The sequence below is a fragment of the Aulonocara stuartgranti genome (assembly GCF_965226115.1).
Source record: "Aulonocara stuartgranti genome assembly, chromosome: 17".
Classification (NCBI taxonomy): domain Eukaryota; kingdom Metazoa; phylum Chordata; class Actinopteri; order Cichliformes; family Cichlidae; genus Aulonocara; species Aulonocara stuartgranti.
The window spans coordinates 33,855,081-33,927,169 of record NC_138953.1 but is presented as its reverse complement, the minus strand read 5'-3'; the positions used below and the strand labels follow the sequence as shown (position 1 = coordinate 33,927,169).

Below are 72,089 nucleotides of genomic sequence, written 5' to 3'. Positions count from 1 at the left end.
CCAGAACCACACACTGTACTATAAATATTCTCCTTATTCAATATCATTATATAGCTTGGCAGTTATATGATAAAGTACCATGTATGTAACAAGCAGTTAGTTTTTTATTGGGATTAAATAAGTAGTCACTAATTTGTTATATATTAAATCCTTAAGTAACAACCCCAACACAGGTTTCTTTGGGAGAGGTGTTGAGCTCATTTATACCTTTATTTCCTTTAAAGAGGACCAGAATTATAAGTTTCCGCTGAATCTGACGTGAAGAAAAGCAGCCTGTTAATATCAGCTGGAGGTTTGGGCAGCAGGTAAACTAGCACTAATGCAAGAATAAACCTTGCATGTTCTCTTTTTGCCTTTTCTCTAAATGATGCAGCTGAAAGAAGTCAGACCTTCTCAGCTGTGTTCAGCCCCAACAATGTATAGCACAATGTTTATTTAAAGGAAATGGCGATTTGTTTCATATCCCGTTATTTTATTCAAGCCATACATCTTCAGCAGCTGATCCACTAGGCATACAGATATTTATCAGAAGGGAATCGCTTTTCTGTTTTAATTTGAAACAGTTTGTTTGCAGGCACAATTCCTAGAGAAAATGGTGTCTGGTGAACAATAACTTGTGCTTAAAAAACAGCTGGATGGAGAAATAAAAGATGCTAATAGACAACAGCTCACATTTGCCGTAAAAAGGAGGAAAATAATCATTATCACAACCCATTAGACAATGAAGTACGCAAATTCATAGGACACTTTCAACTAATGCCACTGCTAATAAGCAGTGGAATAAGTATGACTTGAGCTTCAGTCTATTGGGTACTAACTACAACTATAAATCATATAATGATGGTCTAATGACTGGACCAAACATGCAGTGGGGTTATTTTTTGCAATGCTAATGACAACATTTAAATACAGCCAGGCTGAAAGAAAAATAAAAATAGCAGATGAAGCATCTAGAGTATTTTTTTCTAAAATCATTAGTTAGTCCAGTGCACCTTTACTGATGAGTTGGTGTAAAGTTCTCAAGGTGATGCATTAAAGGAAAAAGAAGACAAATATTAAAATATCAAAAAACAAAAGCCTGTTTCAGCTAAAAGACATAAAATCAGGCATGGTGATAAAATTAGTATCAGTCCTGCAAAGTTTAATGTGTATCAAGTTCAATTGTCAGGAAAGATGAAGAACAGACAGACAGACGGAGGCATTTGTCCAATCTGCACACAGAAAGCAAGGGAAGCTTTTCCAGAAGAACCGTGCAATAGGAAGACATACAATGAATAGAAAGTCTCTTGCCTGAAAGACTGGCAGTTTGAGGCTGGGCAGACAGTTTTTGCTTCATTACCACAGACAATGCAAATGTGGTCAGACCCATCAATCACTGACCACAGATGCAGGGTTTTGGTCTGTATCTGTGAAGACTTTCACAACAGCAGGGTCCTATACCTTGAAAACCTATAAATGGGAATAAACTGTTATTCATGCTATCAGTTACACCCGGTATAGCATATTTATATTTATAAACAGAAACAAAACAAACAACTACGATGACTGTTTACCCATTTTAAACTTTGCTAACAAAAGAAAATATTTCAGAATATACGTGGCATTACTTTTTCTTTGCCTGTCTCTGTCTGTACTGACGTATTAAAATGTTTGTGAAATGACTTCCAGATAGGGATGATCATGTGTATCGCTGGGTTTTTGAGCACTGCTTCGTCATTTTCAGTCAAGGAATAGCTCCAGCAGCACAATTCTCCATCTTAAACTGAAATTCCTCCTTGTTTAGACAATTTTGACACTGTGATAGGGATCAAACACTGGTATGTTTCTAATGAGCAAAATCATGCTCAAGATTTGAGTAAACAATCTGTCAAATTAATGTCAAATTAAATTGGTAAAAAGCTCTGCTGAAAGCGATAAATCTCTTCTCAGATCAAATTACTTCACTATTATCTGAGCCGATTTCCAATTTATTCCTAATGGAGTTCTATTTTTGTTGTTTGCCTCGACTGAGCGGCTCATCTGTTCTGAGATCTACACACTTTAATATCTTCCTGGACAGATATACCTTGGGTATCACCAAATCCCCCATTTGATGTAAATGATGTCATCTCTGCTCACTGGGTATTCTATCCCTCATGCAACACATCAAGAAAAATGATGAAGCTAACTTTTTTTTTTCACATTCAAATTCCTTCTCACTGTTCTGCGATTTTTCCACATCTTGAGAAGACAAGATGTGGAAGAAAAAGACTACAAATCTCACAAAATACTTTTAAGACTTTAAAAAAAGATGTCAGAATGATTTCACCAGTAGAGTACTGAGGCAAAACGCAAAACACTAACCAGAATGTCAGGGCATGAATAATCTGCACCACAGAGACCAGCCATGTCAAAAGGTAAAGCTAGGTTTAAAAAAACTAAACTAAACTAAAATCTTGTCCTCGCCTGTTTGAAGAACCACATTCAGAAAATATGCATTCAGAAAAGCAAAAAAAGGGAAAAAGCATAAAATGAATAAGTGATTGATCCACAGTGGGTTACAGCTAGCAGGAGAGGCTCTAGACTAGATGAGATCTAAGAGTAACCTGAATTTGTAGAGTTCACTTTTACCCCATGTTTTAGAAATTATTAAATAGCGTAAAAATCCATGTGTTTTCATATTACTTACCCCAGTCTTACCCCAGTCTGCTTAGTTGGAAGTTATAGGGCAGGGAAATAAACAACTTATAATGATAAAACCATGCCGAATGTAATATAGATACGTCTCTGTCAGTGCGCCCCAGGGTGGCTGTGGCTACAATGTAGCTTGCCATCACCAGTGTGTGAATGGGTGGATGACTGAACGCGTAAAGCACTTTGGGGTCCTCAGGGACCAAGTAAAGCGCTATACAAATACAGGCCATTTACCATTTACGTCTGTTTCCTTGAATCTACACTTATACACAGGACTTGTATGCTAGTTAATATATATAATCATTTATAGTATAATAACATATGTCCTTTTCTGACAATTCAGTTTTTCAAGGGCAAACTGGAAGCGAAAAAACAAACAGTATGTCAAAACACTCAGCAAACAAAAGGTACCAGAGTCAGCACTGTGTCAGTCTTAAAGACGCAAAGCAAAGAGTTTCTGTAATGCACAGTTTGTAGGCGAGAAAATACCCAAGAAGGATTTCAGGTGTGGCCCCCCCACCCAAAAAAACTAATTAAACAGATTAATGTAAGCTTAATGTTTCAAAAAACAATCCTATGCAAATATCTGAGTTTGCCTCCTTCACAGTCGTTTGATAAAAGCCAGCTCTGTTGTGTTGAGTGTTGAGTTTTTAAACATTTGAGATAATTACAGATAAAAAAAAATGTCTCAATTCGTGAGACTAACAGGAAGTTAAAATGCTGCACAGATCCAGATAAAGTAGGACTCCTGTCATCTCAGTTTACAGCTATTAAAGATTTAAAAAGTATAAACATGATGTGATGCATTAAACTCCCTTACAAGAGTCAAAATCTAAGGATCAAGAAATCAGTAGCATATTTATAAAGAAAATGTTGTCTCAGACTTGACAAACTTAAACCAGTGGCAATGTAAAAAAGTTTACAATAACAATAGGTAAGACTGGACCTCCCTGAAGCCCTGATTATACTTTTCACATCTGTCTGCTGGGGTCAGCTCTGGTCCATGTGATGTAAATTTCATCATCAGACGGGGCGTACAAAAGTCTGTGTGAATGCCTGGAAGAGTGCCAATTTTTTGTGTCTGCATGGATTCATCCGTAGAGAATTTACTTTACAATACACTAACTATGGATGTGCCCCAGGCAGCAGACTTCAAAGGAGCATGAGTACTGAGCTGTCGTGTCTTCAGCTGTCTGTGTTCGTGTCCGCAAGAGTACAATCAAGGCTTAAGAAGCACCAACCTGACTTCATTCCTGTGCATGATCCTTTTTAAACAAACCAAATAGCAGCAATGACAATAATTTAGCAAACATGAAGAGGAGTTAACCTCCTGTGAGTGAAAAAAGAAATTGCAGGAGAAAAAACTCAAGTTTACTAACTACATGCTGCCAGTAACCTTAACTGTTGGGGAAGTATTATAAATATTACGAGGTCGTCTAGCACAGCGGTCCCCAACCCCTGGGCCTCGGACCGGTACTGGTCCTTGAGTCGTTTGGTACCGGGCCGCGAGAGTTGAGGCTTAGGCGTGAAATGTATGGTTTTCAGGATTTTTATTGGTTTTCAGCGTTATTTTGTTATCGTTTTTATCGTTAACTCGGTTTTCCTGGGTCTTTTCACGTGTGTTATGAATAAATCTTCTTTTTTTCGGTACTGGTACTAGTTTTATTTTGTTGTATTTATCCGCGACACCCTAAAGGCCGGTCCGTGAAAATATTGTCGGGCATAAACCGGTCCGTGGCGCAAAAAAGGTTGGGGACCGCTGGTCTAGCATCACATTATTTCTTTTGTTTAATCCATGTTTAACATTAGGTAAATAAGTAGAGTAATAGCATCATTAGTAGAAGATAGCAGTGCAGTGTGTCCAGCTTGAGTTGTTGGGACAGCAGTCATAATCAAGACACTGGAACACAGACTTGTTAGCATAGCTAGCAGGCTGAAAGAACGTACAAGCAAGCAGTTACATTATTATCACTTCACAACCAGTTAACTTTTTCTCAGGCATTGCTACCAAAATAAGCATGATCTCTGCCATTTCTAGAGTAAAATATTCAATTATTCAGTTTTTAATATTCTTCATATCTGCATTTTTCATCTGTCTATCTATCTGATATCTATATGTATACATGAAAATAGTATAAATGTGAAACTGTTTTAAAATGTGGATTTTGCTATATTTTTGTTGATGTCACATATTTATAACATAATGGTGATTAATGTTGGTTGGAGGGGGCCCCTGTGAATTTTTGCCTCGGGCACCAACAGTCTGTAGACTCACTACTGGTTTTACTGCACTACTGAAGCTTAATTATTTCTCCAGTATGCCATCCCTCCTTTGCCTGAAAATAGCTTTATGGTTCCTCCCTTTCTCCTATGTTGCCAACCATTCACAGATAGAAATGCACAGCATTGCACACCCAACTTTTTGACCATTACCAACACACCATCAGGGTACTTAAAGAGCACTTGTGTGGAGGTACTTATGCATTCAAAAGGGTGAGTGCAAGTTTGGAAGGATGAGGTCATTAGGAGTTGAAGCTATCAATCCCCATACTAAACTTTATAACACCGTGTGTGTATCATAAAAAAGGGGGTTGAAACAAAGTTTACTCAGTTGTAAACTCTCTTGATTTGCATTTTCATCTTGTATGTTATGCATTAATCAACAATTATAATCACATTATGAAATCTAGGCTGATGAGGTGCTTCTTCCTCACAGATGAAGACCCAGGAGATTTGCTACCGCCACAAAGAAAAAAAAAAAGTTCCCTGAAAAACTCAAAATTCCAGCTGATGTGCTACTTTAATTCCCAGGAATAAAACACAGTGAAGAAAATAGTAAGTCACACTGCCTCAGTAATAAAATGTTAACCATATCCAATGAGAACGAGCACTTCTTCCAGTCAGTCAGTGAGTCGCTATGACAACAGCTCTTGACAAGGGAAATCTGGTTTGATGTCATAAAAAAAACAGCCCAGCATCGTGATAGGCTGCTCACTGACTGTGAGGATTGTGAAGCAGCTTGTCCATTCTGTAGTTAGACTGAGCTCATAGATGTAATTCAGATCATCTGTGCTCTTTTGTCAAAGACAGAAAGCTTATGAATAAGAAGTCCCAATGAGCATTCGTGTCAATGGGATGTCACTGTGCCCAGCTGTCCTTCATTTATTAACCTCTGGATAGGTGGCCATGACCCAAGAACCCTACAACTAATTATTAATGCTTTCTAATTAGTCTTTTGCTTCTCTTTGATCCCATATCTTGTTATTCACCTCAGTGCCCTTTGGAAATAGCAAAATCATTTCCTCTCCTACTGTGATTTACAATTATTACAGTACATGCAAAGACCAGGCTAGTTAATTTGGAGATAAAAATGACCAGGAACTGGAGGAGAGTTCAAATCTGTAACTCATTTCCACCTTCACTTCCTCCTCCTTTTTCCTCCTGCATATGAAAGTAATAATTCAAGTGTTCATGTCCTCAGTTGACTACATAGCCTTCATTAGAGCATCACATCGCCAGGCGTGTTGGTCTCCAGGTTGTCCTCACAGCTCGGTATGAACCACAGTAATATTGATCTGCACAATATCTCAGTCAGAGACAGATGGTTGCTGGATAACAGTTAAGCTCTCGAGGTTGCCAAGCTGAGAAATTTACACATCAAAAAAACAAGTTGGCAGCATTTTTGCTCAGGTGAAAAGAAAGAATAATTTTCAGAATGTCTCAGTTCGTCCTTACACTGTAGACCTGGCACTGTGGAGACAGTAAACATAGATAATTGTAAAAAAGCAATTTTTGCTCAAAGGCATAAAGGTAAACTTTCATATATTCTGTATTTATTACCTGTAAAGTAAAATTTTTGTTTAATTTGGATGGCTTGTTATGGCTTATAGCTTATACAAATAGAATATTTTGTGTTTTAGTAAACCAATTCAATTCAGTTTCACTTTTAACTATATTGCACTAATTCACAACACCTCAAGGAGTTTTAAAATATAGTGTAAACTCCATCAATCAGGCAAACTCCTATGAGTAAGCACTAGGCAACTGTGGTAAGAAAGAACTCCCTTTTAACCAGTAATCAACAGATTATCAACCAGCTATTTTATCAAGATTCATTCAAGATTCAAGATTCTTTATTTGTCACGTGCATGGTTATTCAGGTATAACACGCAGTGAAATGTGACCTGATACGCTCCTTGACTGTGCAAAGAAAAAAAAGAGAGAGATAGACAGAACTTTATATACAGTGAATGAGTATATACAAGGAGGACATTATGTGCAGCAAGTGGGTGAGTTATTGACATTAAATAAATAGAAATAAAATAACTAGCTATATAATTAGCTAGCTAGCTTTTAGATCAGACAAGAATAGGACAACATCCCTCTCCCAAAGATCCAGTGGCTGGTCTCACCCATTACCAGATGTTTATCGAGTGTTGTTTAAAGAAAAGGGGATGCTACACTTTTTTAGATGTGTTGCTGCCATCAAACACAAAACTTTTAAACAAAATTACTTAAAATGATGCATTTTTTAGTTTACACACTTGATATGTTTCTATGTTTGCTTATGAATTTTAAAAAGGGGTTTAATAGATATGCAAATTATATCCATTCTTTTTTTTTGTTTACATTTTACATTGTCCCAACATTTTGGGATTTTGGAGAAACTGCATGCTTCAGTCTTTACACTCCTATCAAGCTTTTTGGTGATTTGCAGATTTTATTTTCCAGCAGAGCATAGCACCTAGTGCTAAGCTCATAGTGCCAAAACTAAACCAGATGGTTTGCTGGCCACGTTATTACTGCACTTGACTGACGAGCCAGTCATTTGAGCAGAATCCAGTAGAGAAACTATGGGGTATTGTGAAGGGGGAAGATGGGAAACACCTGACCCAAGAATACAGATGAGCCGAAAGCCACTATCACAGCAACCAGGGCTCAACAACACATTAGTAATGCCATACTACATTGATGCAATATTAAAATGAGAAATGAGCCATGACCGAGCATTTATTACATAACACACTGGATTTTCCATACATTATGTACATATGTGCACTAGTGTGTGTCTGTGTGTATGTGTATACAGGTACTGAACCAGGTAATGTGTCCATTTCCACACATTTCCACAGCTGTTTTCTTTGTCAGAGGCTTCTTCAATTCTACAGTGGCCTCTCCTCTCACTTTAATGATTCCACTAAATCTCTCCCCAGCTACCTCCCCAAAGTGAACATCCGCCTCCGGACCTGTAAGTAAAGCCCTAGACCTGGCGCGGTGGGGCCAGTAAACATAGATGATTTGTTCCCAAACACCTTGAAAAACACCTGACCTCATCCCCAGAGCTGCAAAGCAGAGTGCATGTGAAAGAAAGCACAAGATAAATTTAGAGAGAAGGAGGAGGGGAGAACAGGTAAAAGAGGGCCAACGGTGTTTTAGGCTGCACTGGCAAAATTTGAGCAATTACGAACAAGCCCAGACTCACATGGACTCATGAGGGGAAGTCAAGAAGAAGGCGGCAGATTGATCTATGCTGTTTTGCTACAAAAGGTTATTTTATTCTTGCTAGCTACGGCTAGCTAACAGCCTACAGTCAGTTATTCAAAGATTGTAAGTTGCATGGAGCAAAACTACTCCTGCTGTGATTAATAAAGATGGGAATAAATTTGTGAACAATCTCTTGACTCTAACCTGGCAAGGAAGTATTTTTATCAGGTGTGCAGAAAGTCAACAGGATTCCCTCAGCTTCAGAAATAGTTTACATTAGACTGTGTGCCAAAGTCCTCTGGTGTTGGTGGGCGCAATATCCTGGCAACCAAGAAGGTGTAACTGCGCTAACCAGAAGTTTGCCTTTTGTGTAGTGAATCTTGAAAAAGTTTTTGGACAAAGACTAAAACATTATTTACTTTTTTTCAGTTTCAAATAGAACACAGTTTTCAATTAATTAGGTATAAGTGAGTACCCTAGGCTAATCATCCGTTAATAAGCCACGCCATTGGTGATTGTGCCACTGACATGTTTTCAGGCACAAATGAATTCATGTGAGCTGATAATATACAGTCTTATTTTTTAACATCTTACCTTTTTTAAATCCTCTGTAATGCACAGTTAGCATATGTGGCTAACCATGCTATGATATGTTGCAAAGCTCCATGAGTCACCATTGCTAGAAAACAATTGGAGTGTACGGAGATGATGCTACTCTGACTTATTCAGGAGCTCTGTTCTCCTCAAGTTAAAAATCATGTGCTCTTGTAACACAGCATTTTGTAAATTTTTGTTCTTTATCACAAACTAAGTTCATGTTTTTGGAGCTCTGTTCACAGAGATCAAGGGTTTTCTGTTCACAGTTGAGATAGAACAATTACCACTTCCTTTAAAACCAAAGAATCAGTACAGTGGTAATTTCCTTAAAAATAGACGATTCCACCTACAGTTGAATTACAGCTCATACCATTAAACCAATTCTGTCCTCTGTGTGTTTATGTCTGTGCTTGCATGTACTTGAGAAGCCTGCCAATATTACCATCAGTATCCAGTCATCTAATAAATGCAAAATAAAACCCAGTTTCATTCACAGCCACCAGCAGGGCCACGGTAATACCTATTGATTGGCTGTGCTTACAGTCACCTGTGGCCGTGGCCAAGGACCCATTGGTTTTAGGATGAGATGTGAACAGTGTGGCTGCCAAATGAGTGCAGTCACAGCAACGATACCGAGGCGCAACTCAGCAGAGTTTTTGGGTGGCAGACGAGCTGTCACTTGACCTTGAAGTTGTGTTCAGCCTGCCTCTAAATAATGCCCTTGGGAGGAGGGAGAGCAGGCGGAGGGAGTGTGGCGTGGGAGGACAGGAGGAGGTGTGGTGGAAAGGGAGGCAAGGTGAGAGAAAAATAGAAAGAGATAGAATGGCAGGGTGTGCATTTAAAGAGCTGCAGAGACTCTGGGAAGGAGAGGAGCAGGGTGAGGGGGGGGGGGGAGTGGAGTAAAACAGGATGCCAGAAAGGTCACTAGGCAAAAATGATGAAGTCATCTGTATTAGATTTTCTGCTGCTGCAGCCTGGATGAAAGCTGGCTGCTTGCCAGAGAGGTGAGCAGCCTCTACCTGCAGCCAGAACTCCTCAGGCATTAGCAGCGCATCGTTTTTTTTTTCTGGATTCACATCGAATTTTAATCAGCATCTCGGGTAATGTGAAATTACACCACGTCTAAAAGGTTCTCTCTACATCCTGAGGTACATACCCGCTGAGATATCCGAGCGATAAGTGCACATGATTTCCATCTGGTTTTCTGTTTGTTTCTGTGTCTGTTTCCTGTATCCTGAGTCACTTTGTAAAAATCCAATAATTGTTCCCAAAAAAGTTTGGAGACTGTGGCTTCCTCCGGGGCCCTGCATCAACTCCCCCTACTCGCTTCTGCGACTGCTAAACCACTGATGCAACAAATAGGCAATCCACTCCCTGTGGCCCAGGACAGCTCTAAGTCTGTAGCCTCCGCAGTGAAGGCCTTTCCACCGCTCGCAGAAACTTCCCCTGTCAACAGTGGCACAGTATAATTATAGATGACATTTTTCTCTTTGGCCTGAGAATAGTGTTTTTAAGGACGCAAGCAGCTGGCGATTTTCTTCAATAGAAAAACCAGGCTGTTTGTTTAATGGAACAAAATCCATCCAAAACTATTGCATTATGTATTCATAAGCTTCCCATCTGACTTAGACTTCAGTAAACAGTATCAGTATTGTTTTCAGAGGACTTCTTAAGTTGGGGAATACACAGAGACACATCAGCAGATGAAAACAGTGGGCAGGTGAGGAATATGCTCTAAAGCCTCAGAATTTGTTAGTAATGCACAGAGGAGGATGAATCAGATGAAACTATGACCAAACGTTTTAGTTTCGTTTTTGTCACACTGCTGTACACGGGTGTTTTCATTTATTTCGCTGAAATTCAGCTCAATTCAAGACTATGTGGATGACTAATCCAAGAATGAACTTCCAATATAAGTGTGACAGTCTATGATGATTCTGCACTGCATTCATTTATTTCTTCATGAGACCCATGGCATTCTGCAGACCTGCATAAAGTCTGCACCAAATTTCAACTGAGGAGACAAATCATGAAAAGCGCCAACCATGAAGAGTGATGAATGGTCACAGGGTGTCTGGCTCACCTGCTGAATACCCAGCCCTTAACCACTTCCTTGCCCTCCTTTGTGATGCCACAATTATCTACTGATTCACTGATCCACACCACTAGAATCTACAACAATGACATCTGAATGTCAGTCGGACTGGAGAAGTATAGTCGGATGGTAACAAAGAGAGGGAAAGTAGTCTGAATTGAAGGGATTGCACTACCAAAAGGCAACATTGGAGACATTGAGGACAGCAACAAGTACCTGGGAACCACGAGAGACTGCTAAGAAAGCCGAAACCGCCAAATACCTGCAGAGAGAAATGCAAGAAAACCTACTCCCGAGGAGTCGGCTGAATGGGAAGAACAAGATCCAGGCAATCAACACCTACACCCTGCCAGTGATCCAATACCCCGCTGAGGTAATAAGCTGGCCAATGGATGAGATTTTATATTACTGAAAGCCAAATGGATAGATGACTGCCCATGTCTGAGTTTAAAGCATCCTGTGAACACCCTGCTAGCATATTTAATAATCACCAATAAAGAAAAAGCTTACTAAAAATCTCAGCAAATTCACCCAGGTCAAGTCGTGTGATGATCAGAGAAAATGCAGCCCCTCAAGCTTTTCCAAATCGGGTCATGCAACAACACAATGATGCCAAGTACGTGATCCCAGAGAATGGCAATGATACACAACTATGTGAGAGACGGAAGTCATAAGGAAAATGATTACTTCAAGCTTTTGCTATAGTTCAACAAGTTATGAAATCATGCAGTATACTTTGTTTTATTTTCTTTTTCACATGACTGCATCTCTTAGGCCATTAGAGAGAGATGACATTTGGAGTTGCATTGATATGGAACCCTGGCAAACTCATTTCCATAATGTCAATTAAACTACTTAAAAAACATTTGACAGTTATATTGAAAAGTTATTGACAATAGAGCTGAGCTGCAACTTCATAAGATTTTGTTCATTCCATGTAAAACTCTGGGCTGAAAAATAAAAATAACATAAAAGAGCGAAAACCTGAAGTTCCCTGACTGGTCTCTTGTGGCTCCAGAAACAAACAAGTTAATTCCTACAGAATAAAAAAAACTCCCATCTTCACAGCAGAAAAACATCTTTACAGTCTGGTGTGAAAAACAAAAACAGTTTTGGTCTGTATAGCCAAATTGCCTGGTTGTGAAAACTGTAGGTACGTTGAATCAGCATTGAACTGAATTGAATGCATCAGCTTAAATTTTCTTAATGCACAAAGTGTATGTTATTAAGCACAATTATGTACATTTTAGCTAAATTAGTACTCCAAAAACACACCATAAACCAACTGGAGACTTCATATGTCTATCATAACATTTTAGTATGTTATTATGAAACATCATGTTAGTGCAGGATTTCATTCACATCAGAACACTCAATGGGTAGCATTTTAAGGAGGGTCTTGGGTCGATTTGTGGCTATTTTCAAATTTTGATTACATGCCATTTGCACAGTGTTGAATGGACTATAGCCAAATTCTCCAAAAAAAAAGTTTGATATGATTTTATTTCAAAATTCAAGTCTGACTTCCTTCAATTAGCTTCAGTGGCTAAGCTACAGACAAACTTACACTATTGTGCTTAGTGGTCGATTTGTGCCCCATTGAAACCCATTATAAACGCTATTTTTCACTGCAAATTAATTACGGTCAAAGGGATCGTTGATGTTTAGCTTTCATTTTCATTTTGCAGGACGGGCCTTAGAGTTGTAATTTCTTTATTTGACCCCGGGCTGGAAAACAGCGGGCTGCTTAGATAGACCTGCGGGAAATGAAGCGTCATTTCCGCCGTGCAGCAGCGGCTTCGCCCGCTGATCGGGCGGGACCATTTTTTGGTCCCTAGGACCGTGAGAGGGTGCTTTTTTTTTTTTTTTAGTCAACAGGAAATGACGTATTTGTTGTCACGTGGTATCGGGCGTGTGTGCTGGAAAAATGGGTCCCCGGTGATCGTGCCCCGGTAATCGTCGCGACTTACCCCGGCACGATGCACTTATTTCGGCCTAGAGGAGGAGCATTTGCCGCCTGGAGACCATTTTCTGGTCCTGAAAAAAAAAAAAAAGGCGATCGAAATGAATGTTGGTGCCAATCTTTAGTCCATCTAAAGGCCTAATTATAATAACAATTGAATATTACCTCAAATGGTTTTTTTGGAAAATATTCAAGTTTTTTGTTTTTTGGGGCAAAAAAAGCAGTGCGCTCATGTGACGAAACCGGGATATAAAGGGTTAAAATCCGCGAAATGTAATTAAAACTTGACATGAATATTTCAAGGAGAAGTAGGTCTAAAAGATTGGCTAATTTAAAGTGGAATAAAATATTAATATATAAATTTTTTATAGCACTTTTTTGGGCGTGGTCGATTTGTGGCTCTAAGCCCAATAGTGTATGCATTTTTCTAGGACCCTCCAGGGGTTTTAATAATATTTGAAGGTGTGGGATTTGATACATCAGCAAAAAGGAAGATAATAGGTAAGACAAATGTCAAACTTTTGGACACAGACAATAACATGCCAATTTATGGAGATGCAGCTATTCTGATTGCAGTTTTGGTCTGATTCTGACTTTCTTCCTAAGGATAGTTGTTTAGAGTACACACACTGCTTTGTTACAATTCGTAATAAAAGATTCAACATTTGCTAAATGTTAGATTTTGCAGGACCTTTGATCAGTCTCACCCAAACACATCTCAAAGTTACTGGACAAAGCTGTAGAGAAAATCCAGAGGAAAATGAACTGTAGGTTATTTCACTTTATGTCTACATCTATGCAGTGTTTTGCTATTATATCTCTAAAACACTAGAAAATTGAGTTACCATGAACTTTTTGGTATGTGCACTTGAAACATTGCTGACCTAGATGATAATGATTTATGTGCTTACATGGCAGGTGCATGTTAGGCTGGGGTCAGGTTAATTAGAGCTGCACATATTGGAGATATGTGAGACTGGTCACCAGTCACGGCTGATCAGCTGAAAACCAGCCGAATCTGGTCACCAGCCAATTGATTAGGACATCTATACTAATTAGAGTTACCATTAGTTGTCTGTCTATTTAGATTTAATAAGGCGCTCAAATCTTAGCCACCCTTTCCAGGCTTCATGCTAAGCTAAGATATCTGCAGTGATAGCATTCATCCCACTGCCTCGTGGTAAGAAAGCCAATATGTGCAATTGCACAACACAAGTGAAACCAGCCCTTTGCAATGAGGATCTTTTAGTTTTGGCCTGTGGTTACTTTTGCCAATTTCAATATGACTAAGGCAAGAAAAGTACCGAGAAATGCCGGTTTAGTTGTAATGATATAATAGATTCTGATGGCAACGCTGTGATAAGAGCTGATACAGCATGTACTTTAGCTTCTTTATATATTGCAAAATACAGTCAGTTCCCGATTCATCACACACTTTAACACTTGCCTTTAGCTGAGATCAAAACACACTATGAAAGAGTGACAAAGAACTACAAGTGCACTTCTTCCATCAATGAGCTCTTTTTTGGGGGGTGAAAATCAATGTAGTCACGCCTCAAGTGTAGACTCAGTGGATATTTGAAAGTTTTTGAAACTGTAATTTAACTGATCCCAAGCTGCTTCCCCTATAGTGTCAGCCTTTCGCTTTTCTAAGTGGGCTTTGCATAACTCACTGTGATTGGTTATGATTTCTTAAGCAGAACCCTGACAAGCCGACGACGTTGAAAGTGTTAAGGTGGGTCAATCAACATGCCGTCAAATGAAAGCGTCCAATTACCTCACCACCAATCATGTAGTCTGCATGCAGATTAGCCAGGGTAGATATTCTTTTTCATGTTTGATATGTTGAAAATTCATTGCTGTCCCAGACACTGTAGGAGCTCTAGTTAAAGCATTGCGCTATCAGAGGGAGTAAAGCATTTCTGTGTCTCGATCATATCTACACATAGCTTAACTGCCTGGCCACTCGGATAGAAAGGTGAATAAATATTTGACTAGGTCATGCTGTTGCTCAGAATGAAAGCGCCCTGTGAAAAAATATGACAGAGTGCATTATTCATAACATCACAGGACTAATAAATTCTGCACTTTGTGTGTGGCAAAAGGTGAGAGTCAGATATGTGGAAATGCAGAGTGCCAGGGGGGCACTCAGTCATGCTGTCGTAAACCTCTATTATGAGGACTGAATGGTCTTAATGCACACATAAATCACTTCACTAATATGACCGTAGCATGGTGACTACCCAAACTACCGCAAAGCGGAAAAAAAAGGAGCAGAAAACACTTACATGGGAACAACACCCTCCCCCATCCAGCAGTCCAGTTGTACTGACCCGAAAGGCAAAAAGCAATTTCGGCTGAGAGTGCCAGCATTATTAGAGGTCTTGATGGAAATGAATAGCTGGGTGGAGAGCTCGACAGGGTAATGCCTCACATTCCTTGTACTGCTTTCTGGGTCAGGTGTTTTCTTAGATTCCCTGCCACATGTGGCACGACAACGCAGGAAGATACAAAAAACCACAAGCTCATACACCCCTGGTAGGCCTGGATGCATACAAATTTTTGAGTTTGTATTCAGCAAGCGAGTCAATTTGTTGGCACCACATGGGTCATGTAAATTCATTATTGACTGATAATAAGACTCCTGGCAAGGACTACTTATTGGCAACGTCTTGCCTTCTTACCTTATTATACGGGAATATGATATAGCCTCGGAATTATTTAACGACTGCTGTGAGACTACAGAGGATATGCTTTACAGGCCTTTAAAGGACGTAAGAGATATTTTATGTTATTTTGCCTTTAATACTATGATGTCTATACATCAGTCATTTAGCAAATATAGTCTCTCTGAGCAAAAGAACAATAAACAGTAAGCCTGCAGTGGTATCGACTGAGCTGGAAATTAATTTGTGTTTCGCTCAACATTAATTAATCACTTTTAAGAATAGTACCTTAGCCAAGCTACACAGGATGTTTTGACATTGGTTGTTCTCAGAACATCCTTGCGTCTAAAAAGCATCCATTCAGAAATTAATTACAGTCCTGCACCATCACTGTGAGTGCAAGCTGTTTTAATTAGCTTAAGTTTTTCAGTCGGTTAATTCTCTGTAATGCAGCACAAGCTAATAAATGTGGACACAGTTCACAGTGAACGTGTATTTAATGTATATATACTTGCTGAGCATTTGGGCATGCATGCACCTTTATTTTTGCAGGCATACATGCAGCACACAAGCAGAGCTGAAGGGGACAAAGCGAGACATGAAAAGGGCAGAAATGACAGCAACAAGGACAAAAGAGGGAGAAAATGTTGATCCTTCAAGTCATTTCCACCATTGTTAACACCCAGATTAAAGAGGCTGATGCACTCTACAGAGATTGCTAGTGCAGCCCTGTCTTTTCGGTGGCTGTGCATGTTTCCAAATCCCCTTCCTTCCTCGGAGACAATCAATAGAAAGCTTTTTCGCAGTGGACAGCCAAGAATACAAAGGACCCACGGGTAATAAAAGTCAGTCCCTGATGTTGCAACTTCAATCTCTCAGCCGCTGGTAAACACCACTGACGAGTAAATAAAGAAAACATGCAGCGGCCACCGACAGCTACTTCTCTGTGCAGGTCAGGGCTTGACTTTCATTTATCTTTTCATTATCTATCTATCTATCTATCTATCTATCTATCTATCTATCTATCTATCTATCTATCTATCTATCTATCTATCTATCTATCTATCTACCTACCTACCTACCTACCTACCTACCTATCTATCTATCTATCTCTCTATCTCTCTCTCTCTCTCTCTCTCTCTCTCTCTCTCTATATATATATATATATATATATATATATATATATATAATATATATATATATATATGTAACAAATGTAATAAATGTGCACCTTATCATGACGTGCAAAGGGGAGTGCAGGAAAAATGTGATAATATTAGAGACATAAACTTGGGATTTGTGTCATGTAAGCTATACTACATGGTAATTTTTTATCCAGGCAAGCCTTTCCCCCTTCACATTAAAAAGAAATACAGAATGCAGCACGTCGAGAAAACAAGTGCTCAGAGACTTTTATTTCCCTCTTGATGTGTTTTCTATTCACTAGTTCAGGAAACCAAGACACATCTGAAAATATCAGCTGGTGGTTTTTCTGATTCTGTCATGTCTAATTTCAGACTTTACTTCCTGCTTTGCATTACTGGGGGACAAGATTCCCCTGTTGTAGCAGAAAACATGAGAAAGTGGCACTGCATATGGAAAAAAAACTACTGCGTATAATACACTTTTTTTTTCTTTTACACATTTCTAAAATCATGCAATCACAAGCAAAACACATTCCCAGCAGTCTGCAGCAGGGATAAGGCTTCATTCACTCTTAACTTAATATCAATACGATTTCTATTTTCATTGCCTGCAAGTAAGAAAGATGATACATGAAGGTCATTCTTGCATAAATCTTCAGTGCACAGATGAACACCCGTCATGGGGTAGCCATTCCCATTTGCTGTTTCAGTCAATTTATTGAATACGCATCAGGCCATGATTTCCAATACCCCCTCCAGTCCGCACACAGGTAATTAAACCGAATATGATCCACAACCGGGTGTTAAAACAGCTCAACCTGAAAGAGGAGCTTAGCAACTCGAGGTGAAAAAGGAAAGGAAGGCCAGCAGCAGCAGATTAACGGTCAGGGAAGAAGTGACCTATCAAGAAAATAATAAAAAATAAACTGTTCATATAACAGTGTGGATCTGACGGTGTCCTTGAAGGCATCGTTAAAGCGCTGCCTTGGGAGCTGCTTCAGAGAGGGTTTTTAATCTTGCGCTGTGTTTTGAATGAGAAATGATGTCGTTGAGCACATTTCGTACATTAAAATGCAATGAGCCCTTCAGGTAATCAGACACGTCGGCTGGCCTCATGCTACAGTCATGATGATCAGTGGGGCAATTACCACTCAGGTTACTTTGTGTTAATTTCTCTCTGTAGATGTGACATTATGACATGTCTTTTGTTTTTATTAAAAACTGTATAATATAAGAACGCTGATTCTCTAACATGTTTAGTTTTAATGTTTAATTCAAATGGATAAGTAGCATTACATAGGTTTAGAAATTGATTTAATGTTACATTACAGATTACATTACATTTACACATTTTATTAGGTACCCCTTGCTAATACCAGGTTGGACCCCAGTTTGCCTTCACAATGATCTTAATTCTTCAACAAGGTGATGGAAAGATTCCTCAGAGAGCTCATAGGCCATACTGACATAATAGCTTCGTGCATGTGTCGGCTGCACATCCATGATGTGAATCTTCCGTGCCCCCACATCCCAAAGGTGCTAGATTGAGATTGGATGACTGTGGAGGCCATTCAAGCATAGTGAACTCATTGTCATGTTTAAGAAACCAGCTTGAGGTGAGATTTTGAGATTTGTAGCGACTGGAAGATAAGTACATTATGGTCATAAAGGGATGAATATGGTCAGGTACAATATAATGTTGCATCAGCAATCAGACAAGGTATTGTTCTTCCGATTTTCGGTATTGGTGCCCAAAACAGCCAGGCCATTCTTCTCTGACCTCTGGGATCAACAAGACTTTCTTGCACATCTTTGTTGGACCATTCTCTGTAAATTCTACAGATGGTTATGTGGGAAAATTCTAGCAGATCAGGAGTTTCTGAAATACTTAGACAAGCACACCTGGCACTAAAATAATGCAAAGCCACTCAAATTACCTTTTTTCCCCATTCTGATGCTCCAACCCAGTGTCAGAGCAAGAACTTGAGCAGGTTGTCTCTACATGTCTTAATTCACTGGGTTGCTGTCATCTAACTGGCAGATTAGACAGCAGTTCAATGTAATTTAATGTTGTCAAAGTAACACCTATATATTTGGTCAATGAGGTTATTTGAATATCATGGCTATCATAAGTCCCCTTTTTTTTCAACCCAAATGTAACCATATTTAGGTGAGAAGTGGGACTCTAAGTTATCAGCTAATGCTAGCTTGAATAGTACAGCACATCCATAGACTGTGCAGCAGTCAAACAATGCGTAATAGACTAATAAAATATTCAAATTTTAGTCACCAAATCTGGAGGGCAGACTTCTTGGATGGGCTGTTAGTACTATTACAGCTACCAGCTATAGCCACACACCTATCATTATAGCCACGCCTCAATTAAGGATACTTTAAACCTGAATAAATTTAAAATGGCTGTTGTAAAGGTAACAATTAGCTACCAAATAAACATTTCTATTTCTGCTCTGAAGTTGGACATTAACACGACTGTGTATTGAGATTAGCTAACTGTTAAAGCCAGCCTCAAGTGGCCATTTGAACAGCTGCACTTTTTGGCAGCTTCATCTCTGAAGGTTGCCTCTCTTTATTTGAATTTTTTTAAAATTTATTTTAATTGTGCCTTACTTTTTGAAATAGCTTATTTCATTCTTTAATAAAGGACTATTTTGATTTAGCATTGGCATCTGAAATACTTCAGATAATCAGAATTTGCACACAAAATCAAATATGTGATTTTTGTTAGATAAACACTGTATAAATACAGTCAGGTAAATGAGAGAATCCATCTCATCCACATTGAACAGCTGGATTATTAATACAGCAAGTCCCTCTTCACATCCCTAAAACATCTCTCGACAGCCAAAAACACACAGTCTATTTTTCTGCCACCTTGTTTCCTCTCTCATTTGTCTCTCTTTGCTCTCCCCCTACTTTTCACCTTTATTGCTACTCCGCCCCTTTCAAACCCTCCATTCTTTTTTTTCTTTTTTTTTTGCCTGTCCCATTTGGTTCTTTAGCCATCAGAATTGTTGTCTGAAGACCAACAAGGATACCCAATGGATTTACTTTGCCAAATGGATCATCGTGGCATTGCCGTATTGGTCCATTTGGTCGATCTTTGTTTTTATTATTTATTATATTTTATTTTCAGATGTTACAGATGGGACAGACATGAGTGAGGGATAGGAAAGGAAGAAAGAAAGAGGAAGGAAAGGAAAAACCGAAGGGGAGAGGGACAGTGAGAAAGGGGGGGAGAAAAAAAATAAGAATCTCCTGGATCACCTGTTGAGAGAAGAATAGAAAACAAGCAAAAAAACAAAAAAAAAACAAAGCAACATACTAAACACAACACCATCGCATTAATCTAGCTAAGTGTAAACAGCAGTAAATACTAAATATTCAATGTTGTTGTGCAGTACGCAGGACAGATGTGCTTCGAAGTAGCAGCCAAGAAAGGTGTAATTTGGGTCTACGAGCAGTGAACACCCGTGTGCATACCTGTGTGGATCAGCGTGCTTGTATTCCAAAGGTTTCTCCATGTAATGATCTGCTAGGGAGTGTGGGGGGGCCACAGCCCCGTCCTCCAGGGTGTGAAGCGGGTATGGAGGAGATCAAAACTCCAGACATCCAGAGGCCCCCAGAACACAAGAGACCATAGAAGACCAACAGAGGGGCAGCCGCGCCACTGTCCCAGCAAGAGCTGAGGAGAGTCCCAGATGAGGGCTCACTCAGCTGCCGCGGAGCAGAAGCCAGGGGGAGTTGCAGTGACGCGCCCGTGAGCTCCGCCGGCAGCCAGCTGTGCCTGAGTGACCGAGCCCCAGGCCGAGAGGCCGGGGGCACCCCACCTCCGAAGTGGCCCGAGCGAGCCCCAGGTTCCAGGCCCCGATAAGCGGCCGCCAAGGAGTGAGCCGGTGTGTACCTGGACGCCCACCCCCAGACACAAAGAACCACCAACGCACCGACACCTGAGGGAGTCCGCCACTGGCAGGGGAAGTGGTGGAGGGGTGGAGATTGGCCTCCAAACCTTGGAGGGCCTGAGGTGTCCCCAGAGAGGTGGTGTCTGATACCCAACCTGACATATAGACACAGACATACAGGCACACACAGACACAAACATCCATTCCCCCCCTCATGCTCTCATATGCACTCACTCCACACTCAACCAACGTGGAGACAGACATAAAGAGACGCTGTACACACGATCACACTCCCCAAGCGTACTCTACAAACCGGGTCTAGGTACCCTTGCCCCTGGAGGGGGGAACTGCACCCAGACCCAGGTGGTGTTACCCTTTTCCCTGCGGTGGGGAGAGGCAGACCACCCCGACTCCGTAGCAGCAGGGAGGCCCCACACTCCAGACCGCAGTCGGACGGCCAACTCCTCCTAGCCCTCCTGCTCCAGCAGGCCGCAGAGAATGGGGGTGGGAGAAGAAAAAAACCCCTCCATTCTTACCCTCATTTTCTTTTTGTTTTAAGCAGCCAAAACAGATGAGTCTAAATTCTCCCTGCACTACACACAATAGCAGGCAACAGCACACCTCATTCAGCTTGTGTGGTTGCATATAATAGACCACTGAGAGATTTAAAAACAAATAAAAGAACTTTAAAAACAATCCTAAAATGTACAGGTAGCCAGTTGAGTGAAATTAAAATATTGTGGGGTATTGTGCTCAGACTTTTTTGTTCCAGTTAAAAGACGTGCTGCAGCATTTTGCAGACGCCTAATGGATGCATCACTAACCCCGCAATAAAGTGTGTTACAATAATCCAGCCTAGATGTAACAAAGGCATGAATTACTGTCTCCAAAGGCTGTTTTGACAAGATGGGCTTTATTTAGGCTAACTGCCTCAAATGAAAAAAGGTAGATCTCACAACAGCTCTGACCTGGCTTTCAAGTTTAAGATCTGCCTCCATTTTTCTTTTCTTGTTTGGCCTTACCCATTTTATTCTCATCAGCAATTTATTTCCCTTTTTGAATACCTATGCTCATTGTCTCCTTCCCTTTCTCTGATTTTACCTCTGTCTGTGGCCATGCAGTCATCTGCCTCTCAATAAGGCTTTTCCATGCTGTTGCCCAATTGCTAAACAGTCTGAGGCTAAGCAAGGGCTTCAGCTTGCCTTTAAATTGCACAGTAAACCCAGGCATTGTCTGTGTGAGGCATTTATAAGATAAGATAAGACAAGATAACCTTTATTAGTCCCACACTTGGGAAATTTGTTTTGTCACAGCAGAAAGTGGACAGTGCAAAAGTTATATAGTAAAAATTAGAATACAATACGAATAATATACTGTACACAACTGTACAGAATAGAATAGAATAAAATAAAATACTATATACAGTAGAATAAAATAGAATAAAATATTAAATAGGATAAAAATAGAATACAAATTCTATATACAACTGAGTAAAAATACAACTTTGTCAAAAAAGAGTATTGCATTTAGTCTTATTGCACATGTGTGGGTTTGTGTGTGTTTGATCAGTTTGTGTGTGTTTTGCAGCATATGCACTGTATATATGTGCAGAAAAATGTGTTAAGTATAACAGAAATTTCCTGAAGGAGAATATGAAAGTGTGATCACCCAGTGTCAGGTATACCTTTCCCTTTCCCAACTGCTTCACTCTGACACACTGCCATGGGCACACCTGCCCACCTACATTCCCTTCTATCTATCTTTCTTCCATACATTGCCCTTCTTCTTTTAAGCTGTTCTCTCTCATTTTCTCACATTGCTCCCTTTCTTCCGCCTGGACAGTGTATGTATGTATGTCGTCCTCACTGTTTATCAGGTCACCGTTCCTTCCTATTTCTTACATTTTTGCCTCATTTCTCTCTCTCTCTCACACACACTCTTTCTGTATCTTTTCTCCTCACTTGGAGCCCGGCTGGCTAACATCGTGAGCCAGCTGTGAGGCGGCAATCAAACGAGCTCCTGCTACACTCCCCGGGGTTCTGCTGACATTACACACAGACACACAGAAGGAGTGAAAAAACATGTGCACGTCCTTGCGCACACGTACACACACACACACAAGCACATGCACACAAAAGCTGCAAGACCAGCAGGTCAGGGACAAGTGTATGCACAGCAACAATACTTTTGCCAAAACTGTGCATAACTTTGCTTCTGATTTGGCTTTGGCTCTTATCACAAAAGGATTCCCTCATTATTCCAAGCAGAAGTTGTACTTAAATCTCCATTTGGAATTTCTTTGCCTCTTTGGAAAGGTCATGGTATAAATTCTGAATGTGTCTTATGCTGAATGGATATATAGTGGCTTTGCAAAAAGCTGCACACATACACACACACATGTACTCTGGAGCAACCCACAATAAACATGCAGGAAAGCAAAGGAGCATTTGTAAATCCATCATCTTGCGAAGCTGCCGTCCCTTAAACCCCCTTCAGCACATCCTTTCTTAATGCCTGAGCCACACGTAAAGCCAGCTGACTACTTGTTACAGGCAGTAAACAGGCACGTCTCCAGTCAGTGCCTTAGTGCGTTGTTATGTCATGGTTGAAAAGAGACCCCAAGTGTGTGGCTCCATACCCCATTTATTGGCAGTCAGACAGAGTGAAGATCCGAGGAGCAGGCTTAGGTGAGTCATGCATCAGCACTGCATTAGCTGGAGAGACTATTTCAATGCAGGGTGGGAGTCTATAGAGAGTAGGGGAAGCTGGGCTAGCATTAATTCTGCCTGGCTCAATAATGGATTTCATTAAAACAGTCAAACATTTCACAGAAGTCTTGTTCACTTAAGTCTACCGGAATCTACCCATCTACAAAATACATGGATGCTATCCAAGAACATACTGTATGGGTGCAATGTTATTTTCAGTTTTATACTACATGTACTGTAAAATGTATGTATTTGTAGTATGTTCACCTTTCCTGGGTAATCTAAATACCAGAATCAATAACATACTGACCATAACTTACATGTTCGTACTTGTAGATTTAAATCTATTCCACAGCTTTTTTCTTACCTTGAGTATTTTGATGATTATTTAAATTAATTTTCCTGTGTGTGAGAAAACATTACAAGGCACTTTAAAATAAAGACCCTACAACAATCCGCCAAGCATTACTGGGCGACAGTGGGGAGAAAAATAAAAGGAGTCTTTTTTTAATTAATAGATGTATACATTACTCACAGCCAGCACCATTGAAATTTGGCAGCGTAGTACGTCTAAATTTTTTAATCAATTTGCAGTATTACACTGTTTATGTACAGAAAAGTAAATTAACCAGCTGCTGGCTTTTTAAATGTATTTGCATATTTTTCATACAGCTCAAAGGATAAACCAATTAGTAGCCCAATAAAATGTCATGTTGAAACACAAAAAGTTAATACCCACAAAGAATACTGAAGAACACTGAAAAACTTTGCACTTTGTAATTCCTCTAGAATTAAATGGAATTTGTGAATTTCATCTGAAATTTCATTTACCTAATAACAGTTATAAAATACTTCTACATATCAAAATAAATAAAATAATTGTGATGTAAGTCATGTAAAGATGTACCTTTGAACAAAAGAAACACAAAAATTACACTAAGTAATTCTAAATAGTGTGTAAGTTCAGGTATTTTACAAGATAAAAGAACTAATTAAAGTGTAAGTAGTGCTTAACTTCAGATGTTTATGGGGAAAATATTATACTTTTAATTTAAATTCTACTGAATTGCACTTGTCAAAAGGGGAAAATGTTGGTAAGTAGCAGCAGTCATAGAGTGTGAGCAATATTGAATATTGTACCATGTTATGCCAGTGTTTTGTACTATGATGTAATATTACACTTGGCAGCATTGTGTGAACATTGTACTGAATATTTCACAGGACTATTGCATGTAGGGGTTGGTGAGTGAAGCTCACAGGGTCACTGTTTGTTTGTTTACTTTTTCACTGAAACATTCCTCCAGGGTTCAAATTTGTCTCTCCCGATGTCAGCTCCTGCTGAGTTTAGAGGACATCTTGGTTTCGCTAGCCTAGCTCAGCCTCCTCCTGTCCCATCTCAACCCAACTGTACACTCAAAAAACAGATTCAGGTCCTCCTTTCAAAGAACACATGCAAATTATGTTAGTTGTTCACAAATGCAATTAAAAAATACCAAATTAATTTGATTTTCTTTGTGTAAACCTAAAATTATTCAAAACCAGCAGAGGCTGATTCTGAACACAAAATGAATGAGTTTGTTGGGGCACTGGGGGTAGGAGGAGTACATTTTTGCACTTAAGTATTTGTAAAGTCAAAGAAATAAATTCAAGCCCCTCTTTAAGCTTAAACATTATTTTTAATCTCATTCAACGCAAATGTAGCACTCCAGCGTTACTGCAATTATTATTCGTGTGGTGAACCTAAATTATTTTCTCTCAAAGCAGTCTTTGTCACAAGAACACAAAGTTATTGAGTTACACAACGGTCCGCCTTCTTTGAAAATTTTGCGCTCTTTCAGGATCACCTAAATGAATGCAGCTGCTCTTCGCCTCTCTGTACTTTTTGGATAAAACTACACCTTCAGGTAAGGTAACATATTATTTTTTCATATATCCAATTGTGTATTTCTTTATCAGCTAAATCTATGGCAATGCTATTTATCATAGAAGCTTGTAACAGTTGTTTTTTGAACTTTTGGTGGTGCTACCATTCTCTTCTCTGCTTGAATACTATTTTTTTTTGACAATATAGCCAGGTCTTTTCAAAAGTGCCTTGTTTTAGAGGAGAAATTGTGTAGCTGCCAACTTTTAAGTCGGAGCGTGTGCTAGCTTATTAGCAGCTAGCCATTGTGCTCAATGAAAGATGATGTCCTATAGCTAACTTCTTTCTTACTGTTTTCTTTTTATAATCTAAAAATATGGTATTCTGTGTTTATTATTATATGCCATTTTCTAGTAGAAAGTATCGTTTTGAGATGTCTTTAAAAGCACTACATAGTTTACTGAGGGTGCTACCAAAAGCGAACCATGTGGCCGGAAGAGTAACTGCAGGCAGCACAATGCGCACTCCCATGACGTTCAAACCTATTTATTATTATAAAAGATTTCGGCTACGTCCACACTTACACAGGTATTTTTGAAAACGGAGATTTTCCGTTTTCGTTTTAAAAAATAATCCCGTCCACAGGTAAACGCAAAAATGAAGGAAAACGCTGCTAGGAACATGCCAAAGCAACAGGTGGCGATATATTCCTAAACTCAGCTAAAAACAGTTTAGGTCTTGACAAACTTCACTGATGGTTCAAATGTTTAGCAACTTTCAGTGTGTTAATTCAGCAGTCTGTATTTAAACTTCTAGTTTACTATATTTATGTATGTTTTATTTCCAGGTGAATGCAGAGTTCCTGCAGATCACTACAAAACCCCTGCAGGCGAAGTTCTTGGCTCAGCTGGACAATTTAACAGACAAGCTGATGCAAATTTTTCAGGGGAGCAAAGGGCCAAAAGATCAAGGATATCATGGCGATCAGTAGTTTGGTCAGTACTAATGATAAACCCATCAATTAAATGCAATCAATCAATTCCATTTTTTTCACCCTTTTTTTCCCACCCTTGCATTAGTATGATGACATCGACATAAAGAGGGAGCATACTCTTAAAAGCCTGGTGATCTACTTTAATGAAGATCCAGACCTACTGTTCAAGGAGTATCTGGTACGCTTATCACACTTTCTTTTCTAGATTCAATTTGAGTTAGGTTCATCGCACACAAAATCCTCATATATTCAAAAGAGACAATATAATTGTGAAATATGTATTATTCTTAATAGTCATTGTTGAAACTTGCACTGGAGAGCACTTTTTAAGGGGACGGTTTCAGCAAAAATTCAATTGTTCATTCTTTTGGTGCTGCCATGTAGGTATCTACTGCCTCTATAAACACAGTAAATGTGGACAAAACATTCATCCATTTTCTGTCAGTGTTTCAATTCAGTTTATTTATATAGCGGTATATCACAACAACAGTCATCTCAAGGCACTTCAGAAAGTAAACACTCCAATGGAGTTCAGTTTATTATGCCAATTAGTAAAAAGTCTTCATTATAAGGAACACAGCAGATTGCATCAAGACACTAACTAGTGTCACTGCCATTACAGCAATCTCCTGGTTTCAGGAATAATGTGCATAAAACAAGCTGTTTCAAAAGGTTCCCAATTGTGATGGAATAAGGGAAATTGACCCAGCCCACACACACACACACACACACACACACACACACACACTGATAGACACTGGAGGAGCTGCTGCTCTATATCAAGCCCCTCCCAAAGGGAGGTACATAATACCTGAACCCAAACTATTGATAGGAAACAGATTGACGGGTTTTATTTATGTTTGGAGTGTTTATAGAGGCGGTAGAGACCTATGTTTCAGCACAAAACGATACAAAAGCTGAGTTTTGCATAATATGTCCCCTTCCAAGTGACAGAGCCCTTAAACCTGAAACAACCTGTTTTTCAGACCTCCTCCACTGAGGATGAACGGTTGAGGTCCACTGCAGCAACTGTCATGGGTATTTACACCATCAGAAGAGAAGGGATTCAGGAGCCAGAGGATGTTGGAGTTGTCACTGAAGGTACTACAGTTATGAACAACCTCGGTAGTGTCATCATGGCATTCATCGTCCTCTTTGGACTGATTTATGCACTTGATCTGAGCTATCCAAATGACCACAAGTACACGTTTGAGTTCTGTCAGAAGATTTTGATGAATCTGGATGGACAAAGGCTCAGTACAAAGATGCAGCAAATGAAAATGAAGATGTTTGCTTAGGCAAACAAGACCCAGCACAAAAGTTGATTTTGGCCTTTTTATATCTTTTGTTCAAACTGTGACCTTTTTTTCTTTCTTTTTTTTGGCCAAATGGAACTTTTTTTGTGAGCACTTTGATTTTTGTTAAGGTTGATTTGACCATGTGACATGTATGTTTATTTACAAAATATTCTGTTTCTGCTTTTAATTCAAGTGAATAAACCTGAGTTGTAAAAACAAATTCATTTTGTCATTATTTTAATAATTAAATTAGTTTTCTGGTAATGAAAATTATGATTTAGTTGAACTCAAAATAATGATTTCAATGCAATGAAAATCTAGCTCAAGTGAATGACATTGTATTGAGTTGGACCAACCAAAACCTTTCACATCATATTAATGTACTTTTTTTCATTTTAGCAGTATTTACGAAATTGTGTTCTACTGACTCAATTTAATTGAATTGTCATGATGTATGTAGATTAGGTTGGACCAAAATAGATGTATTACGTGGAAAACCTGCCATCAGTCCAATTGAGTTCATCCAATGACTTATTTTTTTGAGTGTAACAACAAAGCTAATTACCAAACCTCCGGTACCAGACATAGTGCTGACATTCTTGTTAGCCTCCGATATACACTTTTACTTGACTCAAGCGTATAGGCATCATCTGGCTCATACTAAGTATATCTGGCTGGTTACAAGAGCCAATATTCAGTGAACTGCTAATTTCAATCCATAAAGGCACACATGGAAAAAGCTCTTTTTATATCTCACATGATACAACCAGAGCTAACTGATGTTCAATTTCTTCTGCATCAGGGATTAGGATCACTTACTGATTCCAGTATGTGTGTCATGCATTTAGAGCCAGCATTAACCTGAGTAGCTGTTTCTCTTTTTTTTCTTATCCCAGTTACGCAGTGTGGGGGGGTTACGTAAAAATGGGGCCAAGATAACAATGGTACAAGGTGTCCCAGATGCCTGCCCACGCAAAATACACTTAATTCCCTTATCCTCCCATAATCTTGACCTTCACTTTCCAAAAAGGCATATGTGTAATAACTGAAGCTACAAGGTCTGCTTCACACCACCTCCCTTCTGCATCAGCTCCTAAATCCTTGCCCAGAGTAACTCAAATCCGTGTACCATGAATAATTTCTTCACACATCTGCCTTGAATTTGAAAGTCTGTACATTTTAGCTGACATTCTTATCTTTACAGTGAATGCAAGGGGGTCCAAACTTTTTTTTCCCTCAGTAAGAGCAATTTAGCCTTTTTAACATTCGAAAATAAGGACGCGTTTCAGTTTCCTCGTTTCATATGCTGACTTTTGAATTCACTACGTTCTCCTTTTGGCAGAGCATCATAACTTTTTAGAAACTGGGTTGCAAGTCGAGCACATTGAAGAATGTGTACTTTAAAAATTATGATGTCAGAATCCGTGTATTGTTTATAAGTAGAATAATACCCAAGAGCGGATATTCAGACAGCTTCTTCCAAATGCGCATAGTGGGGAGTGTCATAAGCTTAAAAGGCCACTAAACGCCTTTGTGATTTGAGATAATAGATTTGACATTTCAATGCACCACCAGTCACAGCAAGCAGGTCCCTTGAAAACAAGGCAAAAATGTTGGAACAGTGAGGCAGCTCAACCTCCCCTTTACTCTCTGTGCCCGCAAAAAAGGAAGAAAAAATAAGATATTCAGTATTTATGCACATATATTATTCTAGTAGGCCTACAGCCTGCTGGATGAGCCGTAGAAGTGATAAAAGAACCTTAGTTCAGCTCATTTAAGCTTAAAAATCATTACAATCACTTTGTTTTTACCTGTCAAACCAAATCTGTGAATATATGAATAGTTAAGCACTATAATGATCAGTTATAAAACAGGAATTAAGGAGAATAAAACTATAATGAAGAAAAAAAAATACATAACATTGCCCCCCATTCAGAACATTCTGAATTAACAATAACTAAGGAACAGCTGTTGTATTTGCCCAGTTCCTCTGCTAAGATTCAACTTGGGCTATAAAAGCACATTTTTCCCCCCCTCAAAATTGCGGGAAATCATCTTGCATATTGCTTTGCCTGCGTTCAAAGGTAACCACTAATGACAGGCAGTAATTACCCACAGACGGGTGACTCAGCTGGAACAGAGAAAGGAAGTAAAGGACTGTTGTGTACACACGTATCTGTGCCGATGTGTGTGCTTAAGTGTGTATGTGTGCATGCTGGGCTCTGACTCAGCAAATCCACATGGGTCTCAGAGGCAGCTGACTGTTTTATTACCTAATCCAGTTTAGGAGATGAATCTGGCCCATAATCTAATATTCTCATAAACGATTCCCTCCTTATACATGAATCTCTGACCTTAACTATAACCGTAGCTTGCAGGCTACAGCAATGAAAAGAGCAGTCACACCAGGGAACATACATAGATATATGCCTCTTGTTTAACATTTAACATTAACATTGGGTTCTTGACAGCCAACCATCAACTGAGACCATTTCTGATGAGGTACTTCTTCTTTTGACTTCCACTTGTCCAGTTTCCTCAATTTTTTAAGGACACATTGCACATCATGTTGGGATATTCCCATTTTTTGCTTTTGGCCTAAGAGGTCTTTGAGAATCACCTTGTTGATGCAAAATTATTTACTCAACTAAAGAAATGGGAACAAATAGATTTTGTAGAAAGCTGTTGGTGCCTAAACATGCCATTTAAAATAGTTTACTAGCTACGTTTGAGTTAGCTGCCTCTTTTTATCCTTGAATGAGTCATAAATCAGTTTTAAGTGGCTTAGTAATAAAAACCCCCCACATAACTATTCATCTGAAAAAAGGCCTTTTAGATTCCTTTATGAAAGATTTTCAGAAAGCCTGGAGAACTATTTGTCAAAATCAATTAAAAAAAAAAATAGAATAACGTCTGGCTCCTTGGAACTAAATATAAAGAAATGAGTGTTGACTCAAGGCTTTTGCACAGTATTGTATAACAGAAACTATATAATATATATAATATACCTAAGGATTTAAAATTGTAAGCCAGCAATTAAATTAAATATATAAATAGCTAAACACAATCGATAATAGTAGCTGGCTAAAACTGGATAAAAAGTTAATAAACCTGAACTGATAAATATAATTAGAAGTTGAAATAGTGGGCTAGAAGGGTTAACAGTTTCAATGTCTGGATAAAAAAAAAATAAGGGTAAAAAATGTAAACTGTGCACTTAAAATATTGGATAAACAGCTGAAAATGCTGACTAAAGAAGCAAATGACTGATAAACAAATAGGCTGTTTATAAGAAGAAGGGTTGTCAGAACAGCTTGCGAACCATAAGCAATTAATGTTAAGTTCAACATAATCACTAATTGAGTCAGTCATAAGCTGAAAGTAGTCAAGATCCAAATTACTTGGAGTTCAGATAACCACGCTGGAACATGAGAGCTGGTGTTGATGAAGAGGTTCTTGAGTCCATGTGACAGTTCTTCAGGGGGACGTCAGAAGAAAAAAAAAAGTTATAAATGAATGCTGATATGAGACATTGCTTTTAATGTCACCTTTCATCTTTCCAAGATCTTCCCCAACCTTCCTCTATGCCTAATACCACCCTTCAGCCATGAGTCAGGCCACAGCCCTGATCTCTGGGACCACCAAAATACCCAGCAGCGCCTTGAACACGTTCAGCTGGGCACTGGGACTAACTGAGGTGAAAGCTCAGAGAAAATCCCTCAGAGATAGTATGTCATGGATTGTTTCATTTCTCTCCAGCTAATAATGTTAATATTTGCCAGGCAATACTAGAATTTCCAGAGTGCAGGGTCTCTATTTACTCTGTCTGTTAAGCCAGTTAAATAAAACTGTCTGATATCAGCATGTCTAACTCTCGCCTTCCTCTTCTCATCTATTATTTCCCCCCTTCTGTTTGAATTTCATCAAACTGATCCTCTCTCTATACATCTCAGCCCTTTCAAACTCCTCAACATCATCAGACAGCATTCTTTTATCAGTTTATTATTCAAGTTTACTGCAACTCCGACATTATCTGACATGAGAGGCGCAATAATGCAACTCAACCTCATCAGAAACAAGGCAGGCAGCATGCCACGCACTTCAGGAATGTGTGAGACAGAAAGGTACAAATCAGCATGTAAAGAATGGTCACAATGGCTTTTGGAGTTCAGTGCAGAAATGCATAGCAATGACAGTTTCTTCATGCTTTGGCGCCTTATGAAGCACTGCTTCACAGCATGGCTAACACAAATGGCTAGAAAACTTGAATGGGTTTGTATAGAGCAAATGACTTCTTCAATTTCCATTGATCTGTGTAAACAAACAGGATGAGGACAGGGCCATTGTGTGGCGATAATATGCTGTCTCACAGCCAATGCATATTCCTTTGTTCAGTGCAGAGATAGCTGCACATTTGAATACTTCAATAATAATCAGGAAAGAATCCCACAACAAGAGTGGCAGCTTGGCATCGTGGTTAGACCTCTCTACATTATAACCAACGGTGTCACCAAGTTCAGCCTCGCAATGGCTTTTTTGCCGTCCATCCTGCCAGGTAAAAGGCTTTAGAAAGAGAGCTCCATCAGTTCACAGAGTTTATGTAAAAGGAAGGCGAGGATCCACATCAGAGCCTGTATATAAAAGATGGACTTTGCTTCTTTATCTAGATGGTGACGACAAAAGGGAAGAGCACATCATGACTCTTCTGTTTTTGGTTTTTTTTTAATGGTATCTCATAAAAATCTATGAGAAAATAGCCCTTCCTTGTTCCATGACCTCAGTAAACACTTTCTTGCTGAGCTCCCATTTCTTGGTCTAAATCACCAGAAACTCAACAGAAGTGTAGGCTTCACATCCAGATGTCAGTAACCACTATGTGTTTATGTCCATCTTTTATAAGCAGTCTACAGCCTATTTAGTGTAGATAACATAAAAAAAATAAGACTCAATATTATAAATGATTCGAAATTTATCTTTAAGGCACTTTATCATACATAAAATGGCCCACCGTAACAAAAGAAAAATGTGAAAACCCTTCCAAACCATATTCAAAGTTTTTGTATGCAATTAATAACAGAGACAATAAAATAAGATAACAATTAAAATAAGCATAAAGTAAGAAAAGTGCCAAGTAAGATGAGAGTTTTCTGTTCTTAGACCTCGTCCTAATTAATTAAACCACAATCATACCTCAGTACTCTTTATTTCAATTTAATTTACTGGAATTGTTAAGTTTAATATTCTTTTGGGCTCAGAAATCCAATATTGACTTTTTGTGATGTACTTGGCACAATATCTTGAATCACTGCAAATAAACATTTTTCAAAAATAAATGTAAGGAATCTGGTGCTGACTGAAGGCCAACCTTTATATCATTTATAGTATTTTAGACTAAAATAAAATATGATTGTATAGATATTATAACTGGTATGCAGCACAAGTTTTTTTTTATTTTTATACAAACATCTTATACCCAGCTGCTACATCCTGATTCAAAATTGAACTGGTTAATTCATGAAAGGCCCAACTCGACAATTCCAAATTTCAAGTCCAAAACTAGAAACTAAATTTGCATCATACTTTGGGATTTGTAAAGCAAGAACTGGCAAAAAGAATATAAATGCTCCCCTGTAACAAGACAAAAAAGTTTCTTGGAGTTGGACTCTTTATGAATTTACTGATTCAGCTATCTGACAACTTCCCCTTTTATCTATGAGTGCACCAGTTTAATGCCTTGCCCAGTGTCCAAAACAGCTGGTGGGAACCAGGCTAGTTTACACCTCCTGAAGCAGCGCAGACATGTGCTACATAACCAAAACAGGTGAAGGCCACAGCACCAGTTGGACAGGTGCACCATGGGGTATGTAGCCTTAGGAAAGTGGGTCTTCCAGTGCTTGGCTACATCACTTCCAGTGGGAAGATGGAGTGTGTAGTCGCTCCAGCGTTTGGACACACTGTAAACAGCTCTCACGGTCCGCCCTTTTTCAGACCACTGGGTGTCGCTGGCTGGGTTGCAGTTGAACTCCACCCACTCAGAAGTGAATTCCCCGAGCAAGGGGATATCTCCAGCCTCGGGGTCCACCATGGTGGCTGACAGCTCAGCCCCCTGCACAGCTACATAAATGCCCTCCACCCTGCGCACTTCCTTGACCCAAGGGAGGGAGTATTCGGTGTCCAGGACCACAATGAGACGGGAACAGTGGCCGGCGTTCTTCTCCTTCCACAGCTCCAGCAACTGGGCCAGATGGAAACTCTCACCTCCTACAGTTACAGGAGATTAGATAGTAAGAAGGAGAAAGAATCAGAATCAGAATCAGAATACTTTATTGATCCCTGGGGGAAATTATTTTTTGTTACAGTGCTCCATTTTAAACCAACATTAAGACAAGACAGACAATACGCTAACTAAGAATAGTACAATATATACATATATACATACATACATACATACATAAGTCACTTATAAATAAATATTTGGAAAAGAAACATGTGTAGCTGTAGCAGCAAACAGTGTGTTAAGTGGATGCGTTGTACAGGGAGATGGCCACAGGCAGGAATGATTTCCTGTGTCGTTCAGTGGTGCTTTTCGGTAATCTCAGTCTCTCACTGAACGAGCTCCTGTGGCTGACCAACATGTCATGGAGTGGGTGGGAGGTGTTATCCAACATTGTCTTTATCTTGGACAGCATCCGCCTCTCCGACACCACCTTGAGGGAGTCCAGCTCCATCCCCACAACATTGCTGGCCTTACGGATCAGTTTATTAAGTCTGTTGGCATCTGCGACCCTCAGCCTGCTCCCCCAGCATGCAACAGCATAGAGGATCGCACTGGCCACAACAGACTCATAGAAAATCCTCAGCATTTTCTGGCAGATGTTGAAGGACCTCAGTCGCCTCAAAAAATAGAGACGACTCTGGCCCTTCCTGTAAAGTGCTGTGGTGTTTTTAGCCCAGTCCAGTTTATTGTCAATGTGTACTCCAAGGTATTTATAGTCCTCCACAATGTCAACAGAAAGAACAGCGCGTACTGGGAATCTATCCTATGACTAGTTTGATTTACCAAACTCTCTGAGAGAGAAACAGTGAAGGTCAGCGAGCTGCTATTCACTTAGTTCCATGTTCAAGGACAATTCATTGGGACATATGGCCATAGATGGACATGGCAGCTTGGCAGGGATCGAATCTGTCAACTATTACTCAAGGGACTGTCTTTAAAATCCCCTGTCATCCCGGCAACAGACACAACGACAAAAACAACCTTAATAGACTGTATATTTATATTTAGTATATTTTGGCAGAGAACAAACATTGAAGGTCTGTTGCCAAATTATTTCTGTTATTCCTAACATCAGTGCTAGGAAAGTAAATAAATAAATAAATAAATGAGGCTGAGAAAAATAAAATGAAATCCATTTATGGATACAAAGCAGCTTTGCCACATACTGCTTTATATTTAGAAGGGAAAATGGGCTTTTATTCACATATCTAAAACATCAAGCATGAGCCAATTTGGAGAATCTGCTGCACAGCTAAATTTGTATATATGCATCCAGTGTCATCAACAGAGAACTTCCAGACTATTTTGAGGAATCCCAGTGTGGACAACACTGCATCAGTGGGTCGTAATAACCAGAGGGATCCTTTATTTGATTTGAATTTCAGTCGAAGCAACCCCACTTTTTCAAAAATGTCTCCAGTTATCCCCTGAGCATGCCACTGAAAACTACCCTTCAGGATTGTGACTAAGGGGAAGTGATTATGCTTTCGGTGGGGATTTTTTTTCTTTTTTTACTATTTGCAGCAGCACGCAGAGATAATACGTCAAGTAATCTCTGAAGAGCTGGAGCTGACACTGTGTTGACCTGCTGTGATTCTCATTTCTGCTGAGGGAACGCTCATGTCACAGTAGACTCTCTGTAACTTTCACAGAATCGTCTCTACTGGAGCCAAACTTCTGTGCCGAGTCCTTCATAGCAATTTCAACTCTTTACGCTTGCTTGTCTGATTCCTTGCAAATCAGTCTGATTGACTGAGAGAATGGGAAAATGAAAGGAATGGAAATTAGACTGTAATGCAAATGAGACTGCAGTCAGAATACAATATCTACCTAATGCTATCTGAAACAACAGCTCTGTAGTCACTTCTACTTCTGTGTTGATTTTTTTCCCTGTATTTTAACTGATTTACATCTTCGTCAATTATGTGTGCTTAGATGTTAAAACTGCCCGACAGCTTTGAAGAGAGAAAGCTGATATGCAACTTATGATGCACCTAAAATTTGATTTGTGAGGACTGAATGTGTCAAATTTAATCTTCTTTCAGTTTCCAAAAAAGGAAATAAGCAGCAGAGATGTCTGAGAAGGCCAAAACAAGCGATTCTTTTGTTCTACAAAAAGCTTCAAGTTAATGTACAAACCATTTGATCTCATCTAATTTAATGAATTAATAGAGTCTGAACATGTAATGTTTAATAATAAATCAGAATATCTACAAAGAAAGGATCGTTCTCTCTTGAAATGTTGACCTAGGAATTCTCCTATATAACATGGTAGATCCCAATGTTTTTCTTAATTCACATTAGTCTCTTCTGGATCACACTTATGCCATGCTTGCTTGGTAACTAATCAGTAAATCTTCTGTAACAACTCCCAAAGGCTCATCTTCTCATGCTCCTATATCTTGTGGGGTTCCCCATGGGTCTGTTTTGGGTCCCCTTTATATATCATTAGCACAGTAGTCCTTGAGGAAAAACACTGAGCTAGTTTTCACTGCTACCTGCCACTTGAGGTCTTGTCTGACTGAAGCTAGGAACTGGATGTCCAAAAACTTTCTAAATGATTTACTGAACGACTATAAAACTGAAATAATTATAACTTCCCCCACCTCCCCCACCTAGCACTAGCAACACCATTGGACTTTCATTTAGTCTGAGACATCAGAAAAAGATGTCTTCAGAGAAGCTTGCAACCTAGGGGTAAACGCAGACTCCATGTTCTTTTGATAGATATCAAGCTGCCTAACTCTCTCCAGTTTCTTTATCAGTTTTTAAATGTTCATTTATCAGTAATTATGAATTCCGATACCAATATATCTGAAAATAGCCAAATATATCAGTGCTCCGATGCATTGGGACTCTGGATATATTGGTTAGGCTCTATTAATTATGTATTCTCTTTGCTGAATGGTGTTTAAATATCCCCTGGATTTATATACTGAAATATCTGTAGTTGTAGCTGGTGAAGTTGAAGCTGTATACTTACGTGGATGCATTCTTTTTATTTGCCTCACTAGTACATTTAGGAATTAAATGAATGTGACTGGACTATGAAGTATGACCACTTTCCAAGACTTAAAAACATTGAAAAATAAAGCAATAACAACATGGATCTGTGGCCTTCACCTGACAGAGCCCAGGAGCCGGAGCCTTTGTGCGTGTGCCCACTGTAGAATATCAAATAGGTGTCATGTCGTGGTCCGTCTGCCGTACGAAGCTCCAGAAAGTTGCGCAACTTTGTAAGTACAGCCTCCAGGGTGACACCGCTAGTAGAGTAGTCACAGCCGAATGTCTGAATCATGTGGTGGGAGAAGAGGCGCTGGATGTTGTTCAGCATGCCTGTGGAGCGCAGATTCAATAGCTCCACCTGCTCAGGTGGTAAGAGAGTGGGCTGGCCACCAGCGCTGGGTGAAAGAGAAAGATGAAAGGCTGTGAGAAAAGACTTGTTGATGTTTATCTTTTTTATCTACTCAGAGGGAGGCTCAAGTTAGGTGGCTTGTCAGCAGAAGGGGAGGGTGGTGGGGGGTGGTGTGTACTTTTTATTTATCTACTTTCTGAGTGAGAAGTTGATAGATTGACATACCAGGGTGGAGTAGCTGTCTCCCTTGTTGGGGAGAGAGGAGACAGAGAAGAGAGGATAAGAGGAGATGGGGGAATAGGAGATGCAAAAAGTACCAGCGAGGGATCGCTACTGGAGGAAATGACATTAGCCTCAAGGATGAGAAGGAAATAAAGAATGAAAGCAAATAAAAAAGTAGCAAAAAATGAGATGGTACAAAGGAGAACAGAGTAGGATGACAAAAACAGGTTAAATATATACTCATACTCAATTTATAAAAGCACCATTCTTACTCTTAAGGGCGATTTTCCAAACACAATTTCATAACACGTTATTAACTAGGGATTAAATCAATATCAAATAAGTCATATCACTCCCTCTGCCATGTGATTACTAATTCGCTCCTGCCAAGCATGTTTTCACTGAATCATGAAAGAGCTCTGAACAGGTTCCCCCACGAATATGACTTACCAGAGTAATTATAAATAAAGTGACCAAAGTTGCTTCCCTAAATGAAGGAGTTTGTTCACACGTAGGGGGAGATTGAAGGGGCAAATTGGCACAGATGCAGTGCCGTTCTGTTGTTGTGAAGTGAGAGCGAAACTAACAATTTACTGGAGTATCTACTTTCCTACCCTCACTTACAACCATAAGGTCTGGGTAGTGAAACAAAGAGATTGTGGATGTAAGAGGTGGAAATGAGCTTCCTCCATACCTCAAGGGGGCCACAGGGAAGAAGCAGGATACATGGATCATTTCTTGGCTTGCTTGGGAATACGTCTGTGTTGTCTCAGAAGACGTATAGGATGTGGCTGCAGGTGGGGTCTCTGCCCCAGATAATTGGCAGAAAATGGGTGGATAGATGGACCAGAATACCATACTGGTAGACGGATATCTTGCAGTGTAATTTCATAGGATCTCTCTATTGTATATCAATATTGTGGGCAGCTTATTGCACTACTTTTGTTACTAGCACTGTTAAATGCAGTACAACATACATTATTTTTACTTCCATTGGAGAAAATAATTTTTTCATAACAAATTTATTTGGAAAATCATTGTGTCTTTTTGGAGGATTCCATGTGTATACCTACGGACGAGGTAATTTTATAAAAGTGAGAGTGGATACAGGTTACAGAAAGTAAGCTGTGAAACACAGAGAAAGAATCCATATACCTATGAAACAGCTTTCTACAGTGTCTGCGGGCTCGAAGTTATTCAAAAAGTCATAAGTCATTCTTGCAAACACCTGCATACATCAGCCATCATATTATGCCGCGTGCCCACGCTTTCCCCTTTAACCTGCCAAGGGGAAGTTTATCGAATAAACGCCTGAAGAGTGATGCTTTTGTTTTTACAGCTATGAGACAAATAAATGGATGTTATCGGTTGACAGCGAGGCAGTACTCCTGTCCTCAAAGGAAGTTCGATGAACAATTACCTTAATGATGATAACAATTGAGGCTAGCTATAAAAACACACTACACCTGATCAGAAAATGCAGAAAATGCAACCTGAGCATGACTTTGTGAGCTCATCATTTCCCCCAAACCCATCTAATCTTTTTAGATCTCATGACGCCCAGGAGAGTAAGGGCCTGTGGTTTGAGATTCCAACCACATCTTCCCCTGTGACACTCTCTCTTTCATCCTTAAAAAAAATCCAATCCTTTCCTCCGTAGCCCTTTCACAGCTTCACCTCTCCCTCCCCTTTCTTTGCTATCTCTGTCCATTTTTTTCCCTTTTAACCACCACCTTCTATCAAAGTTAACAACATCACCCCTCCTCTTTTGTTTATCTTCCTGTTGTTTCACCATTGCTGTTGTTGCATGTGTGCCTCGGCTTTTCACCCATATCTCGGTAATCTCCCAGAGGGAATCTTGTCATTGTGAAAACATGATCTGCAGCCATCAAACAGTCGATTATACTCTGCTGCATTCTCATCATGCTCCAAGTCCTCCCTATGGATCCTGCACATGCGGCCTTGCATACAGAGCATCTAAGACTCCAATACGACATGGGCCAGCATTCAAAATCTCCTAGACCGTTAGACTCTACTAAGATTGATATCCCATTTAACCGAAAAAGCTAACTTTTAACTAAAAGGTTCAATAATTCAATAATTACATAAGAAAAAAAAAAACCCAAACAGGATGGCTGAAGAGCTCTTGAATGTGGAAATATTTATAACTGATGGCTAGCTTTTGGTGTTTAAGATGATGAGGCATGGCGGCATCTTCAAAAATAAAGTGATTAAGAAAAAAATGCATGGTCAACAGAGTGGGCTGTGGTGGAAACATCAGATGCGGCTAACAGCAAACGGGTGCATCTGAATAACTTGGTATGCTGAGGAGGGATCGGTGGAATGATCCCTCAAGGGCCCAAGCATTAGCGCTATGTTTATGCAGTTATTGGCCTATTTATCCCATTGGTTTTTTGTTAAGTGAGGAGAACGTTCGGAAGAATGATCATGTTTACCACTCCTGGTGAGAGTGGTAAAGGCTTTGACATCGGCTGAGTGCGTCTGAATGTGGGAATGCTCCATCGCTGTATTTTGCTCGGGTTTACTGTACATGCAGTACGTGGAGATTAGTCGAGTATGCTGAGCATAGCTTTGCTTACCTGGCAGTTAAGGAGAAGCTGTATGTTCTCAGTGTGTGATGTCATTTGAAACCCAAAGTTCACACAAGTCTTTATGCTGTCATGTAGAAAACAGCTTGTAAAACACCATTTAGCAGTAATAACTTGAACTAATGTTTTTCTGTACGATTTTACCACTCTCTCATATCGTTGTGGAGGACGTTTAGTGCTGTGCTTGGTATCACTGTCCTGTTGCGTGATCCAATATATGCCAAGCTTTAATTGTTGGACACATTTGCTCACATTTGTCTCCAGCATGCTCTGATAATACACAGGACTTCAAAGTGACTGTACAGCAATTATTATTTGATCAGCAACAATCATATTTTTTTATAGGAAAAACAAGCAGATCAGTCCAAGTTTCTAGTTGACGATTCTCATTTGTAACAGTTTGATTGTATTTTTTAAACTTTCAGCTGAAATTGAAAAAATAAATAAATAAATGAATATATATATATTCATATATATATATATATAAAAAAAACACCCAGCACGCCCCTGCGGGCGGTTTATCCTTCAAGCTCGGGTCCTCTACCAGAGGCCTGGGAGCTTGAGGGTCCTGCGCAGTATCTTAGCTGTTCCCAGGACTGCGCTCTTCTGGACAGAGATCTCCGATGTTGTTCCCGGGATCTGCTGAAGCCACTCGCCTATCTTGGGAGTCACCGCACCTAGTGCTCCGATTACCACGGGGACCACCGTTACCTTCACCCTCCACATCCTCTCGAGCTCTTCTCTGAGCCCTTGGTATTTCTCCAGCTTCTCGTGTTCCTTCTTCCTGATATTGCTGTCATTCGTCATTGCTGGACAGCAATGACAGCAATGACATATATATATATATATATATATATATATATATATATATATATATATATATATATATATATATATATATATATATATATATATATATGAATATATATATATATATATATATAGGTGTTATTGCCAGCTTTTTGTTCCCATATGTAAAACCAATGTGAATGTCCTGAAACACTGATTTTCACGTGTTGATGGGAATAAAAGGGACATTTACAGATTCCTTTCTGGGCTTTAAAAACGTGATTTGGGCATTCTGTTTACATTTTGTTGTTTTTCTCAAGTAACAAATAAATTTTTTAGCCCCCAAACCAAACCATCCACAACAGAGGATATTCCCAATCAAAACAGTTTAACTGAAGGGTGTACCTGCAGTAAGTGGTAGGTACAACCAGGGCGTAGCCAGCACAAGTTCCTCCCAGGCAGCCGCCCAGCTCGTGGAACAAACCATGCGCCAGAGACTCGAGAGGCAGCACCACCAGCAAAGCACTGAGAAAGAGACCGTTGGAGGGCTGCAAAAAGCCAAAGAATCAGAGTCACTTTCATTCAACATTTACAGCTTGTACCGGCGGTAATCAGACTCACTTAATTGGTGTTGACACTCGGCAAGACAGTTACACAACATGGTACTGACACTGTGCTATTATCGCAGGACAAAACATGAAAGGCCCTAACTAAATGGATACACAGTGTTGTGAAAGACACTAGAATAAACATACTTCACAAATGTCAATCCAAAGCAGAATAATTACTGCAGCATTTGAGCTTGTATTTTAGGGTAGCCTCTTCCAGAGCCTAAAATAGCAGCATTAAAACCACAGAAATCACAATACAGTACGAAAGCCGTCTTTGCTATCATCATTCTCGGCTGATGATCAATTTGCCCAAAGCTGTGGAAGTGGTGGGTTTCTTATGAGAGCTTGGCACTAAGTTATGCATTCAAAAGCTGCCTTCTGAATAGGGAAATCACTCTTATACAGTTTCACAAAAGCAATATTTTGCTTTTCATTCATTCCACACTTTGAAATGCATTACCACACTGACTTTGATAAAAGGAAATTATAATACATGCAATGTACACACACACACACACACACACACACACACACACACACACACACACACACACACACACACACAAGTAGGCAAAATCTTTTTTTGGGTGGATCTCACATGTAAGCTCTTCAGAAAGTACTGAATCCAACGTAATGCTCACCAACTATAGCTGTAAACATAAATATTCGATTGGCTTTCTTAATATTCGTTGTTTCACAAAGGCTTGCTGATTCTACAACAGACTGCATTAATCTTCCAGTTATGTTTTCTGTGTGCAATACAAAATTTCACAGCCGTAAAACATCAAAACACACAAAAGCTAAACACTAGCTTTCTTCCACCTTCTCAGGCAAATTTGAAACTGACATCAACAATGTGCACATCCCAAATTAGAACTTGGGCCCATGAGAATCTTACAAGGTAAATGTCTAATAGGGCTAAATAAGTTATTGCTGCTCTTTATGCAAGCAGATAAGGATATTAAAGTACTAATTAAATTGGTTTCGCATGAGAGCAGAAGTCCCTGAGTTTGGGGAGCAACTATTAACTACACACTGCCACTAGAATGCTTCCACACAGTATCCAACATGGGTATTATATGTTTATAGAGGCCTTTTCACGACTACCAAAGTGCAAATGATTAAAAAGAGTGCCTAAGACTAACATAACCTTGGACCTCAGCAATATAACAAGAGTAGGATAATGCTTTCTATGCTATGGCAGTTTTCATAGAAAATCAAACAGAACAATCCAACCCTGCTTTGCAGATTTAAACATTTTTGTCTTATCTACTTTTCATTCATGGGTCTTACCTGCCAGGACACAGCCCCGAGTATCACTGTTGACAACAAACTAAAGAACACCAGTCGCTCTGAGATGAGGCAGAAATGTCGGATGCCTCGGGAGGCCATGACCTGGTCCAGACTCCGGCTACTCAACCGCTGGGCGCGCCAAGCCTTCTGACAGTCACTCAGCTTAGTGTGAAAGCCCCATATTGTGATCAGCAAAATGATGTGGCAGATGGACCAGAAAAGACCAAACAGACAGAAACCTGGGATGACCAGATACCACAGGTCCAAGTAACCAAGCTATGAAAGACAAAACAAAAGTTTAAATAAAAAAATAATGAAAATAAACCCTCAATATTTGTAATATAGCTATAAGTGTACCTTTAAAGCAGCAAGGACAAAGAAGACTATCTCAGTCAGACTCAGAGGAAACAAGGACAGCTTCCTCCACACCTTCCCCATGGAGAGCACAGGCATCCAGCGCTCCGTGGGGCCTAACCCACTGAAGTACACATCCAACACAGGCTCACAGAGCAGCCTGCCCAGGTAGCAGCCTAAGGCATAAGGGTTGGCATTAATGCCTAAGGCCTGGAAAAACACAAGAGAAGTAACCAAGGCAAAACTGATCAAATTGGCCAAAGCTAGGAGGGATTTCATCCTCAAGTCCACAATGAGAGCACCGAGGGCCACTACCAAGCCTATTATGGCCACTGACTTGTGAAGAAGCATGGTAGTGCTTGCAATACCAAATCCTAGAAGCTCCAGTAACTCTACTGATGTTAGCAAGGTGGATTTGTAGCAGATGGAGCAGCATATTCGCTCAGTTAGGGCCCATACTGCTTTCATAACTACACTGGCTAGGAGGAGATAGTTTGCGACCAGTTCTTTGACATTTGAATCCAAGGCGGGGCTGTTGAGGAAACACAAAAGTCCAAGGAGAAAGCCGAACCACAAATGGAATAAGCTCTGGCTGGCGTTTTCCATAGCAAAGTAGTAATGGAGGATACTGGCAATTCCCAGGACAAAGAGGCCCAGAATGAAGATAACCAGAATCATGGGTTCCCATGTCACCTCCCAGCGTACGTACATGCCAACACAGACTGCCACAAGGAGATTGAAGCTGGACAGGTAACCCAGACAATGCACTGATTTAAACACGTCCACCTCCTTTGGTGCACTGACTGTCAGCTCCTCTTCCTCCCGAGCCATGGCTGACGTGGATGTTCTTATTTAAAAGCAGTTTAACTATCAAATAATTAATTTCCTCCAGCCACCTTCTTTATACTTCCACAGAGGTTTGCCACATGGAGGATGGTGCCTCTTGATGACTTTCAGCAAAAATCAACCCCTGCGTGGAAATAAAAAAAGAAACAGTGTGAGTGCATTATACGGTACATTCGTCACATAGTCCAAACTTATGTACAAAAGGCAGGCACTTTAGTGTTTCCCCATGCAGAGACTATCTGGGCGGCGCGCCCTGGCATATTAGTTGCGCAAGAAATATTTTAGCGACTAATTTTTGCAAATTTTTAATTACTTTTTTTTTTTTTTTACATCAGTGACTTTAACGCCATTCACAATTCCCAGTTGACAATCACTGCTAACCAGCTAACCCAGGCCCCTACATTCCCCAACGGCTTGCTTGTCCCACACTCTGGTGAAATCAGTCCTTCCTCTGCTTTTCCCCTGTGATCCGGAGAGCCGCTCTAACCAGAACCTGCAGCAATGTGGAAGACTTGTAAGGGATGCAAAGTAGGACTAGAACTAATGTCACCAGCTACAGTACATGACAGCGGTCCCTTCACCTGCCCCAAACAGAGTCTGTGGGAAACACTGCACTTTAAATGTATACAAATCTTAATCATTAATCAGGACTATCAGGGAGACAGGCATTCAGCAAGAATTATCAAACCATTACTGATCTGTGGTCTGATCCATAGCTGTCCAGAATTAAATCTAGAAGACCTATGCAACTTAACTTCAACTTCAATGGTCACAATGACTGCAGAAACATTCTGTATACAATCATTGATAAAATCCCATTAATACTGTTTACTCGTATTATATTTCGATCACTACCTTCGATCTTTGCTGTTGTGAAATTCTCTCACAGATTCTGGATTCTTTGACTTCCATGTGTCTCTCTTATAAATCCTTTGGAGTCATACATAAACGTCTTCAGTAACATCAAGGAACAACAGCGTTAATATCAAATAAACGGAGTCTATATTGGTTTTGTACAGAAGAATGAGGAAATACTCTTTAGTCACAGCTAATTTGAGTGTAGTTCTCCTTCCATCGGGATCACAATTTTCTATGCTAACACTCTTTAAAATGACAACATTTTGACAGCGGTTGATTACACAGTCGAGGTAAACTAATCAATTCGTATCCGTTTTCTACCCAAACAAACCCTTTAACTAACTAACTGACTAACAAACCAACTATAGCCTTGCTGTCAGTGAGTGACGATGTGGCACTATAGCAGACGGGAAGTTTTAACTTAGCCCTGCCTGCTCCCTCTTTGTAAACAGTAAACTAGTTTGCTAGTGCACGATTTAGTGCAGTGGCTAAAACTGCCAACACAACCACGAGCCTTCAAATATAAAACTGTATGTAATGTCTTTATCGTCAAATATTGCTTACATGTTGATTGTTTGGGTGAAATCATCCGTACTTCCGGGTTCTGTACTACGGCACCTCGCAAGTGTCGAAATGAACGTACCTTCGCTTTTCCCACAGAATTAATTGTGGCGAGGCATTTTTTAAGGTCGCTCTGAGCTTATGCATTAAATGAGTAAACAGACAAAACTAAACGGAACTAAAATTAAACAAATAAAATCTTCGTTAGCCTACTTTTCAAATATGTACGAAAGAACAAGGTCACATAAGGTCACTGATAGTTGTGGCAGCGTCCTTAAGTTGAAAACAAATACAAACACATGTTCTAAGTGTTGTGTAACATGTGCATGTCAATACTAATTACACATACGCATATACTATATGCCCATTTAGCGGGGCTTTATTGTACTGTACAGTAGCTGGCACCATGTTCGTTATATCATGTTTGTTATATTTTTTCTCGGTCTGTTTTCTGATGCAAATATTATACAGGTACATTTGCGACAAGATGGCAGTGATGATGCATGGTTGATGTATGTGAGAGAAAGTGCTGCTTTGATCAGATGTTTACAGAAGGCACAACTGGGAACACACAGTGATTTAGCCCACTTGACTTATGCACACAACCCTAGTATGATATAATGTATATGGCTGATAACAACCTTTAAATAGTGATTTAATGTTCGTTATTTTCTTTAATTTGAAATTTCTTTGACCTGAAAACTAGTGAACTCAAAATTATCATCATCCTAAAATGAAGAATCTGTAATCATTGTTAAATTGACAATCCTATGTCAGCTCTGAGGTTTTACATATCAGCACATGATCAAATCAACCTGATCCTTAGCAAATTCTAAAATTAGGTAAATATAGTCTCAGATGATCTACAAAACATGACATAAAACATGTAATTATTTACTTAACATATACTAAGTCAAATCCAGAAGCAGTGTGTGGAAAAATTAAAAACACTCCATGATCCTTGCTTGTAGAACAACCTTTAGCAGCAATAACTTCCAGTAATCGTTTTCTGTATTCCTTCATCACATTCACATATCACTGTGAAGGAATTTAGGCCAGCTCTCCTTTACAGTGCAGCTCTCCCTTGCTTCACGTTATTGAGGTTCGAATTCACCGATATATGGAGAAGTTCACGGACATCACAGATGTAACTTTGATTACCTAAGTCATGCAGTCATGTTCTTTACAGTTAACTAAAACTAAACTAAAAACAAAAACTAGATATGAAACAAAAAAAAATTGTTTGCTAAAATAAAAATAGAAAATTGAATGTCAAAAAATTAAGTAGAACTAACTGACCACTAAACTAAAAGAAAATTTAAAAAAAATGGAGAGGAAATATTAGTTTTAGTATTAGCTACTTTGGCAAAATTTGGTTTTTCAGCTTACCTGATGAGGCTTTGATGAACATGTTTATTGGGACTTTGAATATCTACAAGACTGTGGCAAGATTTTCCTAAATCTTGCCTCAGATCTTGCCCATCCCTACTATAATAATTAAACTAAAACTAAACATTTTCACGCAAACTGAAATGAGCAAATCCACTCCGGAAACCAATGAAAACTAAACTGAATTAAAAACAACTATAGTAACCCAGTTTTAAAGAGAGGTTTTTCTCCCGGCAATCTTTACAAATGATCTATGCTTGGTTGGTTTGTTTCTAATTGTACTTTTATAAACTTTGACATGTAACATGCTAAATGAGGTCTGCAGAATCTCAGATGTCACTCTTGGATTTTTTTCGTACTTTTTCCGAGCATTGCGCAGTTTGACCTTTGGGATGTCCACTCCATGGAAGATTGACAGCTGTCTCTAATGTTTTCCACTTATGTATAAATTCTCTTACTGTGGATGGAGTTCAAATTACATTATTCACAGCAGAGTGTCTTTGTTCTAGTTATGAACCTCCTGGACAACATTACAAAGGGTTGACAGAGGCTTTTCTGTTTACTTGCATTGCTGTGAAAGGGAACAAAAGAAGCTGACTGATGCCAGTGCTTTTTACAACAATGTGGTGCCCTGGCTTTTGATAACCTGGAAATGTAGTATCTCTCTGGCACAAAGGTTGTAACAACCTGCTAGTCTGGTGAAAGCACATCAAAGATTGGAACTTGCACTATTAGTTGTAAAAACTAAAGTTATGTACACGTTCTCTGAGTTTTTCTTCATTCCTCGCAAAGATAAGCCAGCTACCCAAAGAAGTCTTCTGTTGATGACGACCAAGAGGTCATTAGTGCCCCTGCTAATTCAACCAGAAGCCATTTATTTCCGTGTGAAGAACAAGATAGGTAATAAAATGAAGGAATCGCCATATTTATTTAATTCAGAGCCTTGCATTCATTCATATTTAAATAATCTGATGATCAAATCATTTCCCCAAACTGTCATGGGTGTGCCGGCCGGGTATAATGATCCCCTTCTAAAAGGAAAGGCGGATCTGAAAAGCACTTGCTCATGAATAGTGCACCTATGTTATCACCTCTCTGGGGTTAAAGCGCTGCAAAATATTAAAAGAAAAACAAAAAACAGATACACATGCAGACAGTCGGGGCGGTAGAGAAGGTTATATTTAAAATGGGGAAGGTTAAATGTAGGTGGAGACGTGGAACTGAGAGAAAGGCAGAGGAGAGAGGGTAGAAAGGGATATAGGACACTAAAGGAGACAGGTTCTTCTGAATTATGCAAAGGCTACCTTCATTCTTATGTCAGACACACTTCCACCTGCACCAGCCACAGTCATGCAGCGACCCACACATAGACACCAAAGCCAGCCTGAGCCATATAAATATTAATTTACAATGGTAATGACAAGTCAGGATCCAGAAGCTCTTTGCTCCTCCTGCCATATGCCAAGCAACTTGAAAAAAATAAAATAAAGAACATTACCACTTGTTCTGAGATGGGATGTGAATTCTCAACTCTGGCATGAAGATTTCAACCTTGGCACACTGCTTTCTGCTGAACACTGGCATTGAAAAAGAAACAGCATGCTGCAGAATCATCATCCAAGTACAAAGACTGCTGGATAAAAACAGTAGCTGTGATGTGAAAAGCATTAAAAGACTTGAGAAGGAAATAAAATAAAAAACTATTTCTACCTTTCCCATCACGCTCTGTAAGCACTGCTGTGCAAATGCCCGAGATGTGAGCATTTAATTACAGATTGCCTCTTTGTGTCCTTTATCTTGACAGTTCAGAATAAATGTTAGAGGAAGTGAGGTAGAACTGATTTTTACATAAATAAGTTAAAATAGGCACTGGCATCACTTCAGTGGGCAGTTATGTGATCGAAGGGTCCTGCTTCATATGCGGTAACGGTGCAAGACGCACGCACGGCCCCCTCCGGCTGCCAGGAGAAGTCTTTTCAATCAGAGTTTCATCTTCACAGAAATCAATGTGATGGAGCGTTGCACCCAAAGTGGATGTTAGGAGAGGCAGACTGCATCAGAAGCCTAAATCAAAAGCCGTTGGTGCTTAGTACATCTATCAAGGCTGAAATGAATTTCGGAAAAAAAAAGGCCAGTGAGTTCAGTGAGGGGGGGAAAGGAATGGTTAGAGAGGTTGATGAGGGAGAGACGGGGAGAATAGAGAAATATGCATCAGCAGGTAAGGTCAGAGGCTTGTTCAGGTTCGTTTCTTCCGGAGATGGAAAAGTCATTTTAAGCTGACCAAAAAAATAAAGACATACTATATAATGAAGTATTATGAAGAGAAAGTAACAAAAAGGGGACCATGCTGGTAAAATCTTAGGTTATTACAGTAATTGTCCTTTCCCTTTAGCAATAATGTGGCTTTTTTTTTTTTTTTTTAACTGAGGTAAGACAGAAGGTGCCCACAGGACTAGACGAACAAAGGATGTAAAAAATAAATCCCCTTCAGCTGATTAATGCTGGAAGGAAGTGAAATTCTCCATTCGCAGTCGCTTCCTGCTCAAAAAGGCAAACCATCTTCACGGGACAAGGACAATACCTTATCTGTCAAGACTTGTCATTTGGCTGGGATCAATTCAAACAGCTATTACGCTGCTTTATCCCCTGTCAGCATTGCAGACACGAGGCCAGCGCTGAAGATGAGGCACACAGAGAAGACGTCCTTCATTCCACAGTTATAGTTGCAGTAGATGAGGAAACTGTTCAGGCGGAACACACTTTCAAATGTGAAAATGTTTCTATAATAAGAGATTTCACAAGAGAATGTTTGTTATGAAAGAAAAAGAGAATAAAGAAGAAGCAGCAGCTCTCTATTGACGTTTCTCTGTGTGATATTAGCCTTTATCTGGAAATACAGAGACTGCTTCTTCATGAACATAAACTGTGACTATAACTACCAGTTGAGGGCAATCATACATTACCAATCTAATTTAGCCCTTTGCCTGAGATCACCAAGTGAAGCGGCAATGACTTTTTAATAACCCGACCTGTTCGGTCCCACTGAGCTGTGACGATGAAAAGTCTGATTCATTAATTGTGCCAAGAGGGGGGGGGGGAATTACGATTCAAATAATGAATCTGTTTGGGCCGTTGTGAGAAACGCTGTACGCTCTCTTAAAGCCGACTGTGCACCTTCACAGAATGGATTTCCATTCTGCGATCGGCTGCTCTGATGGTAATGGCGATGTTCATTAAACACACATGGTTTCACAAATGAGGGATTTGACTTCTATCTCTGTTGCCGAGCTTTAATGTGCCTGTCTTGTAATTGGCCTGGATTAGTCAGCGCTTTTCCAGGTGCAAACACAGTCCAGTTGTGCTCACCATCCCCCGCGACAGATGCATCAGAGACAACAAAATTTGGTCACTTTGTTTCCCTCCACTCTGTTACAGCGTGAAGTGGGTTTGTGGAGGGAAATGTGTCAGGGAATGGGGCAGCGTTCAGGAGTCTTGCTGTGCTTTCTCAGGTTTAACAAATCAGCATCTGTTGGCCACTCTGCCAGCCAAACACCCACTGACTCCAACCTAGAAAACAGAGAGGGAAAGAGGGGGCTGAGAGTCAGGAAACGGAGAGGCATCATCATGATGCCAAAATGTAGGTTGCAGAGAGTAAAACAGGCTTAGGCCTCTATATCACTCATTGTATTATGACCAGAAGAAATCTAAGGAATGATTTACTGACAGCAAAAAATATTTGTTTAACATTATTGTTATGACACGAGAATAATACCACAAATTAATGCTACTGGAAATTTTCTGGCCTTGCACTGTAAAAGTCCAAGTAAACAAAACGTAAGATTTAAGTGTGGTAGTTAATTTAAAAGTAGCTATGTAACACTTACCTTTGCTTTAACAATGAACAATTTCTTGGTCTTTACCTCTAACATGGCGACATTATTTACCCATGCAGATGTAAAATACATGTTAGCTGTCTGCACTTTGAAAGTGCCCATTTCTTTATTTTTCCTCAATGGAAAGATGATCCACATTGTCTTGGCTTGAGAGAGGTGCTTTGTCCTGAAGTACTGCTGACAGTCCACTATTTGTGGTCACAGTGGAGCACTGTTTTGCCGGGCAGGGGACGTGACTGAAAACTGTGGATTGTTTGTTGATTTGTGAGTTATGATGGTATCTCGCCAGTACTAGCGTTAGCGTTACCTTATTGTCCAAATATGTTGATATTAGGGAAAACGAGGCAGGATGGACTCAAGCGCAGACTGAAAAGCACAATTCAGTTTTATTAAAACACTGGGTGCAGGTGAGAGAGGGGAATCCGGAGGGGTGCACAGGGGAGATCCAGAAACAGGGGCTCTTCACACACAGGTGATTCTTCACACAGCTCCACTCATAGAAAACAAACGCTACATACAAGTCACTCTGCTCGACCAGGGCTCCAAACCTATGTACAGGAATGAGAGGTTAATCCAATGAAACACAAAGAGAAAACTAGAAACATGCGACCGAGGGATCTACTCAATAGTCGAGCGGTGAGATGTTCCCAGCCACTGCCTTAAGTAGTGGACGCTGGCGAGGTAATGAACCACAGGTGCGTGGTGAATTACAGGTGCGCGGGCTAGGGGCGGGAGCCCGCAATGAGCTCCGCCCAGGCAACGTGTAGTGAGCGAGAGGGAGAGAGAAATGAAAACAAAAACACACATTAGCCAAACTGGGCCAGCTGGGGAGACATGACAATATTAACCAAGAAACCTGTGGATAGACACACACTGGATAGTCACATTGACTACGTTAAGACAGATTTGCAGGTAAAACATATGATACTGAGATTGAAAATCAAAAAGACAGGAAAAGCAAATGGAAGAAGATTTAGTTTGCAGTTTTACTGTTAGCTCATGAAAATGCGCATGGTGCCATTGTAGCTAAATCAAAGTTTTAAGCAACTTAAAAATAAAACAAGAGGCAACTGAAAATAAAGACAGAAAAAAGGAAAAAACAAAGGAAAATTGAATATAATGACTTATTAAATATATTTCATGTCATTTTCAGTTTCAGCATTTTTTGTTCATTTATGACTAATTGTTTAAACTCACTAGCATTAAGAACATTTAAAAACAGCAAAAAGTCAAACTAAAATATAAGAATTTGACAGCGGCATTTAGCTCAATGATGTGCGTGTCTCTCCCAAACTCTTGCTCAGGTATTACTGAAAAGAAATATGTTATAATGGAGGGTCAACCATTGCAGTAGTTTAGCTCTATCGAGTCCTTGCAGTTTCACCCTCCAGTGTTACACAAACCATCACAGAAAATGCTGTTCATCCTCATCATCTGAAGTGTGAATAACCGAGTAATGAGTCCAGAGACAGAAAACACATGATGATTTATCATGGTGTGAAGAGGGTGGTTTCACGACTGTTGATCAACATCATTGCTGTAGCCTCTGCAGACCACTGAAACACATAATATGTCAACATATTGCAAAAAAAGGATATTTAACGCCCAAGACCGAGATACACATTGCTGATCTTTAACATGTTGCAGTAAAATTGTCACCCATATAGTGAGATCATTAGAGCTAGAGCACCTTCTGTGCACTTGCTGATGATTCACTTCTCACAGTGCAGCTTTACAGAAGATACTTGCCGTACACAAGTGTCCCTCTGCGTTTTTATATCATTCTCTCACCTTCATCGTACCACTTGTGCTGTTTCTGTGTCCTCTTACTTTCATCATGCATTTCAAATAATTTGCTCGCTCTCTTTCTCTCTCTCTTTGTCTTTAATGCTGTTCACTAATACGTGCAATGTCAGGGTGAGGGAGTTAATCACTTCTATGCATCATTAGAGCAGCTACAACAGCACACACACACAAAGAAATAGATGGCTGATTGGTGTGAAAATGACTCCAAAAAAAACCTCATATGTGTAAATAATTCATGTGTAAGCAAGTAATCCACTTTGAGATGATGAGAAATAGCATATATGTGAGTGGAGGTGTCTGTTTGGACATGTGCAAAAACTAAACATGTCTTTTAACTAGAGCCCCAGCGACGTTTATTCTGTACATGTCAAAATAGAAGTCAAGCGCAATCGAAGCGAAGGATAACATGCGCCAATTTATGTTTGAAGTTATTTTAAACACTGGAAGCACTATTTTAAAGCTCTATGATGTAAATAGAAGAAAGTATATGAGACCAGCGGCACCGTGCCAGTTTGTGTCATCTATCTGAAATGCTCTTTTTGTTGTTGTCACACGGCTACACTGCTTAGTGTGTAAGGTTAGGTTTTTTACACCTTTATTCCTTAATGCAGTTTACATGTAAATATATATGTGTATACAACATATACAGTCAGATGATCAAGATATGGTGGACATGCAGCCTTTCAGGTTTCATTTAAGGGGTTAAACAGTAAGTAACAGTAATCAAATAATTGGATAAGCGAGCAATTTTGAATATAAAGATTGCTTTTAATACTTCAATTGAATCTTTTGCCGTCAGTGAGTGCGTGAAGTCCAGAACGTATGGACACCAAATGCTGTGTTTCCTCACTTCAGATGCTCTGCCAGGTATTTACAGCCTTCACCATCCATTTTTTTGGAGTCTACATTCAGTTTTGTATTCAATAACTGAACAGCATGCGTGATTGGATTAAGTTCAGGTGACTCATTTGGCATTTCTTTGCCTTGAGAAATTCTTGGGTTGATTTTGCAATATGATTTGGATTACTATCCATTTGCTCTGTGAAGTGCTGTCTGATCAGTTCTGCAGCATTTGACTGAATCTGAACAGAGGGTATAGGCTTGTACAAGTCACAATTCATCCTGTCACTTCTATCTGCAGTCATCAATAAACACTAGTGACCTTGTCCCACTTGGAGGTATTCATGCACATGACGTAACATTACTTCCACAGTATTTGACAGATATTAAGGTGTGCTTTTGGTTTCCATCTCCATACTTTTCTCTTGTCACCATTTTGGTAAGAGTTGATCAGGGTTTCATCTGTCCAAAGTCATTTCAAGTCGAGTGTTCTCAACTTAGTTAGATGTCATCTAGTTGGTTTTCTTAACCATGGAAATAATTCTGTCATCATCCGCTGTGGGTTTTCATGCCTTTTGATGAGGTGTACTGCATTCTTTCTTTTTAAGAACAAAAGATTGTTCATTCGGCCCCTCCTAGTGGTTTTCTTTTTTGGTTTTGTGATCTCTTTTGCATTTTAGGTTTAGTTTGATTTTTAGGGCCACGTCACCTTCACTTGCCTCAACATCTCTATGGACCTCACATTGAGGAACAGCTACTGAAAGCAGTGAACAGGTGACGTGAACAGGTGTCATCTGAAGATGGTATAAAAATGTATAATTACTAAATTACTAAACCTCTGAGTCCAATCACTTCTGGATTTTGGGATTTAAAAAATACATGAATAAATAAAAAGGATGACAAGATAATAGTTAAAAAATATGGCAAATCATCGGTTCTCACTCAACAGCTGCTATGTCCCATCAGCTTTTCCATCAGAATTCCTCTGATGTTGAAGTATTGCAGATAATTAGCTTTTAAAGGACTCAGAATTTCATATGCTTTGCTTCAACCTTGCAGCTGACATGCCAGAAAGCACTTACTTTTAAAAACAAGATTAATGTGAGTTGACTTATATCAAGGGAGTTTAGTCCTCTTTGCTGATTCTAAATATCCCAGCACATGCATATACTGCATAATTTTCCCCTTTTTATGGAAACTCATTTGAAACATCAACACTGAAATGCTTACTGCTCTATGTAGGCTGCTCTTACATCATGATAATTCAGAGGGTATGCTAAATAAGGTAATTAGGCTTGGCAAAGGGCTATACAGAGTGTAATCATTTTATGACAGGATGTTTTAAAATAGCCAAATTAAAACATGATGAGTCTCATATGCCGTCATTTGGAGAAAGACATCACTAGTGTGCAAACAAACACTTTTTCACTGCCTCACATCGCCCCAGTGCTCTGTGTATTAAAATTGCACTCTTGCTTTAATTAAGCTGCCAGTGTCACTGCCATCATCAGTTTTCATTTAGGTCGTATCTATGAGCTCTGTACATTCTTGCAGACACTAATTGCACATTTGAAAGACGGCGGGCCTACATTTCGACCTTTGCACAACTTCCCTCTCCGAAACTTCCCTGAGTCACCAGTGCATCATAAAACGCTTAGATGTGCTGTCAGGGCCATTTAAAGTGACACACAAAATAGTCCTGAGTCATTCTCTTTTTGATGCGTTGAGTGGCATTAGAAAAGGGATGCCAATCACCAAGGAGAAAGAGAGACACCAGAGAGAAAGACAGGCATGCCGAGCTGTCGCCACAGCAACCTTCTCTCGAGAAAACCTTACTGGAACAGCTGTTGTGATCTTGTGTGATTAAGCATGTGTTTTAGTCATGCTGATCTCTCAGCCTAATAACAAGAGGTGGAGGGAATAAAAAAAAAGGAGGAGGAGGAGGCGGATGATGATCAAGGGAGGACAAAGACTGGAGACTGAGAGAAGAAGAAACATTTTGTGCGTGTGCGTGTCAACTTAGAGATCACGTCTCTCAGACTAGATTACAGAGAACAGTGGAAAGAAAACCCAGATTTTGCCAGAGGGCGATAGAGTGAGAGAGAGAGAGTGAGAGAGACGGGGGCGTCTAAAATAAAACATAAAGCAAAGAAATGAAAGAAAAATATATGACAAGCCCTGCAGCCATATGAGGATTTATTACAGAGTCCAACCTTGGTGAGCAAATAAGAAACTGCAGTTAAAATAGAATCCTTGTTGTATTACCTCATATACTCAAAGTACTTTGAATATTACATTCTACTGTATTGCTGAGTCAGAGCATTCAGTAAAAGGCACAAAGCAAATATGTGTCCACATAAAAACTGCTGTGGAGGCTTTAAGAGAGTGTGTGTGAGCGAGAGAGAGATGGTGTTAACAGCCCATTATGAAAAGTCTTTTCTACAAAGGTTAGATGGTGAAACTGTTAAATCAAGTCTCACCATTACCCAGCATCGTCTCTCTCTGCTTTTATTTCCTTCTTTATCTTTGACTTGCTGTTTCAGCAGAGGTGTTACTGAAATGATTCACCTGCTGCCGGGTTCTCAGATTTTATGGAGAGGTACCATTCAGTGTAATGAACCAGCCATAAGAAGCACAAGAATAAGAATACAAAAGCTTGCAGCCTCCCACCGGCCTGCCACAACTACTAGAAATGGAAGACATGCTTGTTGGCCACTTCATTAGCAGCACCTGTTCAATCACTTGTTGATGCAAATTTCTCATCAGCCAATCGCGTGACAGCAACTTGGTGCATTTAGGCATGTTGACACAGTTAAGACGATCTGCTCAAGGCCAAACTGAACTTCAGAATGGGGAAGAAAGGTGATTTAAGTGACAACAAGGCAGATCTATTGGGATTTTGCCATGTAACCATCTCTAGGGTTTACAGACAATGGTTCAAAAAAGAAAAAAAAAAATCTAGTGAGTGGCAGTCCTCTGGGGGAAAATGCCTTGTTGATGTCAGAGGTCAGAGGAGAATGCCTATACTGATTTGAGCTGGAGGCAACAGTAACTCGAATAACCATGCAGAAGAGCATCTGTAAATGCACAACACATACAGTCTTCAAGCAGGTGGCCTACAGCAGTACACGATCACACCAGATGCCTCTTTTGTAAGCTAGGAATAGGAATCTGAGGCTATAATTTGCACAGGCTCACTAAATTTGGATAATAAAAGATTGGAGAAGCATTGCCTGGTTTGATGGGTCTCAATTTCTGCTGTGACATTTGAATGTCAGAGTCTAGACCTGCACAATTAATCTAAATCAGACTTTGACTTCACACAATTAAATGAACATGTTCAAGTGATAAATGAATGCTCTGACAACAGAGCACAAAGCAAAAGCAAATCAAGCGCTCCCTAAATCGCTGTCTGACTGAATGCCTGCGTGTGCCAATCACAGATGTTCCCTGCATTACACAGCTTGAAGTTTCCTGGACTATCACTGTATTAAAACCATCATCATCAAGAACAAATCCTACGCAGTGACTGCTGTAGAGCTCTGTCTGCACCACAAAGGACCACAACTGACTTCTTCATTCATCTGAAAACACACCACTAACTGCAGCATAATTAATGCATGAAGGCCAAGAAAAACAATGTAATGTTTGCTAACCTGAATTGTCCACCATCAACTCAGATGTCCGTGAAAGTGAACATGTGCAGCGTGTCTGTTTATCCATCCACCTCACAAAGATGCAATGAAATTAATGAAATGACAAATGTCACTGTCTTTGTCACTAAATTCAATGTATAATCATGACAAATGATCACGATCACAATGTTGTTAAAAAATAATTGTTTGGCCATAATTGTGTAGTTGGGTCAGAAATTGGTAAAAACAACATGAAAGTACAGATCCTTCATCCCTTGTATCAACAGCTCAACCTACTGTTCATGTAATGGCTTGGAGAATATTATGTGGCATATTTTGGGCTCCTCTGTATCAAGCGAGCATCAATTAAATGCCACAGCCTATCTGAGTATTGCCCTTGACCATGTTTATTCCCTTATGACCACAGTATTCCCATCTTCACCATGTCAGAATGATCAAATCATCTCATACTGGTGTCTTAAATATGACAATGAGTTCAATGTACTTTTTTTAATGACTTTTTGTCTGTAACATTTTTTCCTTATTCAGATATCCTAAAAACTAGTTACATTTTTGCAACATTTTGCAACTAGCTAGGTTACCTGTCAACAGGTCAGTAACATGATGAAGCATTTGGTTCAAAAAAATTAAAACATCTGCAAATTGTGAAACAAGTTCAGAATAATATTCATTAGTGTGAAGTTGTAAAAATTTTTGAATATCTCATCAAAAAAATTCTGAGAGTTTGGAGAAATCTCTTTTCTCTTTGGAGAATTCAATCAGTACCGGATGCCCCTGCCTGGGCCTCAGGCAGCACTGCTTAGAAACAGTCATGAGTCTGTCATGGAAATTCCTGCACAAGCTCAGGAACACTTCCAGAAATCACTGTCTGTGAACTCAGTTCGGTGTGTCATCCACAAATGCAGGTTAAAGTAAATGTTAAAAGTTAAAGTGAAATTTGAAATTCTTTTTGAAAAACATGGATGCTGTCTCCTCCAGACTGAAGAGGAGCGGGGCCATCTGCTCAGCTTATCAGTGCTCAGGTTTAAAGTCTGCATCTCTGATGGTAAGGGGACGGTTTGCAAATCATTGCATTTGGTTGTTAGTAACATTTTAGACAGTTGTCCCAGCAAATTTGAAAAAAACAGAAAATAGAAGTCGAGATGATCATGAGATAAATCATATCTCTCGTTTATATATTGCTGCTGAATTAAAACATTGTTTATGGAACTCAAATTCAGTGACTTCCTTTGCTGACCCAACATTTTATCAATCAAGACCAGGTTTAACTGTGTTTTGGGCTGAAAATTTACTGAATTATGGAACTATTTCCCATATTACGACTAATGCAGTTATCAGAATTATCAGAAGGATAGACTGATCCATCTTATTGTTCAACCATTTAAGAAATTTCTCAATGTAAATGTTAGAATTAATACAGTATGTTGCAAAACTCTTGACTGTACCCGATTTCTTCAGAATTTTGTAGGAAATTGGAAAATAGCTGCAGCTATTTATTGAAACAAATATACATGGAAATAGAGTGTATAAGAAAAAAAAATCATCCGTAATCTGTTAAACAAGCTTTCATGTGACTTCTTTAAGTAGCCTTCGGGAATAGTTCTCCAGGCTCCTTGAAGGACATTTAAAGCTCTTTTTTGGATGTTGGCTGCCTTTTGTTCTTTTGTCAAGGTGATCTCACACTGCTTCAATAATGTTGAGGTTGACCTATGGCCAATCCATGACCAATAGTGTTCCTTTATATGCTCTTCTATCCAGATACATTTTTCCTGCATTGGTAATGGGTTTGGGATCATTGTCATGCTGAAAAGTGAAACCACTGTCATATGCTTTACAGATGGTACTGCATGGTAGATAAAATTCTGATCGCACCCTGATCTGCAATGATAATTCCATTGATTTTGTAAAGGCTGCCAATACTACTTCCTGAAACCCAAATCCATGACAAAACCTTCACCGTGTTTTAGATATGGCTGCAGACAATCTCTGATGACTTTCTCTATAGATATTGAGAATTGTTTGAGCGAAAAAGTTCATATTAGACCACTTATTTTCAGTCTAGTTCTTGTTTAGGTTGATGTACAGTACCTCTAACCTTTCCCTTTTCTCCTTACATAAGAGTGTTTTTTTTTTTCTAACTTCTTAAGGACATGATTTTCAGAACCTACTCATCTGCACTAGATAGTGTTTCAGGACTACCACTTCCACTTTTGTTCTCCACTTGTCCAGTGCAGTTTTTTCAAAGCAACACATTGCAGAGCATGCTGAGAACATGCCAAGTTTTCTTTGGGAATCACCTTGTTGGTGAAAATGGTCAAAAAAAGCAGCCAATGTCCTGAGATGACTCTTTCAAAGACCTCAAAACAACCTAAAAAAAAATCACAAAACATACAGCTCCTTGGAGTCAAGAAGTGTAAGTGTTAAACTGGCCTGTAGTCTAGAGCTGTAACTCGGTCACAACAAATGGCAAGTTATGAAAGAAAAAATAGGACAAAAAGTATTTTAAAATTGTATTTATTCAACTACAGTAGTTGATCTCCTGCCTTCCTAAATGTTCATAGAGTGTTGTTAAAAAAGGTAGCAATGAAACGGATGCGGAAACTATCCTTAGTGCATCTTTTTTGAAATGTGTTTGTGGCATCACAATAAGTAAGCATATATTTTTCACAAAACGAACTTATTGTTACTGTTTTACTTACACTTTGCACATCATCCAGAAGTCTTTGGAAATAGTATTAGCACGATCTATTTTTATTTCCCTTTTGTGTTGTTTCTTTCCCTCTGTCCTGATCTGCTCTATCATCCTTCATTGTTTGTACTTCCCCTCCCAGGAAAACCCATCTGTCCATACTCTTCTTTTTCACAGTCAGAAGTCCGGTGTTTGCTAATAACATATCAATCCGTCATACACTCCGGTCATGACTCACCCACAGACAGCTCGGAAAAATACACTTTTTCTCCCCCGCGGTGCTCCAGTTACCCGTAAGAAACTATCCAAGGCTGTCAAACTGTGTGCTTTCTTGTGCCGTGATAGCAAGATTCTAACTCTGTGGAGCCTGGTGCCTAGTTCCTGGCAACTATCGCTCATCATTTCAAATTTGGAGCTTCTGATAGGATTAAATGTTGTGCAAAGAAATCATGCTGCTCTGAATTGGCATTAATTATAACAGAAAGCCTTCCATATGTTGTGGGAATATGATCATTTATGTCTTTTTTCCTTTGTATGGTCTCTGTGTTTGACTTTCTAAATTGCAATAACCATTCAATATTGATATTTTACTATTAGCATGGGTCTATTTTTAAGAACATGGATACACATTTAACTTTACCAGTGAACATTATTAATGTACCCGATAGCAAGACGAAGATGAGGACAGGAAGCCACATGACATGTCTTCTGCATATGCCGAGCAGACAAATGCTAATGGTCGTCTGCTCTCCGCCACTTGTGGTGTAGCTGCTGCATAGATTCACACCAGACTCTTATGGTACTAATAGTATTATAATTACCTCGAAATGCCTCACAATGTTTACTTGCCTGTGGTTGGGCTCACACTACAGGAGTTTAGCAAAATATAGCAAAAAATTTATGCAATCCCCTGGACCCCCCCAAGCCATCAAGCTATCACAGTGCCAGGCTGCTGCTGTTGCCACCGCATTCAAGATTTATATATAGCATGCTTTTCTTTAATAAGTATGCAGACTTAGCTTATATAGTCTCGTTTGTTATGATTAACCACGTCCTATATGTTCTGTGTGTATGCAAACTGTGATAAATAGTTACCCCGAAGCAGAGAGACCAGCTGGCGGTAACAAACAACCCACAGCGCTATACTGCTGTATGTAAGATAGTAAAGTCCCAGCATGTGTAAATTAAATGACCACCTTACACTTGTTTTAGAAATCAGTAATGCCAAATTAACCTATAGTACTGTGCAAAAGTCTTGAGTCACCATTCATTTCTATATATTTTTCTTCCAAGGATCCAGACTTCCTTGTAATTATCTTAAAGTGGCCTCAATCAATAGTTCATTCTGAAGGTTTTTCTATTTTTATGCTTCTTTACCCATTTTCTGTCCAGTCCTTGTACTTGACCATTTTCAGAGGATTTCTTTTATGAAGCTTCTTTACACTGACCTATGACCATATAACGTTCAAAAATAGGAACTATAGGCACTTTGTTACCAGCAGGTTGTCACAAAGAACACATAGAAACAGGGGCGGATCTAGAGAAATTTTCTTGGGGTGGCATGAGGGTGGCAAAGAAATCAAATGCTGTGGCAAAATCAAAGCCTTTTTTTTCCCAAACACATATGCAGGTGGTTACATATGGTTATAATGATTCAAATGCAGTAAGTATACACGTTTTTCATATAAATATAGTCGATAACTTAATTATTGTCTGTAGCCCACATAATTAAACACTTTAGTTACATAAAACACGTGAGTTTTGATTTTATGTACTGTATAGCCTGTATAATAAATAAATATGTAGCCCAACAAGTATAGAATCCAGAAAATTACACAACAACGGGCGGTTCATTTACAAACACAAGTCAAACTTAAATTTCACACTGTTTTTTGTTAGAAAACAATCACATTGTTACATGCTTAAATTACACAAAATGTCAGAAATCTGCACTGTCATGAACAAAAATTTAAACCAAATTTTTCATGATTTGTTGGATTTACCCTCTGAGGTCCAAAATACAACCGGCCATTTTTCACTCCTTTTGAGTTTACGTTTGTATTTCACCCTCAAATTGTTTCATTTTATTTTTTTCCCCTTTCCTTGTTTGGTATCATTCTTTTCAGCACAACTGAATTTAGTTGTTTTTTTTTTGCTGACATACTACATTAGTATTACTGATCTGAAATCACAAAAAGAACTTAAAATCCTAGTAATATTTTTTTTACTGTAAAAAAGCCACAGACATGTTGAGTAAATTTTTATAACTTGAAATGCAAATATAAATTGCACATTTTGTAAACATATACAACTAGTTATCTAAAAATGCAGCCAGTACACCTGCCGTTTTTTTTTTTTCATTTTATACAATCATTAAAAAATATTACTAAGACTAAAATGAGAGAACAATCAGGTGTTGCAATAAGATGCCCCACAAATTATGTGTGCCAGTTTAAGTTTTAAGTTTTTCCACCAAAAGACAGAGGAGAACAGCACAGGGATAAACCTGCAGGCCTGACAACAGGAGGTGTATCTCTCCGCTGCTTTTCTACTTAGTGACAGTGTTTACATTACAAATGTGCCTTTGTGACATTCATTAGTGCTCTCACTGACACACAAAACAAAACAACGACTACACAACAGAACAACTACACAAGACAATACAACACACTAACTATACACGCCACACTAAACGTCACAAATCTCCTATATCTATTTTTTTTTTCTTTTTTTTTTGCCTGTCCCATTTGGTTCTTTAGCCATCAGAATTGTTGTCTGAAGACCAACAAGGATACCCAATGGATTTACTTTGCCAAATGGATCATCGTGGCATTGCCGTATTGGTCCATTTGGTCGATCTTTGTTTTTATTATTTATTATATTTTATTTTCAGATGTTACAGACGGGACAGACATGAGTGAGGGATAGGAAAGGGAGATGAAAGAGGAAGGAAAGGAAAAACAGAAGGGGAGAGGGACAGTGAGAAAGGGGGGGAGAAAAAAAATAAAAATCTCCTGGATCACCTGTTGAGAGAAGAATAGAAAACAAGCAGAAAAAAAAAACAAAGCAACATACTAAACACAACACCATCGCATTAATCTAGCTAAGTGTAAACAGCAGTAAATACTAAATATTCAATGTTGTTGTGCAGCACGCAGGACAGATGTGCTTCGAAGTAGCAGCCAAGAAAGGTGTAATTTGGGTCTACGAGCAGTGAACACCCGTGTGCATACCTGTGTGGATCCGCGCGCTTGCATTCCAAAGGTTTCTCCATGTAATGGAGTGTGTGGGGGGGCCACAGCCCCGTCCTCCGGGGTGTGAAGCGGGTATGGAGGAGATCAAAACTCCAGACATCCAGAGGCCCCCAGAACACAAGAGACCATGGAAGACCAACAGAGGGGCAGCCGCGCCACTGTTCCAGTAAGAGCTGAGGAGAGTCCCAGATGAGGGTTCACTCAGCAGCCGCGGAGCAGAAGCCAGGGGGAGTTGCAGTGACGCGCCCGTGAGCTCCGACGGCCGCCAGCTGTGCCTGAGTGACCGAGCCCCAGGCCGAGAGGCCGGGGGCACCCCACCTCCGAAGGGGCCCAAGCGAGCCCTAGGCTCCAGGCCCCGATAAGCGGCCGCCAAGGAGTGAGCCGGTGTGTACCCGGACGCCCACCCCCAGACACAAAGAACCACCAACGCACCGACACCTGAGGGAGTCCGCCACCGGCAGGGGAAGTGGTGGTAGGCGGAGATAGGCCTCCAAACCTTGGAGGGCCTGAGGTGTCCCCAGAGAGGTGGCGTCTGATACCCAACCTGACATATAGACACAGACATACAGGCACACACAGATACAAACATCCATTCCCACCCTCATGCTCTCATATGCACTCACTCCACACTCAACCAACGTGGAGACAGACATAAAGAGACGCTGTACACACGATCACACTCCCCAAGCGTACTCTACAAACCGGGTCTAGGTACCCTTGCCCCTGGAGGGGGGAACTGCACCCAGACCCAGGTGGTGTTACCCTTTTCCCTGCGGTGGGGAGAGGCAGACCACCCCGACTCCATAGCAGCAGGGAGGCCCCACACCCCAGACCGCAGTCGGACGGCCAACTCCTCCTAGCCCTCCCGCTCCAGCAGGCCGCAGAGGACGGGGGTGGGAGAATACTCCAAACCTCACTCCACCCGCTCATTGTAGTGTTGATGCATGTGTGTTCTAAGGTGCATTTAAAACCCAGGAGGGCTTGGAGCTACCTGCCAAGGAGCAGCAGGTAAGCGCATAGTCCCTCCTGCTAGCCCTCAATGTCTAAGTGTATTTAAAATTGAGAGGTGGGCAACGACGCCAGGGGTGAGGTGTACACCCTGATGGTAATTTGGACTCCGTGATTGTGCCCACCCCCAAGATCCTATATGTATGTGTAATGAGAGTGTGAATAATGTGAATGTCTAAGTTGTGGGATAAAATTGAGGCAGAGGCAGCTAGAAGGGGACAAATGGGGGGGGGGGGGGGGGTAGCCTCCTCTGCACCCTGGTGACATACCCCTACTCCAAGGCCCTGCATGTGTGGGTGGTTGTGGTGGAGCGGGAAGAGGGAGGCAGCTGGAGATGGAAGAGGGAAGGAAGGGAGGGGCAGGTAACCCCTCCCTGGGGCCAGCTCCCCCGCTGACCCCAGTAGGCACTCCCATACTCCGCGACCCACCAGGGAAAGGGGGCCCAGGCCCATCCAGACCGGGGCCCAGTGCAGCAGCGCCCCCCGGCCCCACAGAGCCCAGGACAGTCCACCCAACCCCACCACAGAGAAAACTGCACCCACCCCACCATCCACTCATCTTCCAGACTACATAAGACAGTAAACGCCCAGGCTGAGATCTTCCTCCACCTCTCCTGTATCTCCCCCTCCTGCAGAGAGAGTTCCTGAAGAGAGGAAAGCTCCTGCAAGATGTGACCATCTCCCCCACCAGTTGAAGAGCCCCCCAGGCGGCTCGACGCACCGGCGGCACCCTGCTCCAGGGCTGGGCCCCCATGCACCCACCCGCCCACAACCCCGGCAACACACCAACCAAGACCCAAGCCCCCAAGGCCCGGCCAGGGCCCCAGCCCAGAGACGGAGCACCCCCAGAACCCCACGCCCATCCCGGACCCACCCAGGGCCAGCCAGGCTACCAGGTCAGTAACCCACGTCCGTCAGCACAGACCCTCCCCTAGCCCCGCTGCACGCAGCCGCGAGGAAACAGTCACCTGAGAGCCAACAGAGCCCCCAACCGGACATGACCGCTACCCCGGGTTGAGCCCCCCAAGGAAGATGCCTCCGGTGAACCCCCCGACGCCCTAAGCCTGTCCCTACCCCCACACCAATCACAACAGTGAAGGCGGGACCAAACTATGACCCCCCACCCCCACTAGGTGATGGAGCTGATCAAAGGAGCCCAGAGCAATTGATCTGATGTGGTGGCAGAGGCTGTGTCAAGACTAATGTAATCTAATAGATAATTTCTATATTGGTTAGAATTAAGATTATTTTTATTTTTCCAGTTCATGAGGACTGTTTTCTTGGCTATGCATAGGGCAGTGAAAATCATATGGGCTATATTCTTTTCTGAAGTGACATTATCTAAGCTGCCCAGTAAACACACTAAGGGGGAAGTTGGAGTGTTACATTTCAGACACTTTGATAAGTCTTCACATATCTCGCGCCAAAACTTTTGCACTGGTGGACAGAACCAAAGAGCGTGGATGTAATTGTCTGGTGTATTGCCTTGACAGTCTGAGCAGTTGTTGGAAGATGTAAAGCCCATCTTGAACATCCGATGACCTGTATAGTGCACTCTATGTAGTATTTTGTATTGTATTAATTGCAGACTGGGTTTTTTAATTAATTTAAAGGTTTTTAAGCAAATCTGAGACCAGAAGTTTTGGTCTAAGCTGACTGATAAATCTGCTTCCCACTTTGCAATAGGAAGGGATATTGATTCATCTAATTTAGAAAGTGTTCTGTATATTTTAGATAATAATTTGGGGGATTTAAGAGTAAGAAAATGTGCCGCGCTTGGTGGTGTTTGTAATTCAACTTGACTGAGGTTAAATTTTTTTTTTACTATGGATTTAATTTGTTGATATTCTAAAAATCTTGTCTTGTTGATCCCATATTGTTCAACTAGTCTGTCAAATGGAATAAATTCTGTTCCCTCTAATATATGTTCTAAGTATTTAATTCCTTTACAACTCCATTCTGGGAAATTAATCATATTATTGTTTTGTAATATGTCAGGGTTATTCCAGATAGGTGTACGTTTGCATGGGATTAATGAAGACTCCGTTATTTTTAGAAACTCCCACCATGCTGTCAGAGAAAAGCTGATGTTGATACTTTTAAAGCATTCATGTCTTTTGATGTTTGAGCTAATAAATGGTAGGTCTGAAATCTCTAGATCCTTGCATAGTGCCTGTTCAACATCTAGCCAGGGCTCAACTAAGAAGGTATGTTTTAACCATTCTGAGATGAACTGAAGCCTGTTGGCTAAGAAGTATTGGTGAAAATTAGGCAGATCTAATCCTCCTCTATCCTTGGTTCTTTGTAGCGTTTTTAAGCTGATACGCGGGGGTTTATCTTTCCAAAGGAATTTGGAAATATATGAATCCAGAGATCTGAACCAATCTTGTGATGGTTTGTTAGGGATCATCGAAAATAAGTAATTTATTTTTGGCAAGATCATCATTTTTATAGTGGCGACCCTTCCCATGAGTGATATGGGTAAAGATTTCCATCTAGTCAGATCGCCTTCTACTTTCTTTAGAAGTGGGATGTGGTTTAATTTAGTTAAGTCTGAAAGCTTAGGAGAGACATTAATACCTAAATATTTAATATTTCCGGATTGCAGTGGGGCAGAGGAAGAATTATGGAAGGAGCAGTTAATGGGGAGAACTGTAGATTTTGGCCAGTTAATTGAATAATCTGAAACTCTTGAAAACCAGTTTATTAAAGTAGTTACCTCAGAGAGGTTGGTTTGTGTGTTTTGCAGAAAAAGCAACACATCATCCGCATAGAGACTGATTTTATGTTCTATGTTCTTACATTTTATGCCCTTAATTGTTGTAGCCTGTCTAAATGCTGCTGCTAGAGGTTCGATAAAAATTGCAAAAAGTGAAGGGGAGAGTGGGCATCCCTGTCTGGTGCCCCTCAGGAGATAGAAGCTGGAGGATGTCTGGTCATTTGTTCTGATACGAGCTGTTGGGGAATTGTATAATATTCTTATCCAGTTTATGAAAGAGTTTCCAAAACCAAATTTGTGTAAAGTTGCGAATAAAAATTTCCAGTTAACTCTGTCAAATGCTTTTTCTGCATCTAGAGATAATATTATGGTTTCGATGTTTTTATCGTATGAGTAGTCTATTAAATTAAGTAATCTACGAGTGTTTGTTGAGGAGTGCCGACCTTTTATGAAACCAGTTTGGTCAGGATGAATTAAGAGGGGGGTCATTTTCTCTAATCTCTTTGAAAGAGCTTTGCAGATTATTTTAAGGTCTACATTTAAAAGAGAAATTGGACGATAGCTTGAGGGAAATAAAGGGTCTTTGCCTGGTTTTAGCAGGAGACTAATGTTGGCAGAATTCATATTTGGTGGTAGTCTGCCATTTTCCTCGATTTCCTGCAACATGCCGTGGAATACTGGTGCCAAAATTGTCCAGAATTCTTTGTAGAATTCTGCAGGGAAGCCGTCTGGACCTGGAGCCTTATTATTGGGCATACTTATCAGGGCTTCCTGGAGTTCACTTGGCGTCAGTGGCGAATCCAGTTCCATTGCTTGACTGTCTAGTAATTTTGGAAGAGTTACGTTGTCAAGAAACAGATCAATTTCATTTTTAGATGGGTTTATTTGTGGTGAGTATAAAGTTTCATAGAAATCCCTAAAAATGTTGTTTATTCTTCCAGGATCATATATTATGTTCCCCGATAAATCTTTAGCAGCACATATAGTTGTTTTTTCTTTATTTATTTTTAGCTGGTTAGCTAGAAATCGACCTGATTTGTTACTGTGTTCAAAATTCTGCAAGCGTAGTCTTTGTATAAGGAATTGTGTTTTTTTATTAATAATTTCATTTAATTCTAGTTTTGTTTTGCATATTTTGTTCAATGTTTCCTGATCTTGGTTGCACGCGTAGGCTTCTTCTAGTGATTTGATGTTTTTTTCTAATTCCTGAATATTTTTGTTTTCTTCTTTCTTTTTGTGTGATGAGAAAGAAATTATTTTACCTCTCATCACAGCTTTCCCTGCTTCCCATAGAACAGAAGCAGATATTCCGGGAGTGTCATTAAAGTCTAAATATGAAGTCCATTCCTTTTTAAAATATTTAATAAAGTCTTCATCTTTAAGTAGTGATATATTAAATCTCCAGTTTTTTCTTGGCGTAGTGTTATTCTTGTGCATTAGTGTTAAAGATACAGGAGCATGATCGCTGACAGCTATAGGATGAATCTCAGTGTCTGAAATGTCACACAGCAGTGAGCTGCTGACCAAAAAATAATCCAGACGAGAGTAGGAGTGATGAACATGCGAGAAAAAAGTATATTCCTTACTGGTGGGGTGAAGAGAGCGCCATGCATCGCAAAGACCAAAGTCGCTCATATACTGTTTGATTATATTTGTGGACTGCCAATTGCGCTGAGTTCCTGTTGTGTTGAGCCTATCCATGTCTTCATTTAGTCCAAGGTTGAGGTCACCGCCAAGAATGAGTGTGCAATCAAGGTGTTCAGAGAGTGCACTAAAAAATCCGTGGAAGAATGAGGGTTCATCAACATTTGGACCGTATATACTTACAATACATAGTTTTTTGTTCAATATTGATAGTTTAATAATTAGAAATCTACCCTCTGGATCTATAACTGTATCGAGTACTGTAAAATTAACATTTTTATGTATTAAAATTGCTACTCCCCGTTGTCAGGCTGCAAACACGTTATGAAACTCAGGTGTTTTAAGTTCGTTTAAACCTGTGACAGGTTTATGAGTTTCTTGTAATAAAACAACATCTGCCTGTAGTTTTTTAAGCTGGTTAAATATCTTTAACCTCTTTCTTCTGGTGCCAGCTCCATTTACATTCCATGTGACAAACCTCAGCATGCCCATAATTGTGTGTGTATGTCTAATGATGTACGCTGGGTGTTTCGTTTAGACAGGTGGAGAGAATGTGGAAACATCCCTTGTTTGTAAATAGAAAGAGAAAAAGAAGTGTGGTGAGAGGCTCCATAAGTCTGACTATGTGTGTGAATATTCACTAATATGAACAAGCGTGGCTTGCTTATGTGTCCTGCAAGTCTGTGCGTGCTGTTAGGCTGTTGTAAATGTGCTGCCCTTGAGCTGATGTGTTTGCGTGATCGTGGTGTGAAAATATGGAGAAATAGAGGGTGTTGTTTGTAGGTGAGTGGGGAAGTAGGTGACCACAGCAGTGAAAGACAAGAGAAAGAAAGAAACCACCTGAACTGTGAGCAACAACAACAAAAAAGAAACGAAACGGAAACATTCCAATTAAAGCAATGACGGAGGGTGACGGTGTTATATCTGCTATGACATCATATTGATATTACTAGCTTAAACTCATGTTAAAGGAGAGAGTGTGAATGAATAAGAAAAGAGTGTAGCGGGTTCTTATCTGGAGTGCAGTCAATATAACCACGGTGTGGTGCCGGGGTCGCGGTACAGCTGTCCGTCCACGTAGAGCCGGTCCACGGCGATGACAGCACGGGAGCCTTTCTGGATGAAGCTACGTCGAACTGGGAACAGGACCTTGCGTCGTTCCAGGATCTCTTTGGGGAACTGGTCGTTCACGCTGAAGTCCGTTCCTTTCAGCTCTCTGCCGCAACTCTTCACCTGTTCCTTCTGTTTGAATTGACCGAATTTGGCCACAATAGGCCGTGGTCTCCCGGTCCGCGACCGCGCGCCCCCCAAGCGATGTACTCTATCGAAGTTGATGTTCTTTACGGTGTCCTCCGGCAGCTTCAGGTGGATTTTGATGAAGCTTTTCACCGTTGCCTCTGCGTCCTCTCCGGCAGTTTCTGGAATACCAGAAAACACAAGATTATCTCTCATGATACGGGCTTGTAGATCGATAACGGACTCTTTTATTTTTTTATTTTCAATGTTTAGCTGGGTCACGTTATCGGTGAGAGATTTGACCGACTCCCGTAGCGTGGCATTTTCAGCGGCAAGCGATTCCACCTGCTGCTGGCTGAATTCCAGGGATTCTCTCAGAGATTTAAATTCCCGGTGTAAAATCTCCACCAGGGACAGCCTCGCATCGAAACTGGACAATCGCTTGTCGATTGACTCCAGGATGTCTGCGATGTCTTTGCCGGCAGGCGATGTTGTACCGGGGGAGTCTGCCGGGCGACATCTCTTCGATGACGGCGTCTCAATTTTGGCTGGGGAAGATGCACTCTGGGCCTTCTTCATTACTAAATCTTGAAAACAGCGGTCGATGTAATCTTGGAGAGCGTCTAAACTCTCCCCGTTGTCCTCCAGGGTGTTAGAGATGATAAAACAGATGTTGTTAGTTATGACAATTGATTAGTATATTTGGTAATACTGAAGCTTGAAAAACCTTTGTTAAACTCTATGCTACCATTTGCTTTTTTTCCGCCAAAATCTCCGGCGTCTGACGTCACCTACAACATGGGTCGCTTACCTTGTCCGTCACTTCCGTCACTTACCTTTCCAAAGGAGGATCCTGGAGAGACAAATCTCCTATATCTAAAAACTCTCTCTGCCTCTTTCACACTCGCTCGCTCTGTCTAGCTGGCATTACCATCACTCTCAAAACTTTCCCCTCTTCCCAAAAAACCAAATCCCACATGTTGACTTTTTTTTAAATTGGTCGACATGGTACATTTTTCCATCGATAGGAAAGCGGTGACTTTTTTTTCTTTCTTTACTGTTTTCACGCTTTCCTTAGAAAATGCTTAAAAAACACACACACACACACACACACAAAACATGACACAGTATTTAGAAAAAAAGCATGGCTTATATATATTATCATAACTCTGGATCTACTGGCCTGTAATTCAAATTTAAAAACTTTGCAATATTTTCAGTTTTAGCATTTATATTCACTGTTGACTGTAACTATGCTCAAAGTGTTAATGCTATCTTATTTTAATAAACAACACTGTCATATGCAAAACTAGGGTGGCAAGGGATCATTTTAGGGTGGCACTTGCCAGAAATTAATCTATTCTGACAATAACACAGTTTGACAGACCTAAAACTCTGTCATTGTTTGGGGCTGCATTTCAGCCTGTAGGGTTGGGGATCTTGTCAAAATTGACAGAATTATGAACTCATCAGCATCTTATTTTGAGCCACAACACAATGCAATGTCATCTGGGAAATCTGATTGACAACAGCTTCATTTTTAAGCATGGCAGTGATCCCAAGCACACTGCCAATGCAGAAAGCACATACCTGGATAGAGAAACAGAATGAAACACTTTCAGTCATAGATTGGCCTCCCCAAAACCAGGACCTCAACGTTATTGAAGCCGTGTGGGATCATCTTTGACAGAATGGAATAAAAGGCAGCCAAAATCCAAAGAAGAATTTTTAATGTTCTTTAAGAAGCCTGGACAACTATTCAGAAATGAGAAGGAAGCTTGTCTAAGAGGGTTCTGGCTGTGTTGAAAAAATAAAAAGGTGGTCCTACCAAATATTGATCTTCAAGCTCTTTTTTTTTTGTCTTATATACAGTATTTCCAAGTATGTTTGCACATTTTTCAAAAAAATCCCTGCACTTACTTTCCAAAACACAAATAACAGTGGCTTGAGATTTTTACACAGTACTGTAAATTATTGATTACTCGGAAGAGGAGCACTTTGGTTTACTAAAGTCTCGACGTAAGGCACAAAAAAGTCAGATTGTCACGGTTTGGCATGGCAGACCGTGGGGATGTGGGGAAGGAGGACCCAGGCGCGGTGCTCTGTGTATAAACAGTGCGTTTATTTACATTGAATAAAACAATAACAGTAAATCCCCGTGCTCTCCCGTGTCGTGTCTTCCCAAAAAGTCCGTGCTCCGTGTTCTCCACTCTCGTGTGTCCACACACACCCAGTGCCTGCAGCCCTCCGATGTTCCATGCTTCTCCTGAGGGGAAAATAACAGAGGCAGCCGTCAAGACACTTAATTCCAGTAGGCATACACTCACAGACTTAACTAAGCAGAAGACTAACGTGGAGTCTCATGGAATGATCCAGCGTTGGTGGGAGCTCCAAGACTCTCCTAAGTAGCTCCCCCAACGAGCCCTGATCAGCGGCAGGTGTGTAGCTTCGGGTGTGGCCAGTCCCCTAGCAGGGCCACACCCGCCAGGCCTGAATGCGCCTGTAAACCAGTGTACATACACACCTGCACCCATACACACACACACTCACATCTACAAGCATGGAAAAGAGCAGCAGCAACACCAAAAATACATATAATATCACCAGTCCATGACTGCCCAGGCCTGACACAGATAGTGTTTTATACATTTCCTGCTTAAAGAGCAGTTTTCCTTATACTGAATCACTAGAAGCACCAAAGTGGCTCAGCTGATTAGTATGTCACAGGAAAAACAGAGAAGAGGGTTTTCAACATGTGTTCATTCACATAGGTTATG

At 40.2% G+C, this 72,089-nt stretch overlaps 3 protein-coding genes across 7 annotated transcripts; 1 reads left to right on the top strand and 2 right to left on the bottom strand.

Moving 5' to 3' along the window:
• Positions 1 to 24,218: 24,218 nt before the first annotated feature.
• Positions 24,219 to 27,483, top strand: LOC309693042 (uncharacterized protein). Of its 3 annotated transcripts, none has more exons than XM_082512021.1 (4): positions 24,219 to 25,155; positions 25,960 to 26,107; positions 26,192 to 26,284; positions 27,093 to 27,483. In XM_082512021.1, the coding sequence occupies exons 2-4, from the start codon at positions 26,090 to 26,092 to the stop codon at positions 27,402 to 27,404; spliced, it is 423 nt and encodes a 140-aa protein (XP_082368147.1). In that variant the 5' UTR covers positions 24,219 to 25,155; positions 25,960 to 26,089; the 3' UTR covers positions 27,405 to 27,483. The 3 variants fall into 3 exon arrangements, with proteins under 3 accessions (XP_082368147.1, XP_082368149.1, XP_082368148.1); XM_082512023.1 differs by having other exon boundaries at positions 24,219 to 25,700; XM_082512022.1 differs by having other exon boundaries at positions 24,219 to 25,808.
• A 1,521-nt stretch (positions 27,484 to 29,004) lies between these two features.
• Positions 29,005 to 45,267, bottom strand: tmem168a (transmembrane protein 168a). Its single transcript, XM_082510341.1, has 6 exons — positions 45,183 to 45,267; positions 42,918 to 43,884; positions 42,561 to 42,836; positions 41,062 to 41,204; positions 36,805 to 37,082; positions 29,005 to 33,665 (listed from the first exon to the last, which is right to left on the bottom strand). The coding sequence occupies exons 2-6, from the start codon at positions 43,743 to 43,745 to the stop codon at positions 33,115 to 33,117; spliced, it is 2,076 nt and encodes a 691-aa protein (XP_082366467.1). The 5' UTR covers positions 43,746 to 43,884; positions 45,183 to 45,267; the 3' UTR covers positions 29,005 to 33,114.
• Positions 45,268 to 64,519: 19,252 nt separating this feature from the next.
• On the bottom strand, positions 64,520 to 70,089 carry LOC309692940 (uncharacterized protein). Of its 3 annotated transcripts, none has more exons than XM_082511860.1 (3): positions 70,061 to 70,089; positions 69,092 to 69,954; positions 64,520 to 68,198 (listed from the first exon to the last, which is right to left on the bottom strand). In XM_082511860.1, exons 1-2 carry the CDS (start codon positions 70,061 to 70,063, stop codon positions 69,103 to 69,105), a joined length of 855 nt encoding a protein of 284 aa, XP_082367986.1. In that variant the 5' UTR covers positions 70,064 to 70,089; the 3' UTR covers positions 64,520 to 68,198; positions 69,092 to 69,102. The 3 variants fall into 3 exon arrangements, with proteins under 3 accessions (XP_082367986.1, XP_082367987.1, XP_082367985.1); XM_082511861.1 differs by having other exon boundaries at positions 64,520 to 69,494; positions 69,810 to 69,954; XM_082511859.1 differs by having other exon boundaries at positions 64,520 to 69,954.
• Between the last annotated feature and the right edge of the window lie 2,000 nt (positions 70,090 to 72,089).

Bases quoted from the DNA above. Each gene is read 5' to 3' on its own strand.
- tmem168a (XM_082510341.1), bottom strand. From the start codon at position 43,745: ATGGCTCGGGAGGAAGAGGAGCTGACAGTCAGTGCACCAAAGGAGGTG. The intron at 42,837-42,917 runs GTACACTTATAG...TGTCTTTCATAG, and splicing joins TTGTCCTTGCTGCTTTAAAG to CTTGGTTACTTGGACCTGTG. The intron at 41,205-42,560 runs GTAAGACCCATG...GGCTTTTTGCAG, and splicing joins TCGGGGCTGTGTCCTGGCAG to CCCTCCAACGGTCTCTTTCT.
- LOC309693042 (XM_082512021.1), top strand. The intron at 26,285-27,092 runs GTACGCTTATCA...CCTGTTTTTCAG, and splicing joins TACTGTTCAAGGAGTATCTG to ACCTCCTCCACTGAGGATGA.